Source organism: Notamacropus eugenii, chromosome 2 (assembly GCF_028372415.1).
Source record: "Notamacropus eugenii isolate mMacEug1 chromosome 2, mMacEug1.pri_v2, whole genome shotgun sequence".
NCBI classification, from domain to species: Eukaryota; Metazoa; Chordata; class Mammalia; order Diprotodontia; family Macropodidae; genus Notamacropus; species Notamacropus eugenii.
In genome coordinates this window covers 402,760,713-402,829,041 of record NC_092873.1, presented here as the reverse complement: position 1 = coordinate 402,829,041, position 68,329 = coordinate 402,760,713, and the positions used below count along the sequence as shown (strand labels likewise).

The 68,329-nt window shown below is 38.7% G+C and overlaps 1 protein-coding gene across 1 annotated transcript; it reads left to right on the top strand.

The window, feature by feature from the left end:
- Positions 1-50,428: 50,428 nt before the first annotated feature.
- MAP1LC3C (microtubule associated protein 1 light chain 3 gamma) lies at positions 50,429-57,697 on the top strand. Its single transcript, XM_072647589.1, has 4 exons — positions 50,429-50,649; positions 50,759-50,814; positions 51,027-51,133; positions 56,625-57,697. Exons 1-4 carry the CDS (start codon positions 50,592-50,594, stop codon positions 56,863-56,865), a joined length of 462 nt encoding a protein of 153 aa, XP_072503690.1. The 5' UTR covers positions 50,429-50,591; the 3' UTR covers positions 56,866-57,697.
- The last annotated feature ends 10,632 nt before the right edge of the window (positions 57,698-68,329 follow it).

The window sequence follows — 68,329 nt, the reverse complement described above, 5'->3', positions numbered from 1 at the left end:
GCACTAGGACCAATGGGTGAAGACAGTAGGGGGGGCAAATTTTGGATCAATACAAAGAAAAACTTGTTAATAAGTAGACCTGTTTGAAAACTGGATGCACTACCCTGTTACATAGTGACTTCCCTGTCAATGTAGTATTCAGTTATAATCTAAAGGAGCACTCATGGAGGGAAATGTAGAGGGGAGTCATGCATATACCTTGGATTAGGGCTAGACAACCACCTCTGCATATGGTCCATCAACTCTGAGATTCATAATTCCTTTTCCTTATCATCTTTTACTTTTCACAAACTCATTTTTCAGTTGACTAATCACATTTTTGTGATGGAATGGAAACTTCTAGGTCTTTAATTTGATGTGTCATCTCCCTGTCAACAGACCAGTAATACATTCTACATTTGAGTAATGATTATGAATCAGCAGATTTCCTTAAAAGCAAAAAACCCATTTAAAGAATATGATAGATTTTCCAATGATCTTATTTTTCCCTTTGTGATTTTTCATTTGATAGATTAAAACACAGGATGAATAAGAAGAATGCCACTGAGGAGGAAAATTATCCTATCTAGAAGCAGTCCTGTGAGTTTTCTTATTTCTGTCCCAAAAATTTTAAAAATTCTTTACCCAAACTGGACAGATCCTCATAACCTTGTTGGGATTCATTGATGATTCTCAATACAGATCCTGCAGAAAGTAAGACAGCACTCATCACAGGTGGAAAACATTGAAGAGGGACTAGAATTAGTTAGTGTGAGATAGATGGGAGGACTAGGAAGCCTTATTATTGTCACACAATGGACTTTTGCTGCCTTCCACTCAGTTTTGTCTCCTTCCCTTCAGCTTCCCCTTTCTCTTTCAGATCTCTACTAAAGCTATCAATTGGGGTGTAGGGTGTGTTCAGGGAGGACCAATACTTTTGGTGTGATGGCTGCCAAGGCCTTTTCAGGGCTCTTTCCACCTTTGGTGTCCACCTGTTCCACCTAATTCTCACCTGTGGTTCCGAGAAGCTGCAGCATGCTCAGCGGTCACACCCCGGTAAACCGTTTGGGCAGATGGGCCAAACCAGGTTGAGGGTAACCAAGGGTTCTCAAACCCATTGGTGAGCTAGGGGACTGTCTACCCCAACCACGTGAAGACTTCCTCTGGTAGAATGAGTGGATGAGAACAATTTGTTCCAATGGCCATGAAGGCAGATGAAACAGGTGACGTGGAGAGCTTAGAGCTTGGTTAGACACTGAAGACGCCAGCGTCATCCACTGCATCCTGAGACATCGCCAGCCATCTTGACTCTGTCCTGCCACTGCACTATGATGACTCTAGAGGAGAAGAGTGAGACTGAAGACTTCATGCAACTCTGCCTCACTTAAATCCAATTCACAAAGGAATCAAAGACATCATCCATACCAAAACTGTCAGTCAATCACTAACCATTTAGTATGTGTTTACTGTGTGCTAGGCACTGTGCTAATATCTTTACATCTAGGGGTATGAACAAAGGTTAATCAAAAAGATCCTACATTCTAATGGGGGAGCAGACAAGCAAATATCTAGGAAAATTCAAGATCTCTACAGAGCAGGTGGAACAGAATCTGACAGGGGAAAGCAATAGCACTGAAAGGCTTCCTGTAGAGGGTAGGATTTAATCTGAGTATTGAAAGAGGCTAGGAAAAGTAACAAGTAGAAGTGAAGAGGTAGAGCATTCTAGGCACAGGACACATCCAGCACAAGCACAGAGACTCAAAATGGAGAGGAATAGAAAGTAAGTCAATATAGGTGGATTGATGAACACATGGAAAGGAGTAAAATATAAAAAAGGTGAGAATTATAGGAAGAGGCCCAGGCTAGGAGGTGCTTTCAGTGTCAAATAGAGAATTTTATACTTGATCCTGGAGTTAATAAGTAGTCAAAAGAGCTCGTGGTTGGGGGGATGAGGGGTGGGATGATATAGACCAATATTTCAGAAGAATAATCTTGGCAGCTGAATTTGAGGTAGGGAGAGGTTATGAGATTGATTAGCAGTTATTGGAGTAATTCTGGCAAGAGGGGATGAGAACCTGAGCTAGACTTAAGTTTATGAGATTGGAAAGAAGTGAAAGTAAATGAGAGATGTTCTAAAGGTAAACATCAAGATTTGCCATTAGACTGGATATTTAGACGGAGTTGCCAGAGGACGTCAAAGGTGACATAGAGTTTTTGAGACTAGGGAGAATGGTGTCGACCTCAAAAATAATAGAGAAGATGGAAAGGGGAAGGGTTTGGGGAAAAACATAATGAGTTGTTTGAGATGCCTACAGGGCATCTTGGTTAAGACATCCAAAAGGCAGTTTTGGCATGCATATATCTTGGGAGAGCTACTAGGGATGGATATCTGGGAGTAATCCACATAAAGATGATAACTGACATGAGATCTAAGGAATTCACCAAGTGAGATACTATAGAGTGAAAAAGAGAAAGGGGCTAAGGAAAGAGTCTTGAGATACACCTACAGTTAATGGGCCTGATATGGATGAAGAACCAGCAAAGACGACTAAGGAATGGTCCGCCAGATAGCAGGAGAACCAAAAGAGAGCATTCACAAAAAGCAAGAGTGAAAAGAGAATCCAAGTGAAGTTGATCAATAGCGCCAAATGCTACAACAAGGTGGGTAAGGGAAGGGAGAATGAGCATTTATTAAGTCCCTGTAATGTGCTAGGCACTACGCTAAGTGTTTTACATATATTATCTCTTTTCATCATCACAACAATCCTGAGAGAGCTGCTACTATTATCCTCATTTTGCAGTTGAGGAAACTGAGGTAGACAGTGGTTAAGTGGCCCAGAGTCAAAGAGCTAGTCTGAGGTCAGATTTGAACTTCAGTCTTCTTGACTCCTTACCCAGTAATCTATCCACACAATAGGTTCTTAAAAGTTGTTTTGATTGATTCAACTCACACTACTTGGAACTTCTGGAATGAACTCATTCAAGCAAGCCTTCAGTTGAGTTCCTTACAAATACTGAATGGTCAGTGGGGGAACCTACATAACATAACAGCGCCAAAGGTGTGCTGGAGTTACCTCATACTAGTTCCAAAAAAAAATTGTTATATTTTCAGTATGAGGATTTATACCTCAGAAATCGGCAAGTGCTACAAGTCAAGGCTGATTTATTGTTCTGTTGGCTGCCTCGATTTAAGAAAGTGATGAAGAAAATGTTAATAATTCAAATTAAACTTTAAAGTGTGTTATTTTGGAGGGAGAGACAAACAAAAATTTACCAGCATATTCCTGTATATTAATCTCCTTTTTCCCCCAACTCAGGTACTGCATCCAAGAATATGAATATGAGTGGAAAAGAAATGGTTAAGTTACACAGCTGGGTGGTTCCAGAGAGGCCTTTTCCTTTCAGCAACACTTACTAGTTCACTAAAGAGCATGGAAGGTGGGAAGTTAAGCCTGAAAGAATTTTTATACCTCAAGACAGTCAGTTATATGTAGCTGACTAGGATGTGAGAAATGAAATATGATATTTTTTAATTAAGAAGGAAAAAAACCAAGCACCCTTTAGAATATTTGGGAATAGTGTGTGAAACTAATTTACACAGCTATAACAGAATCAACTCTGAGTTCATAATTTCTTCTCCCAGTTGTAAGTTGATTTATGCTAGTCTTGAAAAGAAAAATTAAAGTTCCCATAATATTTCTTTCATCCTAACCAACAAAGAAGCAATTTCTAAAGTCAAGAATCCAACATGCAAAAGAGGCAGAGGGATATTTTTGTTTCCCTAATACACAGAGGGGAAATATAAATTGAACCACATTCTGCTTTTTGGTGATTGAGAGAGGTTTTTGTTTTGCTTTGTTTTTTACAATCCTGACACCTCTCTTCCTCTAAAGTGGTTTCTCTACATAGCTGTATGTGTGCTCATACCATGAAACTAACAAGGAAGTATTCAGGTCAACTCCCATGTATTATATACTGTGTGCCAAGCACTATGGACAGGTCCATGGTCATGAAGATGCATAAACTGGATTTGTCTGCAAGTTCAGACCACTGGAGGCAAAACTTCTACCCATTCAAGCTCTGGACACAAAAGCAAATAGCAACTTCTGGTTTTGTGTTTTAAGTTCAAGGCTAATATAATTCTCTGGATGAACTAAAAGTCCTATATTGACATTTTGCTTTTCCATAAACAAGCAAGGGCAAGAATGCCACTGCTTCGCTTCATAAGTGAAGCCACTACTTTCCTTCTGGCTCCCTCTTCTCCTAACCTCCTCTTTTCTCTTCCTTCTCTCTTTCTCCCAGACTTCCACCCCATCTATCTCCTCAGATGCTCTAAAGGAAAAGTTCTTAACCTGGAGTTCCTAGATAGACCTCATAGGGTCCATGTACTTGGATGGGAAAAATAATCATATCTTTATTTTACCACAGATGGTTTCCTCAGCAATCCTCTGCTTTTCATGCATTTAAGAAATATTATTCAGAGAAGAGATCCATACACTGCATCAGACTGCAAAAAAAGGATATGAAAACCAAACAGAAAAGGTGAAGGATCAATCCTCTGAAGGTTGTTTTGGCTGTCCTAGTCTCTCTTTGCTTTCATCATCAAAGCCAATTTTATAAGCATATCAAATATTTCAGTGACTTTCATGAGGAAAAAATGGGTCATTTCCTCAACTGTGAAATGAAGGGGTTGGACTAGGTAGCTTCTGGCATTCCCTCTAGCTTTGGACCTAGGATTCTCTGATACTATCCTTAAACCTTGGGAATTGGGAGAAACTGGGAAAGAGCTTAGCAACTACTCCTTCAGATCATCGAATCAGTTTAGACTCTGAAGTTGTAACTTCACTGACAACTTCAATGGACTGACAAAAAGATAACTTTGTGTCATAATGATGACTCATAAAATATTCTCCCTCAAACAGTAGGCTAGATCTAAAATTAGTCCATCCACCTGGCTGTCCATTACAGTTTGGAGGGAAGAGTATTGGGGAAAGTAGCAAATAAAACAAGTTATTCTGACAAAGTCTTCACTAGGGAAAAGGAATTTTTAAAACTTTGGTGAATTACCTTTGATGTAACACAGTCCTGCAGTGGGATATTTGAGTACCATTTAATGGTAGTGTGACCTTGAGTAAGTCAATTAATTGCTCTGAGTGCTAGGCATATAGTAGGTGCTAAATAAATGTTTATTGATTATTTGCAAGGTGCATGATGGCTACCTTCCTACCTCACAGGGTTGTTATGAAGATCAAACAAAATGATAATAAATATGAACTTTTTTAAACTATAGTTTTATGCAAATTTAAATCTTGCTGTTATTATTATTATCCCACACTTCACTTTTACTAATGAAAAATTCACTTCCACTTCTCAGAGGCTTAGTGAAGAGTCCCTAAGTGAAATTATGAACTTATTGTCAATCCGTCATCAAAAAGGCAGAAATACTTAGAGCTGGGGAAAGATGATGGAGGTGAGTTGGAATGGTCTTCTGATTTGTCCACTATTGGCTTTTAGCAGAGAGCTGGTATTATCACTGCAAGAACAACATGGAAGATAGTGCCATTCAGGAAGGGGGTCCTCAGAATCACAGAATGTTAGAAGAGAAAGCTGTCTTACACGTCACCTACTGAAACTGTCATTCAGAGAGTGATTTGCTCAAATTCACACAGCTAGTTAGCATCAAGTCAAGCTCTTCACCCTTATGTTCCTTCAGCCTCTCCTCTCCCATTCCTCTGCACCTCCTCCAGAAAAACAAGGGCTATGAGACACAAGTCGAAAGAGCCTCCATGCTCCCACTCACTCGATTCAGGAGTTTGGTCTCAGCAGGTAGCTGAACAAGGCGCTTCTCACTCTAGGTGCTTGGAGGTGGGGGGGGGGGCGGGAATGTCATCTTGGGGCTGGTCTATTTTAATGCAAGTGATTCTAGGTAGATGTCTGTGGATAAGTGGTACCTGTCTGTAACTAAAGGATATGCTTCTGTCTAACCCATCCTCATGCCCTGAGGGGGTGTTTTATAGCAACCTTTAATACGCCTAAGTAGCATAGCCTTAAAAACCCCAAAGCAAACCTTCATTTTCATCACAGCATTTTCAGCAGCAGGGGGTCACCTTTCAAGTTGCTGCTTCTGCTGCTTCACATGCGGTTTCCAAAGCTGTATGTGGCATTTGTAAAAAGTCCCTGGCTCTCACAGATTGGATTTGATAAATGTATATATTCCCCTTGGAAGTGGATTCTAATTTAAATGTAATCACCATAAAACTGCTTAAATTCTCTTTAAAGGCTGCCCTTTACCTTGCCAGGGGTCCCATTAACTCCTGCAGTACTATGGCATGACATCATTCTGTTTCTACATGTCCCAAAGCAGATTCAGGCTGGCTGAAATATTCAGTAACTCTGATTTGTGGTTGAAAACCTACATGCTACAGGGCCCAAGTTTAAATGGAGGAGTATGCTGGTCTTTTTATATCCTAGTTCCAAGCTGGTAAAGACTACTCCAGAATGGTCTCTAGATCACTCCAAGATAACCTCTAACTCATGCTTTCTTCCTTCTCACTTTTATTCCTTTCTCCTTCTCTTGGGTCTCCTCTCATCCTTTTTTGTTGTTGTTCAAGGCATGGGGCTCCTCTGGCAGAGCACAATGGAGGGTAGACTGATCAAGATTGGGTCCCGAGGAGGTGGATCATAGTGTGATAGTACAAAGTTACAAGGAATCAGCTTTACAAGGTATAAGATGAGGGAGATATGGATAGAGAATAGTGGTTTTTTGTTTTGGGGAGTTTTTTGCTCTCTCTACCCAAAATCTTTTTAAATAAGTTATCAGTCTAATACAGCAGCCAAAAGAGCCAATGTGATTGTGGAGCTTCATTAAAAGTTCTTAACTTTCAGGAATAAGAAGGTGATTGTCCCACTGTGCTCTGCCTCTCATATAGAGAATATTGTGTTTAATCCTGGGCATCAAGATGAGGTCAGCTAGGATAATAAATGTCCTTGAGTTTATCACATGTGAGGATAAATTGAAGAAACTGAAATAAAATAAATTTTTTAAAAAACTGAAGGAACTGACCATGAGAAAGCCTAGAGAGCCTAGAGAAAAGAAGATTCAGGGAGGGGAAAATGATAGCTGTGGAGGAGTGATTCATTTTGTTCTGTTTGGCCCCAGAGAAGCCATTATCGGTCAGGACCAATGGAGTAAAATTTAGGCTTGATTATGGAAACAAACTCATGAATAATTAAGTCTATCCAAGAGTCTACCTCAAGAGGTCATCAAGTAGAGGTTGGAAGATCACTTGATAGATATGTTATAGTGGGAATTCCTTTCATGTATCTGTGTATGGCACTAGATGAAAATCAACTCACATTCTGGGATTTGTGGGATCATAGATGTAGAGCTGGAATGGACCTCATAGACGTAAACTCTGACCTTGAGGCACAGGGAGGCAGTGACTTGCCCAGAGGCACACAGAGCTGATTTTCTGACCATCTTCCATGCTGCCTATCACTTGTTTGCTTACTTAGTTGTTTCAATATGTGGCAATCTGGTAATGTTCCATACCTTCTTCTATCCATGCTCATTACTGAGAAATCTATAGATGTTCTCTTCTGCTAGAACAATAAATCTAAATAAAGGGACAATTTCCAGGCTGAATGATTCAACTAGGGAAGTGGATATACCATTAAAGAAATGATGGAGCAGACTATTCATGGTTTTCCTCTAGATACGTATCACGTGTACCATAATATCTAGATCAAGAACGGGCATAACTTGGGGTACAGATGCACAGTGTTCCCTTCAAACCTCTAGAGGGAGTTATATGGCATTAGAAGTTTGTAGGACAAATAAAATGAAGATGAGTGTGATCTGTGTAGCATTTGATATCTGGAACAACATACAGAACGTAAACTGGAAGCATCCGTTGGTGAATAGGGTCTATTAAGTGTTTACTTTGTACCAGGCTCTACACTAAGCTATGGGCATACAGAGATAGGCCAAAGCATGGTTCCTGCCCTCTCATTCAAACAGGGGAGATAATATGTAAATAACTACGTACATGTAAGATCTGTGCAGAGTAGACAGAAGGTAAACTCAAAGAGAGAGCCTCGGGAAGGAGAGAGGGCAGAGAAAGAACTCCTACAAAAGGCAAGGTCTACCCCCAAGGAGACTAAGATGTCAAAGTGAGGCTGCAGACTTTTCCAAGCATGAGGGATACTACAGCACGGTGTCCGGAGATGGGGTGTTGTGTGTGAAGAACAGTAAGTACATTAGTGTAATTGGGTCCAAAAAATGTGCAAAAAGGGAAGGGAGGGAAGTGAAAGAACTCTGGAAAGACAGGAAAGAGGTTTTGAAAGGCTTTAAGTGCCAGACGGAGGATGCGGACTTTATGTTTGATCCTGGAGATAACAGGGAGTCACCGAAGTTTACTGAGTAGGAAGCGACATGGTCAGACCTGCTTTTTAGGAAAATCGCTTTATCAGTTGACAGGAGGATGCATCAGGGTAGAAAGAAACTGAAGGCAAGGATCCCAATTTGAGCAAAAGAGATAAGACTTGTAATAGCCCAGGTGAGAGAAGATGAAGGACTACGCTATGTTGGTAACTGTGTATATAGAGAAGGGGAGGTATAGGAGAAACACTGTGAAGGTAGAAATGATAGATTGGAAATCTGGGGTAAGTACAAATGAGCAGTCAAGAAGGAGATTGTGTGGAGAGGTATCTACGCTATTATAGTGTCAAATGCCTTGCATTAGTCTCCCTTCTCTACAGATGGGGACACATAGAGTTTGAAGTGCTGGTGGCTCATTCAGATCAAGATATCCAATAGGCTAGTGGGATATAGAAGCAATACCATACGATGAGACCTTGGCAGTGGATGAGAAAGCCAAAGTAGAGAGGGTAAACAAAGAAGATAGCCAAGAACAGAACCTCTACCAAGTATGGTTTAAGGGGCAGGAGAAAAAGGAAATGGCCAAGCAAGAAGAGACAGAGCATTCAGAGAGGTAGGAAAACTCTGATAATGCAGCATCATAGAAACCAAGGTAGGAGATGTCTGTTGCCCTATGTCCAGGCTAGCAAAGTTGGAGAAGCTTATCATAAAATTGGCCATAGGGTAATTAAATCTTAAGCTACAATAACTCTTGAAGATCAGTTTGTAAATGACACGGATTATTTGATTCTTTCAACAGCCCAATGCCATGCTGTTTTTGTTGTTGTGAGGGTGTTTCAGTAATGTCCAACTCTCCATGACCCCATTTTGGGTTTTCTTGGTAAAGATACTAGAGAGGTTTGCCATTTCCTACTCCAGCTCAGTTTCTAGATGATAAAACTAAGGTAACTAGGGTTAAGTGATTTGCCCAGCATCACACAGCTCACAAGTGTTCAAAGCCAGATTTGAACTCAGGAAGGTGGGTCTTCCTGACTCCAGGCTCAGAACTCTATCCACTGTACCACCTAGCTGCCAAACCTGATGCTTTAGGTGCTATCGTTATTCTCATTTTTCAAGTGATGAAATTGTATCAGAGAAATCAGTTTCCTTACTCAGAGTCACACAGTCAGTAAGTACCTAAGACAGAGTCTGAACACGAGTTTTTTGTTTGTTTTTAAAATTCCAATATCCAGTCCTCTCTCCACTCTGCCAGACTATGTCTCAGGGGTTGTGACCTATGTCGGAGCAAAGGAAATTCCATATCAATGCCATCACAGATTATTCAAGTATTTCCAGTATTTTGTGTTATACTTATATGCATGTGTCAAGTACCCTTACTAGATTATAAATTCCATCACAGCCTTATCTCTTGCCTTTCTAAAAGAACTACTGCAGAAAAATCTCTGGACTTTAAGCTAAAAGTAATGTTAGAACCTCTTTCTCCTAGAAGATGAGATAGGACCCCAATTGAGGACTGCAGCTGAAACTAGAAGCAAAGAGGCATTCCAAAACCTCCTGTCCAATGGACCTGTGCCTTGCAGCAAACAGAAGTGACTACAGAACCACCAAAACAGGGGTCAAGTGAGATGAGCAAGGAGCCATACCCAGTAGTATCTGTGCATTCAGAAAATGCCATATGCCTTTCAGGGACTACATGCTATAGAAATCCAGCAAGAAACAGGCTTTGAAAAAATGGCACAGTAATATTATCAAAAGACATTGGGTGTCCTGTAGCATCAGAGGTATTAACTGCCCTTCTGCTCCTGTACCATGATCATACATATCCCTTACATATGTACCCAACTAAGCATGTACCCTGAATATTTGTTCCCTGTTTCTCTCTACTTTTGCCAATGTGTATTTGTGGGATAGCCTGCCCCAGGTATATAGAAAGTACTGTTTTTATTCTTCCTTTTCTAACTATGCTCTTTCACTAATTGTCTTTGCTTTGAGCTAATTGTGTTATCTGACTGTGTAGTAAAGGTAAACATATCAGGGGGAACTGATGAGCTACAGATGCTGTGGATGGTGACCCACCAGAGTACCTTAAACCTGGAGCAGCCTCATCGGGATGACGAACAGTGTGGGTTTGGAAAAGTCTCATTCACTGATGGAAATTCTTTGGACTATATTTCCCAGAAGGCTATTCATGAGTCTACTGCTAGTGATGTGACTTGCCACAAATTCTGATTAAGTGAGGAGGCTCTGTAATTTAAGCAGTTAACAAAAAGAGTTTCTCATTTTAGGCTTGGACACAAGCAATAGTGATACAGACAGCCCTAATTCAGATAGAAGCAGAGATGGAAGCAGAAGAAAGGAAATTTACAAAGAGGAAAAGCAAATGGTACAGATTTTGCCATGGTATTCTGAGGTTCAGCATTCTGTCTGGACCACAATCATGGCCAAATTTCTCTTTAACCTCCCATGCCAGGCCCAAAGGGGAAAAGCAGTAAAATAAAACAACTTCAGACTAAACACTCCAACACCAGTGGTCAGACTTTGATTTGGCGGTGTCCTTCTTTCATTATGCTGGGGATACAGAGGGATTAAATGAGAGTTGACTGTTGCTGTCCTGGGGATGGAAGCCATTTGTGTACAGGGGGAGCAAACATTTACTACCTCGTTTAGTTCATTAATTACTTGACAAAATATCTTCTGCTTTTGAAATCCTGTATTTTTTGATATAGTCTGATATAAAAATGCATTGCTGAGGGCCTCAAATAGTGAATATGTGAGCCAGATAGTAATCTGAAACTTGGCATAACTAAGAGGGGTACTACCCAGATATGTAGCCATACCAAAAGATGCATGATTTTGAAAGCAGAAGACATTTTGCCTGGTAAATAATGAGGAATCGAACACCTATATATATATGTATATATGTATGTGCATACATGCCTGTATATACACATATGTACATGCATATATACATACACATGTGTGTTTGTAAGTAAATGTATTTATAAGTATGCCATGCATGTACATGTAATGCGCTTGTGTACATGTGCATATTTACCTATGCATTCAGTAAATGCTTCAAACTTAACTGTGGATTCTCTCCATCACCCTGTGGGCCTGACTGGTGATATTTGATTCAGTCAGTTTGAAGTAATCTGCTATGTTGCCAGACTGATCCTTTCTGCTTTAATTCGTATATATGTATATATGAACATGTGTGTATGTGTGGGTGTATATGAGTGTACATATATCTGTGTACACTATAGCATCAACCTCTCATCATTTCAGATATCTTATTTTTGGTAAAAATCACATCATTCTATTTTGAACTACACTAAGATAAAAGAAATATATTGCAAGAACCATTGTAACTAATTTTGTATTATGATCTCCAATTGAGAATACCCAAATAATTCAACCTTTTCATTTTGCAGATGATGACACTGGGGACATGTCAACAGGAGGGAGCAGATTACTAAGTCCCAACTAATAGTATATGGATCTAAGTTTGAGGAATGAAAGCATCCACTGTAAACATATGGACTACCATGGGAACTTTCCATATGAAAAATATCATCTTGCTTTGGAAGTTAGATGACTGGTATTCTAAGCTTACTTTCCTCCTCCTAAAGGGAAGCACTGGTCTGGAGATTCTTCAGGAACAATTACTGGACTTTCCAGACTCTTCCTCTCTCTATATTGTCTCTCTCAAAAAATTGTCTAGGCCAATAGTTTCTTCCCTAAACCTCTGATGCGAGTACATATCCCCCACCAAAGGTACATAGCAAGGTTTCCAATGTAGTCCCAAGGCAGGAAACAGACAAGATGGCACAACACAAGCTGGAGTTCCTGGCTTACTTTGTTTGCCATTCCAGCCCTGACCAGGCACCAGGCAGGCCATGTTTCTGTCTGATCCTTTAGTTTCTTGTAAAGTGCAAAGTGCCATCACAGGCATAACTAAAGGAATGAGAATTCATGCCACAGTACTCTATCAGATACATTTTGGGGATAGAGTCCTTTTGTTTTCCAGTCCCCTTGCTGTCACAACTTCTCCCATCACCCATGGGTATAGAGATGGGTATTTACCCTTTCCTTCCCTCATCATCATCTTCATCCAGTGGTTGTAGCACTAGTGAATTTTGAGTTGGCAATTAGTGAGTTAAACCAAACTTCACAATCCCTAAGTCTTTTCATTTCTACTTATTGAGCATCAAACTTAACTGTAGACTCTATCACCCCTGTGGGCTTGACTCATGACACTTATCTCAGACAGTCTGAAGCAATCTGCTGTGTTCCCAGGTTGATCCTTTCTTCCTTAGTTCATCTTCTGTTTGTCTGTGTCTGGGGGACTCTGCCTGTGGTTGCAGAATCATGTACACTCTTCAAAGGAGTTTCCAAAGCTTCATTATCTTTCAGACAAGTTGTCTGTGCTTATGTTGAAAGCCAGATAATAAGATTCTATTTCCTGGCAATTCAAGGACAGAGAGATTGATCTTCCATCTCCATTCTCTCAGCCAACTCCACTGATGTCTTGGCATAAAGTTTCTGCCTAAAAAACTCCTTTGAGTTGGCAAAATGTTGGTTCAGCAGAGAAAATCATCCATGATGCTCTGTTGGCCTATACTTGATATTCCCCATCTTTAGTAAGTCTTCCCCAAGCATTATGTTTAATGTTTAATTTTTAGACAAAATATACAATGTTTTAGTGCTCACTGCCTCCATGGTATTTAACAGAGCTCGATAATACTGGAAGAAAAATGGGATCAGAGGAATCCTACCTCTCCTCCTGATCCCCAGAATCCCTTAACCATCAGCAAGGCTGGCTTGGAGGCCTCTCTAGAGGCCTAGAGAATAGATTTAGGATAACTGGGTATTTGCCTTGCTCTTGGTCTTCCAAAAAGGGTGAAGGTACTAATGTTAGAAACTGGAAAGAAAAGGACTGCTGTTATTTTCTTTGTGGACACAAGGCAAATAATTTTTAATATGTGATTATCGTAATGGCTTCTCACAAAGCATAAACAATGAGATTGTGGATAATCTTATCTGAGACCTTTCTCATCCTGAAAATACTTCCTCCAATGAATGACCCACACTGCTTGCTGTTCATAATGGAGTGTTTCCTAGAGTCCCTGTTTATTGGGAGAAGAAGGGAAACTGCCTGCCTGGCCTGAATGGTGCCAATAATTGGACAATCAGAAAATAAAACTATTAGAACCTCTTTAAACCATTGTTCACTATCAAGTAAAATTTGGTACAAGATATGTTTGATGCTAGCTAAAGGGTATTAATTTCTGAAGTTCCAAAATAATTAAAGGACAGGTTGACCTATAAAATCATCCCACAAGAGGGATCCTAACAACCATGTGATAAATAGGCAGTGTTCTTATGGAGGTGAAATATTGAAGGAAAAAAATCATTTTCTGTTCTTCCAGGTTTCTATAACTTTTTCATATTGGAATTGTCACCATCTCACACCCTTCATCATCTGAGATTCCATTCTCTGAATGTAGACATCTGGACTATTTCCCTTGCAAAGTCACTTATAGCTACTATTGAATCCTTCCAAACCACAACACAGTCCCTAAAGTAAAATCCAAATAGAACCCTGAAGTTACACCACATTGAATTCTGTCTGTGTGTATTTTTTTTTAATAACCATCCATTCCACCCACACCCACTCATACTCTTGAACTCTTGGCAGCATCAATATTCATAATGTTACTTAGGGAAAAAATATTAGAGCAGAAACAATTTATGATGTCTTGCCTGATCACCAACAAAGATGGATGAGACCAAGGTCAATATATTAGGACAGTCAGGTATTTTTTTAAAAAAATATGCTTGGTTTGAATGCATGAAACTTATACTCCATAAACAGCAAATGCTGTGAAGGAGAATGTGTGATATATCCTGAGAGTGAGTCAGCAAAGGAAATCCATGTTTCAAGAAATACGGATCTCTAACTCTGCTGGTATTGATCAATCCCATGAAAACCTGTTATTTAGGGGATAATAACTAAGGTAAAGCAATTTTCCCTAGGTTACAGACTTTTTTTAAGTGGTCAAAAACTTGAAGAGTGACTTCTGTGACCTCTATAATCCCAACAAACTCTGAATACCAACACATTAACTAATAATGATTAGTCAAATTAAATGAATATAAAATAAAATGAATTAGAATGTTCTTGTATAGGATTTGTTTAAATCAGGTACCACTGGACAATTCTAACAGAGGCTGGGAGTTATAGGATGCAAGCAATATGTGTTTAGACAAAGAACAGGGAAATTGCAAATATTAGCTGTCATGGGGGGAATGAGCCACATTCTTTGCAGTGGGAAGAAGAGTCATTGTAGTGTCATTGAAAGGAAATAAACTAGGAATCAGAAGGTTCAGGTTCCAATCTCTCCTCTGCCAACTAGATATTATCTTCCTTAAGCCTTTTAAACCATCCGAGTTCCAGGTATCTTCATGATTCCTCCCAGCTCTCAAATTCTAGGACTAAGTTTCTTATCATCAAACAAGGAAAAGCTAATTTATTGCTCCACTAATATACAGGAATGGGTCATTCCAGGATTACTTCATTTCCTTTTTGGAAATAGTTAACTAGACCAGTATATCATTTTGAAATACGTTTGGGTCAAATTATCCATAACAAACATGAACGTTAATACAGTACTTTGAGGTTTTCGAATGAGGTTAGAGGCTAGGCCTACTGAATTGTTACACAGAACTTCCAGATAAGGCAACTTCTCTGTCAATGTGGGTTAGCACCTTTTCAACAACTTAGTCTTAGAAAGTTGCCTAGAGCACCAAGAAGTTTAATGACTTGTCCAGGACCACACAGTCTAAGCCAGGACTTGAACTTGAATCTTCCTGGGTCTGTGGGGCAAATTATCCCTTAGAAGTGTATAATACTAATACTGGGGGGGAAGTGGGGGGGAAGGGGCACAAGAGCTAGGAGGCACAGAGGATAGAGCATCAGCCCTGGTGTCAGGAGGACCTGAGCTCAGATCTGACCTCACATACTTAACTAACTGTGTGACCCTGGGCAAATCACTTAACTCTGCCTCCAAAACAAACAAACCAACCTTGTTGGGGGCTGTTGTCCTTCATTCTCAAAGAGGACCAAAATGGCATCGCTATGTTGGAATAAAGGTCCAGTTTGTCCAGCTCTGGCTGATTAGACTAATATGAGCTTGGAATGTTCTGCCACAGGTCAGGCTCAAATAGTCTATGTGAATATTGGAATGCAAGAACGCTAACACTACTATTTACAACAATAACAAAAATAATGATAGCTAACATTTATGTAATGCTTCAAGTTTTTCCAAATATTTACAAGTGTTATCCTCATTGCAACCCTGGATGTTAGGTACTATTATTATCCCCATCTGGACAACATTATTTTTCATTTTCTGTTTCTTTAGAACCTCATGTAATGCCTCATATATAGATTACTTTGTTTGTTGCTTATTTACTAGAACTGACTGGACCCCTCAACATAGGAAAAAAGCTAGCTTCCTGAGGTCATGATACAAAAATTTTGCCTCCCATTAAATAGTCACTGAAAAAAAAAAAGCAACCAGTTATGTTGGCAATAATGGGGGATGTCAATTCTGAAAACCCAACACTTATTCACGGTGTGACAACAGGCAAGTTCCCTGATATGTAAAAAAAAAAGGGGGTAATAAAACTCACACTACCTGGGATTCAGGGTTATGGAAAGGAATGTGCTTTGTAAACTGTAAACCTGTAAATTCTTTTTTCTGGAAAGTTTCTTTCAATAAATCATGTCTTTCCACCCATAGTAACCACTGAGAGAAGATCATGTCTTTAAGACACCATAAACAGAGCTAAATGAAAACAGAAGCAATCAGAGCTCTTTAATTAAAGTCACATGGTAATGTTCCCTCTTGCACAGAGCTTTCAGAGACCTTTGATCCTTTTCTTTGGGCCAAATGGGAGAATATCCTGTATTCCTGTGGTCCTTCTAGCTTGATTCTGCTCCTGACATTCCCTCCTCTTTTCTTTCCCTGATTTTTCTTCCTCTTCTACCCCATCACCCCCTGGAAAGAAGACATTTTTAAATAAATGCTTGCTTTGGGGTCATGGTCATGCCTCTCTTAAAGTTCCCCATTCAAATAAGACAAGAAACCATGAATCCAGAGACAGAAAGAACTCTCAAGCATCAGCAAAGAAAACAGCCGCTGGCTTCCCCTAACAACAAGTAGATTTTCCCAAATTCTTTTTGTAGTTCACATGTATAATGGAGGGAAAATAATACCAGACTCAAAGATTCTACCAGGTGGTGGGGAGTAGAAAATGGAATGAATAGCTCTTTAAAGTACGTGGGAAAGGAAAGGTTACCCCACGCAGTAATCCCCATGCAGTAATCCCCATGCAGTTTCTAGTAATTTTTCAACAATCCATTAGCATCTAATCCCTTCGCTTTATTCACAGGATGGTCAGCCCCTATGTCTGAAGATTATTCATTGAAGTGAGAATGGAAGTGTACTGTTGGTTGAGAGAGGTTAAGAACAATCTACTTACTTGATCATTCTCAAAGATTACTATTTCCAAGCTTTTTAGGCACTCACAGGTGGGAGTTGAAAGATGGTGCAAACATTATACTTTTCCATGATGAGATGTTCACATTCATCAACTGTCATCAATCCCACAATACATTATCCTGAGTGCCTATTATGTACAGTGCCTCAATATTTCTTTAGTTCTTTTTCTTCCTATACCTCTGACTTTGATCAGCCTCTCTGGTACTATCTAAATGTAATGGAAAACACTCTCTGATTTCAAAGGGCAGAATGCTGTCATCTCTCACATCTCACTTATTTAGTCAATATAAGGCTGAGGTCAAGAAGCATTTCATCCATAGTTTAATACAGGAAGAATACTTACTTCAGTCCAGCACTTCCTTAAATCAGGGGTGGGGAATCTGCAGCCTTGCCCCATGTTGTTAATGAAAACATCTTTGGAATTCTTATTTTCTTCTTTAAAGAAATGTCCTCAGATCTGATTCTAGCCCTCCAGTGCCTCGTGGCAATATTACTCTTTATGGCCAGTATATTGGGGGGATTGGGGGGTGAAGAAAACCTAAAAATATGAAGAGATAGCTTTAGAGGAAACATGGTATAGATTTTGTTATTTTTTTCTAGATATCTTAGGAGTCTAGTCCAGGGAAAGAAATCCATTTAAAAAGCATTTAGGCAATTGTGGCACATGCCTGTAGTCTTTGCAACTAGGAAAGCTATGGCTGGTAGACTGCTTGAGTTTGGGAGGGTCTGAGCTGCAGTAAGGCTAAAGCTGATTGACAGTCAACACAAAGCCCAGCACAATATGATGAGATTCTGGGAAGGGAGGCCCAACAAGCTGCAAACCAGACTAGTAATGATCAGACCCATACATGTCCACTACAACACCAGTCCGACCCAGTATTTAAAACCAAACAAAAAGGCAATTTATTAAGTACCTCCTTGATGCCACAAACCAAGACCTTGCTCCAAATCTTGGGTGTATATAAAGACAAAAACAAAACAATGTAGGGTTGAGAGGGTGCATAACACACAAATAAGCAAATACAAATCGTATACAAAATAAATACAGAGGAATTGGATAGGGAAGCATTAATAGCTGGAAGAACAGGAATAAGAAAAGGCATGAACTGAAATGAAAAGCTAAGGATTCTAAAAGGAAAAGGCACATCCCAAGTCTAGGAAACAGACTATGCAAAGACACAGAGTCTAAGGTTGAATTGTTTCATTCAGCGGCAGCAAGTGCGCCAGTTTGAAAATAGTGCGTTGAAGAGAAAATACCACTCCAGGTGGTCTGGAGAGATATTGCAAACAGCTATAAATGGACATCTGGTAAAGATGACATAATGTTTCACAGATAAACCTGTAGATTTTTTTAAAACACCAGATAAAACAACTACCAACAAATCCAAAGAGAAACAATAGTAAATTTCTTTTCTAGCCCAGGATTTCATAAAAAGACATCCATAAACTTGAGGCAAAGGAAGAGGGATACTGACAGGGACACAGATTTTTTTTAAAAAGTCTATCAACACTCTGACAGAGATTATCTAGAGGTACCACAAGCCTATTTCCAAAGCAGGAAGTAGGATAGAAGTCCAATGTACTCAGATGGTGAAGGTCCAGATACTCCTATAGAAATGGAAAACATTATTTTGACCTGGATGTTCCAAAGTTCAGAAGTTGGCAGTGCTCTCTAACTTGGGAAGATGTTAGACATACCAGGTGATGTGGTAGTCAGAAACAAGAACCCAAGAAACCAAAGGCAATACTAAACAGGGTCTTAGTATCTCATATGATCATGTAGAAGGGGACGGAGTCTGACACTGGCACAAAATACCCAACCAGAAAATGAAGTTAGAGATAAGAATAAGTTAAAGAAAATACCAAACAGAATAGAAAAGTGCTATGTGTCAAGAGAGACCCTGGAGGTTAAACTCAGAAGGAAACTCAGAAGAAAAGAATAATTCTACAGCATGCAAGAGCAGAGATTCAGGGCAGGGGGGGAGGGAAGAGGAGAGATGTTTTGAGCAAAAGGACCATTAAAGTGACTTGGACTAAATGAAAAAGATACAAAATGAAATCATAAGTCAAATAAACATTCTGGAAGAAAGAACTGGAAGGAAAATAAGTAGCTTAAAATAGAAGGTAGAAAGCCTTATCCAAGTAGCAAACTGCCTAAAAATTTGAACAAACATGACTTAGTAACTCTGAGAGATAATAAGAAATATTAGGGGATGCAGGGAGAGAGATCAAAAGCTTGGAGGGAAAAAGAGCAGAAAATATAATGCATGTACTGTGAAGAATGATTAAAACTTTTGTTTCCACAGAAATTATGTAATATAGGACTTATGAAATCTAGGGGATCCATATATGTACCAGAAAGTCTTTTGACTTGCAGCAAATGCAGGAGAACAAATTGATTGTAGAAAACACTAACAACACAGACTGGTTCTCTAGCAGAAGAAGAGGGAAAAATTGACAGATATAACAGAGAAATTTGTTTCCATGAATTCAAAATAACAATCAGCAGAATGGGAGACATAACGAAGAAGTTCTGTCTCACACAGAGGATAGCAGGCAAAGCAAGAATCCAACTGGTTTTTTCTTGCTTTGAAGTTAGAAGTCAACTAAGTAGAGTAAAAGTTAAGTCTTGCTAAGAATGCTCATGTGTAATAAGCTTATGAATATTAACTTCTCCTCCTCTGGAAGACCTAAAGTTTCAGTTCAATGGTCATACCATATATGTAAGGGGAGAGGAAAACATATTAAGGAGAACTATGTAGTTGGTGTATCAAAAACTTGTATTACTCAGGGTAATGTACCTCCTTTTCCATTTGGCTTTTTAGAAAGTTGTTTTCTTCAGTGGATTTTTGTACCTTATTTTTCATTTGGCCAATTCTACTTTTCGAGAAGTTGTTTTCTTTTTCTAAGTTATAAATTCTTTTTGCATAATTCTCATTTCTTTTTCTAATTTTTCTTCTACCTCTCTTATTTGATCTAAAATCCTGTTCAAGCTCTTCCATGAGGACTTTTTGGGCCTGAGAACAAGTCAGATTTCTCTTTGAGGCTTCACATGTAGGTATTTTGATACTCTTGTCCTCTTATCAGTTTGTGTGTTGAGCTTCTCTTTCATCATAGAAGCTTTCTATGGTCAGGTGGTTTGGGGGTTTTTTGCTCATTTTCCGACCTATTTTATGGTTTTTAAAGTTGACCTCTGCTCCTGGGGGCATTGTCCCAAGATTCTTGTATGGGGCAGGGAATTAGAAGGGGTGGGAGGGAGGAGAGAGGGGAGGAGGAACTGGTTGCTGACTTTCTGTTGCTGAGGCCTCTGGGGCTGGCAGTTCACCTGCTGCTCTGGTGTCTACCATTAGACACGTGTGTGTGTGTGTGTGTGTGTGTGTGTGTGTGTGTGTGTGTGTGTGTGTGTGTGTGTGCATATAATCATTATACACATACTTCTATTTATCACTTCTTTCTCTGGACACAGATAGTACCTTGCTTCATATGTCCTTTGTAATTAATTTGAGTATTTATATAAGCCAAAATGATTTATTCACTCAGAATTGTTCTAAAATAATATTGCACAAAGAGAGTTGCTTTAAACATTTTAGAGCATATAGGATAACTTCCAAAATCTCCCCAATTAGTCTTCTTAAAGCACAAGTCTGACCATGTCACTCTCCAAAAAGTTTCAGTAGTTCCCCACTGCCTCTAGAGTCAGATGCAAATTTCTCAGCCTGACATTTAAGGCCCTCAGCAATCCAGCTCCACTGACCTTTCCAGCTTTATTTTATGTTGTCTCCTTCACACATTCTACATTTCAATCCAAATGAACAGCTTACATATTCTTTGAACTCAACATTAATCTCTTACAAGTACTTGCACAAGCCCTCTCCCATGCCTTAAATGCTCTCTCTCCCCATTGCTACCTTTCAAGGATCATCTCGTGGACCTCTTCCTCTATCAAGCTTTCCCTGGTGTTCCCTAGTTGTGAATCTATTTAACTTTGTACATAACAGTATGGCACAGTGAAAAGAGCTGAACCTGGAGTCACAAGGCCTGGTTTTGAATTCTGGTTGTGTCTTTACATATATGAGCTTGGTTAGGCCTCAACCTCTCTGAGCCTCTGTTTCACCTTTGTGGACTAAATGGCCTCTAAATTCCCTCTGGCTCTCATTCTATAATTTTATGGCATTAACACCTCCCAATATAAATTCCTTGAGGGCAGGGACAATTTCATTTTTATCTTCTTATTTGCAGTACCACCCTGGCTGGTGCTTTGCCTATATGAAGATACTTAGTAAATATTGATTGATTGAATTGTTGGAAAAGAGATCTAGATGTCATGCCTTATAGTGAAGAAGTGCCCAGTAACAGTCAATAAATGCATCCATTTATTCATTGTTTCCTCACTGCCCAAATTGAATCTTCCAGTCTTTCCTCTCCTCCACTTTCTCTTAGACACAGGATCCTTTGACAATATACTGGTCCAAACCCATCACTATTCAAATGAAAAAATGAGGCCTAAATAAGTTAAAAGACACATACACAGATATTTGTGTGTAGACATATGTGTATATATACATACACATATACATATGTATACATATGCATGTCTATATACATATATACATACATATATACATATATGTATATGTATATACATACATGCATATATACATACATACATATATATACATGTGTGTATATATATATATATATATATTCTTGCTACAGCTAAGTAGTGGCAGAAATTTGCTGGGAGCTTTGGTATCTTTTCACTACCTACTGCCTTAGGTAAACCAGGTATCTTCCAAGGCTGGACTTCACGAGGGGCCACCTCAATGTTGTCTCTCTGGACCCTCCTTCTTCTGACTCGCCCAATTCCTTCTACACCTAATTCCAGTAACTTTCTTATCTGGGAAGATCTTTCTATCCCTAAAGCCCCTTCCACTGATGAGGTTTTTTCCTCCCAGATCCTCAATTTTATGGAAGGTTTTCCAGGAATAGCCACATTCACTCTTTTACTCCTGTTTGGGCCTCTCTCCTGATGCTCCAGATATTGCCCTTATGCAGGTATTAGCTCACACCCCTCTTTCAGTTCCATCAGATATAGTCTTCTCCTATTAGAAATGGAAATTTCTTGAAGGCAAAAACTGACTCTCTTTTTGCTTCAATTTGTATCCCCAGAGCTTAGAACGGTGTTTGGCGTCTAAGCGCCAAACCTAGGTGGAGCAGTGGGTAAATATGGGCTTGGGATTAGAAGACTCATCTTTCTGAGTTCAAATCTGGTCGCAGACACTTACTAGCTGTGTGACTCCGGGCAATTCATTTAACCCTGTTTACCTCAGTTTCCTCATCTGTAAAATGAGTTGGAGAAGGAAATGGCAAAACCACTCCAGTATCTTTGCCAAGAAAACCCCAAAAGGGATCATGACGAGCCAGACATAACAAACTTGGGGACAAAAAGCTTCCTAAATACCCAGCGTGTCTCTGCCACCGGGTTTAACATCCACAGATCTTGTCTATTATCCCCAGAGTAATCCCTGTAGAAGCCCCTTGCATAATGTCTCATGTGTGGTAGTTATTTAATAAATCACTGGATCAAAAGGAATTTCCATTTTACAGATGGGGACACTGAGGCCCAGAGAGATTCAATGACTTACTAAGGTTATTACATAGCTGATAAGTGACACTCAAATCCAGCTGTCCCAGGTATAAGCTCAGGCTTATTATCTACAAGCCTTGCAGCCTCTCACCACACTGAGCAGATAAATATTCCTGTCAGGACTCATGAGTCCTTAGACAACAGAAAAAAAAAATCTAGTAAACTTTAGCAAGCTTGTGGGCTTCACAGCAGGCTAACAGGAAAAGCAGAGGGAGGCTGCTGGGCTATTTTGTGACAGAGCTTTATAGTCTCTGATGGGAAAAGGGGAGCCTCTATGCATATTGACCTGGATTAAAAGCCATCCTGTTGTTCATGCAACACAGCAATCTACTTTCCCTGAATGGAAAAGAAAAGCACCCTGGGCACCTCTGATAATGGGTTCTGTGAAAAGGCAGGCTACAATGAGCTGACCACAAAGAGGAATCCAATGTTAAGAGAGGAACATAGTCACATCCAATTAAGCAGGCTCTGTTAATTGAGCTCATGTGGACATACAGGAAGGAGATGAATCATTCTCCTTAAAGAGTAATGGACACCTCACAGTGAGGTAAAAGTACCTTGTATGTCTCTCTCCTCTGGGGGAGCTTAAGGTCATCTGCAAGTAGAAAGTGGCCTCACTTCCTCCTTTTCACAGACAACCACCCGCCCAGGCCAAAACAATTTGATATTGCTGTTAACTATAACTTTTTCGTCCTAGTATTTATTTCAAGTAAATAAGTCATAGTAATGTCTATCAAATCATATTCCAAAGAAATTATTCATAAACCTCTAAGTGGAACAAAATTCTAGATAAAGGCAGAGCAATTATCCGTCTTGTGAATTGGCCGTTCCCCTTACATCCAACATCCCTCTGTTCTATTTTCTAGCTGACATCACTGTATCCCAGCAATGCAAGTTACTTGGCAATCAGGTTATAATTGATCATGTTGATCTGATGGAGAAAAAGTGATATGAAGCATTCTGCAGCCAAATATAGTGGTTTCACCATTAGTTAACACTGCCATTCTCCCTGTTAGCAAGGATAATTGGAAGTTCGTTGCAAGAGGCAATCGCACTCAAAAATCTGTTTAGAAAGGTAAAGAGTGTGTTTGAACTGTGTTTTCTATCTTGAAAAAAATTGAAAGGAAATGGAATGCATGTCAAGCTCATGTTATTCCCCATGCCAATGAATGATGTTTGAATAAGGAAACACTAGGTTCAGTCTGACATCTAGTGGCTAGCATCTGCTATCATAGATGCTTCTCAAGTAGGCTGATAGCATCTTAGTATTGAAAGGGACATCCCAAGACACCTAACAAAAAGGATAGTTAACATTTACTGAGTTCTTTAATATTTGTAATGCTCTTTACAAATATCCTATTTTATCCTCACTATATAACCCTGGGAGATGAGCTCACATTTTACAGATGAAGAAACTGAGAGGTTAAATGACTTGTCCAGAATCTCATATCTAGTCAAAATTGGACCTTCATTGCGTTGTCCCCCGCGTCTTCAACTAGACGCCACCAGTTTCTGTTTGACAGCTTCTTATGAAAGATTGCCTACCTTCTGAGGCTTTTGGAAAGCTCTTGTTAGGAAAATTTTTCTTTATTTCAAAGCTAATCTGTACCTCTGCCACTTTCCCCACATCTATCAATATTTTTTCTCTCTCTCTCAATCTCCTTTTCTCCAGACATCCCCATTTCCTTTAACTGATTCTTGAATGGAACGTTGTTCAGTATTCTCACCATCCTTGTCATCTTTCTCTGAATTCTTCCAAGCTTATCAGTGTTGTTATTCAGTCTTTTCAGTCGCCTCTGACTCTTTGTGACCCCGTTTTATCCTATCTTGGCAAAGATACTGGATGCCATTTCCTTCTTCCGCTCCTTTCACAGATGAGGAACTGAAGCAAACAGGGTTAAAGTGATTTGCCCAGGATCAACTGACTAGAAAGTATCTGAGATCAAATTCCAAACCCAGTGCTCTATCCACTGAGCCATCCAGCTGCTAAGCTGCTCAATATCCTACCTAAAATACATCTTCTAGAAAGTAAATATAGCCTAACCAGAGTAGGTTACAGTGAACCTAGAATATTCCTTATTTTGAACAGAACACTGATTTTAATACAAATTAAGATTAAATTAGTTTTTTGCTTTAACTTCCATGCAATATATTGTTGACTCTGATTCAGCTTTTATTCAACTAAAATTGCATAGAACAATGGATGGACTGCTGGATCTAGACTCAGGAAGACCTTGGACTGAATCCTGTTTCAAATACCTCCTAGCTCTATGAACTTGAGCTAGTTATTTAACGGGGGCAGCTAGGTGGCACAGTGGATAGAGCACCAGTACAGGAGTCAGGAGGACCTGAGTTCAAATCTCACCTCAGACACTTGACACTCACTAGCTGTGTGACTTTGGGCAAGTCACTTATCCCCAGTTGCCTCATCCTGGGTCATCTCCAGTCATCCTGATGAATGTCTGGTCACTGGATTCAGATAGCTCTGGAGAAGTGAGGCTAGTGACCTGCATAGCCCTCCCTCACTCAAAACAAAGTTAAATGCAAAGTCATGTCATCATTTCTCTGATGGCATAGTCTTCTTTGGCAATGAAAGATGAATACACACACACACAGTTATTTAATGTCTTTGTACCTCAGTTTCCTCATATGTAAAATGGGGATAATAATAGCTATGGACTTTATCTCACAGGGTTTAGAGAATCAAACAAGATCATGTATCTAAAGGAATTTATAAGGTTGCAAACCTGAAAATGCTGCATGTGTCAATTATTATTTATTATTTTAGAAGCCATTAAGGCAGCATAGTAAATAGACCATTTGGTTTACATCAGGAAGAGCTCAGTTCAATGCTTGTTTCAGACACCTATTAGTCATACAACTTTGGGAAAACCAATTAATCTCTCTTAACCTCATTTTCCTTCTCTGTAATATGGAGATAATAATAGCTGAGCACATTTCACAGGGGTTTTCCTAATGTGAGAACCCAAATAAGATCATTACGTAAAGTGATTGGAAAACCAGAAAGTACTATGTTCGTTATTATCATTAAAAGCCCCAGATCATTCTCACATGATCTGTTTCCAAGCTACATCTCCCCCTTCCCTGTATTTGCAAGTTCATTCTTTGAATTCAACTGGAGGGACTCTACATTTATCTCTATTAAGCTTGTATATGTGGTCCATCATTTTGGTCTCTTGAGAGCTCTTTAGATTTCATCTCTATCCCAAAGTATGATCACCACTCTTCCCATTTCCATGTTATCTGCAAACTCTAGAAGTCTGCCATCTATGTCTTCATCTAAGAAATTGATAAAAATGTTGAACAGGCCAAGGTCAAGAACAAATGTCTCTAGCTCCATTTTAGATATCCCTTCAAGTTGACTTTGATGACTGTTTCAGCCTTTTAATTATTCAAGTACTTCCAAATTCACTCCAGTGTGATCTCTTCTTTCCCAGAGCTTTCTATCTGGATTTTAAGATGCTACCTTGGGCTTAAAACAAACTATTTTAGACAGAAAAACAAAAACAAAGAAGAAACTATGGAAAATCCTAACTTAAAACGTTTATTGATTTTAATTGATAACCTGAATTTTGTTTCTTGTTGATTAAAGCAGAAGAATTCATGGAGTTGTTTTCCCTTATAGTGAAGAATAAAAATATTTTTGCTAAGCAGATGAGAGTTAGGACAGCACATCGCACTTAATATTTGTCTGAATGTTTTTAGAGTGACAGAATATGTATAATTATTTTGCTTATGTTGAATAATTGTTTGTAATGTTATTTTCTAAATTTGTATGATTATAAAGATTTGAATACTGTAATTTTTGTTTGGCAAATCTATTTCATAATTTATGATAAATATTTGCTGAACTTTTTAGAAGCCTTTCTCAGCTAAGCATAATAATAAGTAGTATAAACCTTCAATGGTTGTTATAAGGAATATATTTTGCTAACTTGAAAAGTACATAGAAGCATGAGCCTCTATTATCTTACACTTTAGCAGAAGCTCTATGGAAATAGTATATGAGGTTAAGAAAAGAATTTGCTCTCCGGATACTGTGCAGAAACTCTTGTTTGAGAACAGTTTGATCTTTCTGTTTAAATATAGTGATAAAAAATTAACAGGCAAATAACTAAAAATATGATGTAAAAAAAGAATCATATCAACCTAATTAATCTCCTTGGGAAGACCAAGAAAGTCAAATAGAAAGCAAAATAAATACACAACTGTTGACACTTCTGGTTATACTCGCAAGCACACACAAACACACTTTGTATCAGGCACATCATAGGCACGTAATAAGTACTAGTTGAGTGAGTACCACACAAATAGTTGTAGAAAAAGTGGGTAAAAAACAAGTTTGTCAGGTGACACTGCTCAGGGTATGAGCTGTACTTCTGGGAATTAAAGATCTTTCCTTATCAACCACTGAAGGGTTAGCACAAATAATTTTATAGCTGACTGCATCCTCTAGAATAACTTTGTTGTATTAATTTTTTATGAGCACTTCTCATATATTAAATATGAAAGTAAGTTGCAAACCATAGCATTCTATACAAATGTAAGTTATTATCTTATCACAACTCGCTCTCACTCACGAAAAAATTACTTTGGTTAACATGATGGGCAGGCAAATGGTCCTATAGCTTATTTCAGAGTCACTAGAATAACTTATAGACCTTCTATAAAACTTGACTTAGAAAGACAAATATTAGTGAAAGACAAAATGGGTTGGAATAGCCTCCTGGTTGATCCATGACTCATGTCTTTTTGAGTAGATTCAAAAGTAACATACAGTAAAAAGCTAGGAACAAAGAACAGCCTTGAATAAAGAGTATTATATAGGAAGGAGGTTCGTGGAATCAAAATGTCATCACTGGAAGAGATTTTACGAACCATCTAATAAAGTTCTCTCCGTTTTCAAGAGAACAAGCTGAAGCACAGAGATGAGTTTGCTTCAAGTCACAGAACTTCTTGTTACTGAGTCATTTCAGTCATGTCTGACTCTTCATGGCCCCATTTTTAGTTTTCTTGGCAAAGATACTGGAATGGTTTGTCATTTAAGGAAACTAAGGAAAATGGGTTTAAGTGACTTGCCCAGGATCCCATAGTCTGAGACCAGATTTGAACTCAAGTCTTCCTGACTCCACATCCTGCACTCTATCTACTTCACCACCAAGTCACAGAATTAGAACCAAAATCAGAACTAGAACCTGAACTCTCAGTCTTATGATCTTTCATTTTACTATGCTTCCCATCTGTTTCCTTCTTCTCCTCCCATCTCACTCCCATCTTAGGCAGGGGTGTCTTTGAGATACTCACTGTCTCTTCAAAAAACATTGAAGAATGAACAAGTGTTTTAAACCATCTATGTTGTGCCCAGAAATGTGTTAGGTGATGATCAGCATATAAAGTAAGTATCAGGCATAGTCCCTTGAGAAGGTAATAATATTGTCTTTGGAAAAGACAAGAAACATGTACATGACGCAACTAGGAAAAAGTATATCAGTACATAATTAAGTGCTAAAGGAGATGGGATGGATGATGGGATGAAGGAAAAGATGATACCGATGCTAAAAGGTTGATCATAAGGCCTTTCTTATGAAACTAATCCTGTATTTTTAACTCTAATGAAATGTTTTATGTTTCATTTTGGGTATACTAACGATCCAAATTTAAAGACTTGGGTTAGTGCAAGATACTGAGTTGTGGAAACATAGAATCTTTGAGTTAGAAGGGACCTCAAAAGGTCATATGATCCAATCCCCTGCCAGATAATGAGATCATACCTTGAGAGAGAGAAGGGTCCCTAAGGATTATCTCATTGAATCCCCCTCACCTTAGAAATAAAGGAAAAGTTCCACTTACGAATGAATCCCTAATACAATATCCCTGGACAATAGTCATAGGGGCTGCTTGGATAGCAGGTGAGATGCTGGTTGAATTTTGGAGAACAAAAACATGTGAGTCAGGCACATTCTTACTTATGGAAAACATTAACCACTCTGGCAAGTGTTTCTTGTTCTTAAGACTGTTCTTGTTCTTTAGGTTTAGCCATACCTACTTTTTTACATGCCCCAAGCATATTTTATCAATCTTCAATGGTCATTTGTTTTGATACTAAAATTGGGTTTAAAGTAAAGAGAGGCTGTATGGCACTCTGACCTGGAGTCAGGAGGCCCTCAGGTCTTGAAACAACAATAATAATAGCTAGCATTTATGTAGCACTTTGGTGGTGCAGTGGATAGAGCACTGGGTCTGGAGTCAGGAAAATTCCTCAACATGAGTTCAAATCTGGCCTCAGACACTTACTCTGTGACCCTGGGCAAGTCACTTAACCCTGTTTGCCTCAGTTTCCTCATCTATAAAATGAACTGAAGAAGGAAAAGGCAAACCATGTTAGTAACGTTGCCAAGAAACCCCACTATGGGGTCATGAAGAGTCAGACCTGACTGAAAAATGACTCACCAACCACAATCCTCCCGACAACCCTAGAAGGTATTATCCCTATTTTATACATATGGAAACTAAGGCAGATAGGGGGTTAATTGACTTGTGGAGAGTTACACAGCTAGTAAATGTCTGAAGCAGCTTTTGAACTCAGGTGTTCTTGATTCCAGATCCAGTCCTCTATCTAGCATACAACCTATGTTAACTTGGGAATAACCTTTGGAACTTGCACATAGAGATATTTAAAAAGCAATTGGCAATGTAGGACTGGAGCTCAGGAGAAAAATTAAGGTTGGATATAGAGAGAGCTGAAAGTCTTCTGTAAAGAGATGATAACTCAACCCATGGAAGATAAGATCACCAAGGGAGAAAACGTGTGGACAAAAAATAAGAAGGCATAGAGCAGACCCTAGGGGAAACCCCCCACAGTTAGAGGTTAGGAATGATGATCCAGCAGAGTGAGAAGGGCTGATCCAATAGGTAGGGGGAGAAAATAGTAATGAAAGGTTCGGGAAGAAAGAGTTTTCCAGAGGATATGGTGGTTAACAGTATCAAAAGGTACAAAAAAGTCTAAAAGGATGAAGACAGAGAAAAAACCATTGGATTAATAATGAAGATATTCTTAATAACCTTAGGGTGAATAGTGAGGGTGCAAGTCAGATTATAAGGAATTAAGGACTGAATAGGAAGAAAGGAAATAAAGGGCTGCAGAGGCATATAGAAGGTTTTTTAGATCAGATTATTGTGAAACTGAAGAGACTGATAGCCCAATAGCTTCCTATTTTATTCAAGTATTCTTGCTAACATGTTCTAGTTAAACCATGCTTCCAGGCTGAGGACGTAGAAGTGAGAAAGAACTAATACTGTTCTCTACCCATCCTCATTCCACTATCACTACCATTATACCTGTCTTCACGCAGGCTCAGCCTGGGCACCCATCTTCCTTTGAGATGCCTGTTAATGAGGTCCAGCTCCAGGTAGTAGGAAGAGGAGTTTATCTGCCAACCTTTTTAAGCAAAGTCCCCTGACTTTCATCTAAAGTCCTATGACCTCTGCCCCTACTGTGTGTGATGGAGAAGGAGGTGGCAGAAAGGAGTAAATAACTATGAACCATCTGTAGTCCTAACTGTGTTCATACAGTTGGGATAATTGCTTCTCTGGGGAGGACCAGCAGCCCTTGCAAAGGACCAAGCCTATTCTCATCCCCCCACACACACTTTTATCATTGGTGACCTCCTCTGTCTACCTACAGTTCTGTCCCAAGTCCCACCACAAGGTTTCGCCCCTGCCTGGAGCCTTCCTAAACAAGTTAAACATAGAGTGCAGTTACCTAAGCAACACCACAACAAAGTGTGAAAAACTTTTCAATCAAAATGATGAAATTACAAGACTTGGCTTTTGGATGAAAATGACTGAAGATTATCCATACCTCTGGTGGCCTTTAAATGAGTACAAGTACACTTGCTTCCCTGGAAACCAAAACTGTCAGGAAATCTGAGAACTAGAGTCACCATACTCATTCTACCCAAACAGCTAGCTTTTGCAAGGTTTGGGGTGAAGAGGTTGAAGGGGACCCAAGAGAATGATCCGAAAATCCCCTTTATCCATTCCCTGACTCATCTGAATACCCCTGCTTTCTGCCAAACCAGAAGATAGGGCCAAGGATGCAGCCAGATGATGACTCACAAGCGTAAACCAGGCTGCTTCTCAGCTATGGTTATGGGTTTCAGGATGTTGGAAACTAACAGCTGGATCACATGGACTCCTCTGATTTATAATTTTAAGATGCTTATCTCCAGATGTGTCCTTGGGACATTAGCCTCTGAATTCTTGTTTAGCTTTTTTGTGCCCTATAGCACTTTCATTGTGCAAAACACAGATGGATGTTTCTAACTATTGTCCTAACAAATCTTGTTCACTGAGTAAAAATTAAAGGAGGCAGTGCAGGGCAGGGGGAAGAACAATGGCCAGCAGATCGAGAGTCTAGAGTTCTGACCCTGTCACAAACTTGAAGTGATTTTGGGCCAGTGCTGTAAACAATCTGAACTCCAGCTTCCTTAACTATAAAATAAACAGGGTTATATTAGATTAAAATTTTCATAAGGGTACAAAAAATGGTTTATCTATATTTCTTAACTTCCCCAGTACCTTGCCTGGTTCTCTGAGCACAGTAGGTACATTTTTGTGCTTTTGTTGAATTAATTAGATTAGGATAATGGTTTGAGATCAGGAAGGGACATCAAAGCCAACTAGTTAGAACACCTTATTACATAGAAGCAGAAACTATGACCCAAGGAGGGCATGGCTTGTCCAAATCTATACAGAATGATCCTTTTAAATTCAAAAACTACATTATGCCCTAAGAGAGTAACTATTTTCAATTGTTCTCAAAACCTCCCACAAGAGGGCAGCTGTTCCATGTTCTTTAACAGCAGAAAAAGACAGCCAAGACCCTTTAGGTCTACTTCAGTATTAAGTAGGAAAAGTGAATGTCTCCACTAAATGCCATGACAACAGTTATTATTTAAAATTAAGAGCCAATCTAAAATGCAGTGTCTTACTTAAACTGGTTCCAAAGAATAAACTAAAATGATGGCTTAAGAAAGAATGAAGAGAAATAATTTATCAGTCCTCTGACGTATTTTAATTCCCTACTATTACTTCTGGTAAAGCATCGTATTCTGCTCTTTTTGAGGGGGTTATACAACTAGTTAGGGCTGAACAACTATGGTGGATGTAAGGAGGTCACACACAAGAGACACCTCAATACATTTTTAAAAAATTAAATAAACATATTTTTGATGCCAGAAATTTCCTTGATCCAGAGCACTTATTTATTTGGTGATACCAAGTTTCATGAACTATTATAAAGGCTCAAAACAGTGAATTTAAGACATGCAAATTTTAAACGTTGGTAGGACACAATGCCTTGGCTCAGCTTTGACATTGTCTCAATCCTTGAAATATAGTTGTTACCAATTTAAATGGAGCCTAGGGCTTGGAGATTAGCGTGTGATTTGTGAGGGAGAAAGAGAAAAATGGAATGAATGAAGGAATAAAGGAATGAAAAAAGAAATTATTACTCTTTTAATATTTCTAGATACTCTGCTAAGCACTAAGAATTAAAGCATACAAAAAAATTAATTGGTGTCAGCTCTCAAGGAGCTTATATATTCCAATAGAGGAAAAAAATACATAAAGGAAAATGGTAGCTGGGGGTCTTTTACTTAAGATAATCACAAGGATAGTGAGTTGACTGATAGGGCAGTCAATATTGACATGTCTTTTCCAGAATAGTAAAACAAATTTGAGTACAATGCTTAGAGCAAATAATGGAAGGATGGAGAGGGGTCGGGGGATGTGTATATGGCGGCAAGGCGCTATCAAGATGACCCCAAGTGGATGCTAGTACCAGTTGATTATGGAATAAAGAATGGGGGTGGGGTGCAGGCAGATATATTGGACCAAATATGTTTGCCGCTTATCTAATGTTCTAAAGCACTATTGATTAGAGAAGTGCAAGTTAAAACAACTCATACCTATACCTCATAACCTCATACTTATCACATTGGTCAATATGACAGAAAAGGAAAATGATAAATGCTGGAGAGGGTATGGGAAAATTGGGACACTGATGCATTGCTGGTAGAGTGGTGAACTGATCAAACCATTCCGAAGACCAATTTATAACCATGCCCAAAGGGCAATCTAACTGTGCATATCTTTTGATCCAACAATACCACTACTAGGTCTGTATTCCATAGAGATCATGAAAAAGGGAAAAGAACCTACATGGACAAAAAAATATTTATAGCAGCTCTTTTTGAGGTGGCAAAGAATTGGAAACTGGGGGGATTCCCATCAATTGGGAAATGGTTGGACAAGTTGTGGTATATGAATGTAATGGAATACTATTGTGCTACAAGAAATGACAAGAAAGTAGATTTCAGAAAAATGTGGAAAGACTTAACATGAGCTGATGCAAAGCAAAATGAAGAACTAAGTTTGCACTCAGTTTCTAGTCAAGATTGTTCAACCCCAGGATGAAAGTTCCAAAACTGAATGGATTAACCTCCCTAGGAACTGGGCTTATATTTTTCAGAGACTATGCAGAAGATACTAGCTAGGGATGAAGGGAAAATTGTAGAAGCAGCAATAGGGAAAAAGTGAAAGAATCATTCTATATTTCCTCTGCTAAAGCCCCTACCCACCAATTATCCTGGCAAATTTAGACAGTCCTTCCACCATTCTCTCCCCCATCACATGTGTGTCTGTATGTGTTTATACATGCATATAATTCCCAGATCTATATACCCAGCCCATTTCTCTCCTGATCTCTAGTCCTGCATCAGCAACTACCCATTAGACATCTCCAACTGGATATTACATAAGCATTTCAAACCAAATGTACTCAAAGCAGAACTCAGCGACTCTCCCCCCAAATGTTTCTATCTCTTCATGGTTCCACCACACTTTTAGTTACCCAGATTCAAAACCTGGAATCCTTATCCACTCTTCATACCCTCTCATCCCTCATATTCAATCAAATCTTGTCAATTCTGACCACACAATTTACCACATTATCTTTTTCTTAAATACCCTTCCCTCTTCTAAACTTCCTTATTGCTATGGAGGGCACCACCATCCACCTTCCCCATGACCCAGGCTCCCCTCCTCAGTATAATTCTGAGTTTCTCACTCACTCACCCCACCTATCCAATTCATTGCCAAGTATTATCCTTTCAATACATATCTCCACATCTCACATCTCTCTTTTCTCTACTCACACAGTCACCACTCTGGCATAGTCTCCAACCTCACATCTGCACTATTGCTGTAGCTTCCTGGTTGGTCCCCCTTATCCAAGTCTCTCCACTTAAATCTATCTTCCATGCAGCTGCCTAAGTGGTTTTCTTACAGCATAGGTATGATCATGTCACCTCCCAACCACTCAAAAAACTTCAGCGGCTCCTTATTACCACCAAGATCAAATAAAAAATCCTGTTTGAAATTTAAAAGACCTTAACAACTTGACCTCTTCTTATACTACATTCCCTTACACATACTCTATGATATAGCAATATTGGCTGCCCTACTGTTCCTCATACAAAATACTCTTATCTCCCAACTCTCATGCCTGGAATACTCTCCCCTCTCACCTCTGCCTCCTGGCTTCCCAGCTTCTTTCAAGTCTCCACTAAAATCCACTGAAATCCCCTGTTTTGCTAGAAGGCTTTCCAGGTGCCCCTCAATGCTAGTGCCTTTCCTCTTACTTTACCTTCCATCTGTATATCTTATAAGTACATCATTTGCATTCTGTCTCCTTCAGTAGTATGTGAGTTCTCACACATAGTAGGTGCTATATAAATGTTTATTCGCTTTCACTTCCCCATTTCTAGGAGTCTGACTATGAAAAGTAGGGAAATGGAACAAGTGAATAAAGTAGATAAAAGTCATTGTTTCTTAAGAGTAGAAGAGAGTCAGGTATGTTTATAGGCAGTAAAGAAAAAAGCCAGTGGATCAGGAGAGATTGAGAACAAGGGAAAAAAGGGAGTGAATAACTGAAGGAGCAAACTCTTTGAGGAGACAGAAGGGGATGGGATCAAGTGCACAAGTAGAAGGGTTGGAATTGGCAAAGAAAAGGGCCATTTTATTCTCCAAAACTGGAGAAAAGGAAAGGAGGACAGCAAGTGATGTTATGGTGATTTGAAGTATGGAAACAGGGAGGACAGAGAGCCAGAAATGAATGACCTCAATTTTTCAGATAAGGATGAGGCGAGATTGCCTGCTGAGGAGGAGAAGATGACAATGTAGGTAGCTTGAGATAAGCAGAGGTTTGGACCAGTTTTTGCATCCTCATTAGTCTCCATGCATCTAATCTCTCAATTCCCTAATCCATCCCCTACACAAATGCCAAAAGTATTTTCCTAAAGCACAAACCTGACCGTGTTACTCTTCTGCTGAAGAATCTCTAGTGGTTCCCTTTTATTTTTAAAATACAGTTTTCTCTGTTTGACTTTCTTCTAATGTTGATATATTTTGTTTTCTTATTAGCTTCATTTCCAAATATGTCAATGTCTCCTTATTCAAGGATCCTTTTTTGTAACAAAAAAAATTAAATAGGAAAGAAAAATAGTTCAGAAAAATTAACAAATGCATCAGCTAAGTCTGATAGTATATCCATGTTCCACATATATAATTTGCTACCTCTTCAAAGAAAGGAGGAAGGTGGATTTTCTTATTTCCTCTCTTTACCCAAGTTTGACCATTATAACTACATACATTCAGTATCATTTTATTTTGAGGCTTTCTATTTATAATTCTGTAATCATCTCTGTATTGTTTTCTCAGTTTTGCTTTTTTACATAAAGCATCAGTGTGTATGTGTACATATATAATCAGTCTGTGTGTGTATATATACATACACACATATACATATATATATATATTCCCATGCAGCTATGAATTCTACATATTTCTCATTTCATTTGTAAAGTAATATTCCATCATAATCACACACCTCTTTGGGTCACAAGGGAGCAAGGTCCTGAGGTGCTAGTATGGCTTTTGGTCATATGAGAATACAGGTCCCTACTGTGTAAGGAGCAGAGTGCAGATGAGGAAAGCAGTGACTACACCTCTTCCTGGATCACACCACACCACCATCAAGACCCCCAGAACTAATTCTGAAAAGAGCAGCATGAAAAAGCCTGAGGCTTGAGGTAGCACCTGCCTACCCCCAGATGAGCAGAGACCAAATTAACATAAAGTTCAAAGTTAAGAAATAGGCTGGAAAAAATGAGCAAACAACAAAGAACTTGACCACAAAAAACTACTACAGTGGCAGTGAAGACCAAGATATAAACTCCAAAGAAGTCAACAATGTGAAAACAGCTACAACTGAAGCCTCAAAGGAAAACTACTAATTGAACCCAAGTCCAACAAGAATTCCTGGAAGATTTACAAGAAAGAGAAAAGAGTGATAAAGAAAAATTGGGAAAACAAATAAAATGATGCAAGAAAATTACAAAAAGAGAATGAGCAGCTTGGTAAAAAGATACACAAAAACTACTGAAGCAAATAACATCTTGAAAAATAAAATTGGTCTAATGGTAAAAGAGGTACAAAAATTCAATGAGGAAATAACTCCTTAAAAAGCATAAGAGGCCAAATGGAAAAGGAGGTATAAAAATTAACTGAAGAAAGGAACTTCTTAAAAAGCAGAATTAGCCAAATGGAAAAAAAGGTACAAACGCTCACTAAAGAAAATAATTTCTTAAAAATGAGAATTGGATGAATGGAAGCTAATGACTACATAAGACATCAAGGAACAATAAAACTAAGTGAAAAGAATGGAAAAAAATAAAAGGAAATGTAAACTCACTGGAAAAACAACTGACCTGGAAAATAGATTAAAAGGGATAATTTAAGAATTACTAAACTACCTGAAAGCCATGATTAAAAAAAAAAAAACAGCCTAGACATCCTATTTCAACAAATTATCACAGAAAACTGCCTTAATATTTTAGAATCAGAAAATAAAATAAAAATTGAAAGAATCCACCATTTACCTCCTAAAAGCAATCCCAAAATGAAGACTCTTGGGAATACTATAGACAAAATCCAGAACTTACAGGTCAAGGAGCAAATATTTCAAAAAAGATATGAAACACTTCAACTATATATAGTCAGAACTATATAGTTATGAACCATAGTCAGAATTGCACAAAATATACAGCTTCCACATTAAAGGAGTGGAGGTTTGGAAAATGATATTCTAGAAGGTAAAGGAACTAGGATGATAATCAAGAATAGCCTACCCAGCAAAACTGAGTATAATCCTTCAGGGGGGAAAAAATGGATGTTTAATGAAAAAAAGGACTTTGAATCATTCCTGATGAAAAGACCAGAGCTTGACATGCAAACACTAGACTCAAGAAAAGCACAGAAAGGTAAACATGAAAAAAATCATGAGACTCAATAAAATGAAACTTTTACATTCCTACATAGAAATATAATACATGTAATTCCTAGGAACTTTATCATTATTAGGGTAGCAGTCTACCTAGAAAGAGGGCGCAGGTGTGAGTTGATCATGTATGGATGATACAAAAAAAAAATGGAGAGGTGAAAAAGTAAAGATCAAGCAATGGCCATCACCCATCTCTTCCTTGCACGTAAGCTTTCCTTCCTTATTTTATGTGAGATACTTTTCCCCATTCTACCTCTCCCTTCCCCATTCTCTCAGTGTATGATGGAGGGACCCTTTTCTTTCAGCATACATAACTCTTTTCTTATAGTTTCCTCTTAGCTTAACAGAAGTCTTTTTTTCATTGACTGATAAGCTGCAACTGAGTACAATTTGCAAAAGGCTCTTGAGCAGACCAATACTCTCTTTTCTGGTGGCTCATGAGGCAAGGATTATAAGTAGCAACAAAAGTGTCAGCCTTTTCTCCCAAACTACCTGCCCTGCATGAGGACATGCACAGGGCTTCTTTTTTATCTGTGTCTCTTTTGTTTATTCTTTCTTGATCTGAGGTGAATAAGTATCAGAGATGTTGGTCTTTGCTCACCTTGAGGGGAGCATAGAGGAGTGAGGCAGGGGCACAGACAAAGCAGGAAAGGCAAAAGATGGTCTTTGAGCTGAGTCCTGAAAGATAGAGATTCTAAGAAGTGGAGAAGAGGAAAAACATTCCAGGCTTAGGGTGCACCTAATGCAAAAGTACTGACATAGGCAGTGAAGTATCATAAATGAGGAACAGCAAGGGGATGGGTATGGCTCGAATGTGAAGGCGAGTAAACATAGAAGACAACTGGAAAAAGGGACAAATTGTGAAGAATTTTAAATTGCAAATGGAAGAATTTGTATCTGATCCTAGAGACCATAAGGAGACATTGGAATTTATTAAATTTAGGGGACAGGATGGGTTGCTTTAGGAAAATCATTTTGGTAAGTGGGTGGAGGATGGATTAGAAGGAAGCAGAGGAACCAGTTAGGAAACTCTTATTATAGTCTAGGCCAGAGATGATGAGGGCCTGAGTTAGAGAGACAATTGTGTAAGTGGAGAGACAGAAATATTTTGCAACTGATTTTGATATGAGAAAGTGAGAGAAAGGAGCCTAGTATGACACCAAGGTTGAGAACCTGGGTAAATAGAATGTTGGTGGTGCCCTTGATGGAGCAGCTAGGTGGCACAGTTGATGGAGTGCCAGACCTTGAGTCCAAATCTGGCCTCAGACACTTACTAGCCGTGTAATCCTGGGCAAGTCATTCAAGCCTTGTTTACCTCCATTTCCTCATCTGCAAAATGAGCTGGAAAGGAAACAGCAAAGCACTCCAGTATCTGCCAAGAAAATTCCAAATGGGGGTCATGAAGATTGGACATGACTGAAAAACAACTGAACAAGGTGCCTTGATGGTAAAGAAGGAGTTCAGAAGAGGGATGTGTTTGTATTCAAATCCAGGTACTGACTCCAAATTCAGCACTTTTCCCTAGAGTTGGTGTGAGGACCAAATGAGAATAATTAATTAGTACAGTGCCTGGCACATAGAAAGCACTATATAAAATTACTTACTACTTCTACTACTACTATGACTACGACTTCATTTCCTTACATTTTTTGTGTGTGTCCTATAATTATTCCTGGAAATTTGTTAGTACTAAGTTTCTGCATACAGTCTTTAGCAGACTGGCCAAATCCTTATTATGTTAGGCGACACAGAACTACTGGGATTCCCTCCTCCCACCCCTGAAAGTGTAAAAAGTACAGGCACCCCATGAAACACAAGGCTGATGCTCTATTACCTGAGGGGACAGGCTAACCCTGTTTGCAACTGAGCCAAATGTTAAAAATCAGTTCAGAGTCCTTGAAAAAGAAGCCTGTAGGTTTGGTTTTGCTTTTTTATGGCACTATTCCCTGCCCCCAACTCCCAGCTTCATGTGGGTTTCCTTCAAGCTTCCAAACTCCTTTTCATCAGCTCATTCTACTTTTTCCTCCTTGCTTCCCAGTCGATGCTGTCCAGGAGGTTAGTAAGGCTTGGAATGTCTCACCCTGTGTCCAGGGGATTAGTAAGCACTGAAATGCAAAATGTCTCACTGGAATCACAGCCTCATTTTTCATTGCTTCTTGGATTATACACAAACACCTGCAAGTTTGACTCACTAAGGAAAGGGAGCCCAAGCTTAGAGGGGGAGGGATGCACAGCCACAAATCATTTTCACTGTTTAAAAAAAAAAACAACACCCATTTGCAATGCAATTATCCATATTCTGACATTTAATGGCTTTTCTTTTAATTGAATATTGTTCTTTGGAGATTTAGGGGGAGGAGTAAGGGAGAAAATGAGGGGAGTTGGCTATTATACTTGGATAGATTTCAACATTCAGCAAATATTCATTAAACGTCTATTCTGTAGGTACTGAGGGGGAAAGGACAGAAAGTCTGAATAAGACACAAGCCCTCAGAGAACTTTTAATCTAGCAAATTTAATGAAAGTTTGCAAATCTATTCAAAAGGGCTTTAAACTGAAAAAGGGAAGAGAAAGTGGCCTGATCAAGCTAGAAACTACAGAGAATAATTACAATGAAGGAAAAACTAGATAGGATACACAAGCCACAAAAAAATTGAGCAATGAAATTCATGGTCTTCATGTCTATACAAAAATGCATAAATTAAGATTAACAAGCAAAATATGCCACAACTCTGAAAGCAGAAAGGAAAACTGGACCTCGAGGGCATCCCTGAGACTTACTGGGATGGGAAACCTGATCAGAATATGAATCAAGAAATGTATTCTTTAACCAAAACTAACAGGGTAAGTCAAAGTGGGCACAAGGAGGAGTGTAGCTTTGTGCATTAAGATATATTCATTTGAAGTGATCTAGTAGCCAAAGTGGGGAGGAATGGTAGAGAACATTTGGGTGAAGATCCATGGAGGCCAAAACAGAAGCAATCTGGATATTGAAATGAACCATAGACAACCTGGGCAGACAGAAGAAAAACAACACAGATTTCAGAGAACAAATCATAAGCCTGGCAGAAAGGCATAATTATAGTTATGGGGATGTCAATGATCTCAACATCGACTAGAGCTTTCTCTGCCAAAACCAGAACAGTTAATAAATAAGATGGTGTCTTTTTTAAATAATAATTTCATCCTTCAAAAAACAAATGAAAGGAAGTGTTTTTCTGGACAATATTCTCACCAGCAAGAAAAAATTCATTGGAGAAGGAAAAGAAACTGTGGAAACTTTGAGGGGCAAAGGAGAGAAGTTACTCAGTACTGCATTTTAGGATTTGTGATAGAAAAGGAGAACAAAGTCTGACATTCCCTCTAGATTAGGGAAAGGAAAGTTCAAAGGGTTCAAAGAAAAGGCAGGTAGACTCCGATGGCCTAAATTTCTACGGGGCAAATGAGCCTAGGAGATCTGGGAGGCTCACAGGAATATCATTCTGAAGATATGGATGTTGTCAATTCTCATGAAGAGAAAAAGGGGAAAATCTAGAGAGGCTGGTGTGAGTGCAAAGAAAACTCACTAACCAACTTAAGTTTTAAAATCATATACAAGGGCAGCTAGATGGTGCAGTGGAGAGAGTACTGGTCCTGGGGTCAAGAGGAATTGAATTCAAATCTGGCCTCAGACACTTACTAGCTGTGTAACCCTGTGAAAGTCACTTAACCCCGACTGCCTCAAAAAAAAAAAATCATATACAAAAGAATGAAGCCAGGAAATGCACGAAAGCTACAAAGCCTCCTATAAAGAAGAGTGTCAGAAAAACTAAAGGTCAGTGACCTAAGATTAACAAGAAATTCAAAGGATAGAAAAGTTTCTGTTTTTAGCTATAATGTTGGAGAGAAGAGAAAGATTGCATGTAGCAGAATGTACTACTAGAATGACCTGGAATCAGGATAGACCTGGGTTCGAATCCCTCCTCTGGTATTAAGTAGATGTGCGACCATGGGTAAACCACTAACCTTACAATGCCCCCGTTTCCTTATCTATAAAATGGGATTAGAATATTTCTAACATAGTCCTGTTAGAATCAAATGAGATAATGCATGTAAAATGTTTAACACCTCCTCAACTCACTCTTGGTTGCCTCTCCCTTCTCACTGGAAGGTAAGCATTAAACTCCTTCCAAAACCTTCCTTTATTGAAGGATCAAAATCTTCCAGGTAGCTCCATTTTCCATCAGCAGCTCTGCTTAGCTTTGACTTCACCAAATACCACACCCCCTAACTACCTTGCCCCTGGTGGCACCCTCTCCACCTCCAGCTTTCCCCCCTTCTTTCTGTGTATTGTCTTTCCCATTCGATGATAGACTCCCAGAGGGTAGGGATTGTCCCTTTCTTATTTGCATCCCTATCTCTTTCAAAGAAATGGGCAGAAATCTCTCAAACTATAAATTACTCATATGAAAAAAAAGCAAGGAGAGGTTCTAAAAACCCAATTTCAAAAAGAAAAATGGGTAAGCCATAAATGAACCTACATGGAAAAAGAAGAAGAAAATTCTGTATCTGCATCAGTTAAAGGCAGAAGGCTGGCCTTACAGTCATTAGGACTTGATTGTAAGGACTACCTTTGACACATACTAGCTAATCAATCAGGGGCAAGTCACTTAAACCTCTCAGGGCTCCAGGCAATGATCCAAGGCTAGAAATTACAGAAGAGCTGCCCAACTGCATCAGTGAAAAGAGTTTCAACATAGGGAATCCCCCACAGTAATGAAATCACAGGTCCAGAGCAAAATAATACTAATGGGGTGACCACTGTTTAACATGAATATGATAATGATAACAGAAGATAAAAACAGGGAGAAATATTCGGTGACTGTTTTTGCTCTTTTTTCTCCCCTCTGCCAAGGAGAATAATCTTTGGACTGGAAAGAACAGACCAAACATAGCTAGTAGGCAACTATTACCATGTTGTTTCCCCCAGTAGAAGCTCCTCAAGGGCAGGAACTGATTTTTAAAAATCATTTACACCTAGCACAGTATTGGTACACAGCATGTACTTAATAAATATTTATTGGTTGAAATAGGAGACAAAATGAGAGCACTTAACTGTCCTTGCTTAAAGAGTTCAAACCATGAGGTTCAAATAAACTGCATCTATGAGTACTGAAAAAAAAAAAAGTGCTGCGATTGCTGGACCTTTGTCAGTGATCTTTAAAAGATTAAAGGCTGGGAGTTTTATCCTGCCTTAAGGTTAGACAAAGAAAAATGTCATTCTGATTTTAAAAAGGGGAAGGAGGAAAGAATAAGTCTTAACAAGCCGGTGAACTTGTCTTTGATTTCAGAAAGAAAGAAAGCCTCTAGAATGTATTGTCAAAAGATGGTTGCCAAACATCCAGAAAAGGAAGCAGTGATCATAGAAAATTGTAACATGGCTTCATCAAGAACATTATACCAGATGAACTATTTTTCCTTTTCTGACACAATTACTAAACTGTAGAATTGGGAATGTCATAGATGTCAACTAAATTTTAACTAAATATCTGGGGGGAAGGGGAAGAAAGCTCTCCTGCTATTCTTACTGACAAAATAAAGAAATGTTAGATGACAGTACAGTAAGGTAAATTGAAAAGCCAGATCCAGTGAGTAGTCATTAATAGCACCATGTCAAAATGGAGGAAGGTGTCTAGTGAAGTAACCAATGGATCTATTCATGAGCCCATGATGTTTAACATATTTATCATCAATGACAGATAAATGTGAGACTGACACACAGATGTGCAGGTAGCAAAAAGTTCCGAAGCATACATAACATTAGATAATAGGATACAAACATGTGAACAGTATTAAATGCTGGGATCACTTTATAGATTTTTAGATTAAATTAAATGTGGATAAGTATAATCTTACACTGTAATTAAAAAAAAAATTAAAACCAACATCATAAGTATAAGGTGAGGTGGGGGGATGGGGAGAGCATAATATCTTTGAAGCCAAGGAAACAGAAAGTATCCAGAAAGAGATGGTATACATAGTATCAAGTGATACAGAGAAACCTAGATAGATGAGGACTTTAACAAGCAATTAGATTTGCTGAGAAGGTCATTATTGACCTCTAAGAGAAATGTTTCAGCAAAATATGGAATACAGTCATACTATGAGAGACTAGATGGTGAGAAAGTAGAGACATTGATTTTCAAGAAGTGTGGCCATAAATGTAAGAAGAGACATGAGGTGGTAGCTAGCTGGTGAAGTAGAGGTGTCAATGGAAAACTGTTTAGGATAAGGGAGATCTGAGCAAGTTTAAAGGTAGAAAGGAAGGAGTCAATGGAAAGGAAGAGATTGGAGATGTATGAGAAAAGAGAGGATGATTGCTAGAGCAAGGTCTTATCGGAAGCAGGATGATATAAGACCAAACATACAGGACAAGAAATTGTGAATTGGCTTTTGTAAGGTATGGGGGAAGAATATTTTCTGAAGCAAGAAAAAAATGAGAGGGAATGGATGATACCAGGAAGTTTTGAAGAATGGATGAGAAAAAGTTATTAGGTTCCCTTAGGAGACTGGAGTGAGGTTTGAAGAGAGAGAAAATCATCTGAGGAAAGAGTTAGAACAAGAAGTCAAGAAAAATAGAGTAAGATGATTATCTAGCAACAGTGAGGGCCCACCTGTTGTATTTATTTTATTTCTTAGAGCAAACAATATATTTATTTATTGGAGCAGATGTATAATTTTCTTGGTATAAGGAATTGCTAATTAGGAAACTATCAATGCAGATAAGTACCTACTCTACAACATATAGTCTTGGAGAACTGCCCTGAGTGCTGCAAAGTATCAGAGATGGGACTTGAACCCAGGTCTTTTCCACTCTGAAGCCATCTCTCTGGGTATCATGCCATGATTCTTCTCCATAAATGTACTGTGGCTGAAGGTCAATTTCACCCAGAGATGCCTACCAGCTTAGGATCAAGAATGAAGAGATCAGATTGTGGAATCCCATTGTACCAGTAGAATACAGTCTAAGTTCCTCAAGACCAATGATTGTTGGGCTTTTCTAATATTTCTAACCCCAGAGTCAAGCACAGTGCCTGGCACATGAAGGTGTTTGATAAATGCTTGTTGATTGAGTGGGTCAGGTAGGCTTAGTACTTCATGAAAACCCAGATCTCCTGATAGGATATCATCATTCCATCTACCCCAAACAATGATCTTAGCCCATCTTTGATCTTTCATAAGTCCTCCAACATAACTGAATGATAATAATAATTCTTAAACCATTTTTGTTGTCCATAGAATTCTAACTCATCAGACTCGGTACATTCTGTACTTTTGAGCCATAATTTTTACAGAACCATACTATAGTTTTATGATTTTAATTAAAAAATATTGTTTATTTCATTAAATGTTTTCCAATTATATGTAAAAATTTTTAACAATCTTTTTTTAAATTTTGAGTTCCAAATTCTCTCCTTCCTACTCCTCCCCCCCTTTGAGAAGACAAGCAATTTGATATCAATATACATATGAAGTCTTGAGAAACATATTTCCATATTAGCCATGTTCCAAAAGAAAACACAAATAAAATAAAACAAGAAAAATAAAGAAAGCTTTAAAAAGTATGCTCCAATCTGCATTCAGAGTTCATTAGCTCTCCTGCTGGAGGTGGATAGCATTTTTCATCATGGGTCCTCTGCAATTGTTTTGATCAGATCCTCCTTGGCACTAAGGTATGGCTTGGACCAGCTGCTTGGGCTCCTATGTATGTGTGGACCACTGCTGGGAAAGGTAGCCTATTCTCAGTTCACAATCCAACAATTTCTGGAGCATCCTTCGGGTTTCTTTATATGCAGACTTAAAAAACAGTTAACCTCCTCTCAGTACAGAACAATCTCACTGCTATATAATAACTAATAATTAGCTTCTAACATTGCAATTTTACAAGTATTATTAATAATTTATTGCTTGCATTTTGATACCTCTTTAAGATTTACAAAGTATTTTCTTCAGAGCATAAGGGTAAGGTCAGCAGTACAGGTATCCATTTTTCAGATGAGACTCAGAGAGGTTAATTGATTTAATGGATAAGAAATAGCAGGTAAGGATAATCCCACCAGGACTCTCTGAATGGTAAATATGTAATATTTACCAATTTACAATGTAAATATGAAAAAAGAAAGGATATGCAAATTCAAAAACAATAAATCAGAGGAAGAGCATTTCAAAAAGAACTACCCAGTCCCAGATTAGATTGTGCTCAATCTTTTTATCCTTCATTCCTCCCTGACTTTCAATTGACACTGACTCCCAATTCTGGAGCTTAATGTCATTAAGCATGTTATTAATGATGGAAATAAGTGGAGAGTCTTTCTGACATGTGAGTAATAGTTCTCTAACGAGTCTCTCTTCCTCAAATTTCTCCCTGTTTTAATCCATTCTCCACTTACAATATTGGCCTACTTTCGGTTCTTGGAATACCATACTCCATTAAGCAATGCCATATCTTTGCAATAATTGTCTCCCCACTTAGCACATAGAATTAGTTCCATGACTTCCTTCAAGACTCAACTCTAATTCCACCTGTTCCAAGAAGACTTTCCTATGTCTCCCAGATGCTGATTCCTTCCTCCATCAAAGTTCCTTTCGTTTTTAAAATTTTCTTGTATCCACATAGTTGTTCATAAGTTATCACCCCCATTAGAATATAAACTTCCTGACAATAAGGACCATCTTTTTGCCTTTTTTTGTACTACCCACCACTTATAACAATGTCTGGCACATAGTAAGCTTGCAATAAATGCATTTTGACTCAAGTAATTTTATGTATTTTATACATGCCAGTTTTTATATTTGATTTCATAAAACCAGTGACTGTGTCTGTGTGAACACTGAGGCATCCATGTAGTCAAGGAGGAAGGCATACTAACTAGCTGAGCACTGGAGTACACTAAACTTTGATACAATGACCACAAGAAAAAATTCAGGTAACCCCTACAAGGAGTCTTGTGTTGAAGTACATGAATCTTTTGCTATTGCTGCTCCTGTAGGAACCAATTTAAGTATTTATAGCGGCTAGTTGAGCAGACTTTAAGCTTCCATAACCATTAATCAGTGGTTGATTTTAAAATGGAAACCAGAATTGGCTCCAGCTACAATTTGACACTAGAGAAATAGCTTCTGTATTTCATTAAATTAATTGGTCTGAAATTTTGCTGGCAAGTGGTATAACATAATAGGAACAGCAATAATAGGCATTTACACAGTGATTTAAATTTACAGACCCCTTTATATATCTTCTCTGCTCCAGTTCTCACTACATCCCAGTGAGGTAGGTCACTTAAGGGATTATTAACCCAGTTTTAGAGAATGGATAACTAAGACTCAGATGAAGGTATTTATTCATGGTAACATAGCTAGTGTCAGAGGTGGGATTTAAATCCCGGTCTCTAATGACCAAAAAACCCATTACTCTTTCCAGATATACCTAGAGTTAAACCCAGGAAGGAAAAAAAATAATTCATTTTTTCTGTAAAATTTAAAATTCTCCTTAATCATATCAATATTAGTATGATTAGACCATGTCTTATCTGAGTCTAGTTATTTATGCCCTATCAGCTATAGCAGGAGACTTGCACTAACATCATACCATTCCACACTGGCCTCTCCATAAAGTCAGGATTAAAGCCCTTGGAAAGATTCCTGAAGTAAAAAGGGAGGGTTCTGGGACAGATAACCCAGCCCAGTCTTGGAGTCCTTTCACTACGAAATTCTGGACATCCTTTTCTGGCTTCTTTTTCTTATCTTTTCTTTTTCTAATATCCCTCAACATCTGCTTTGTACAGACAGTTCCATTAGGTCCTTGATTCCTAACCAAGGTGAACTTGTGTCCATGACAAGAAGGAGCAGCTGTTTGCCAAGGCCCTGAGGGATCTTTGACTAATCAAGAAATGTTAAGCACATATCCCAAGGAGGTCAGAGGCAGAAAGATAGGTTCCATATACACCAAAATACTGGTTGTAGTACTTTTTGTGGCAAGAACTAGAACAAAAGTACTACACAAATTGTAGGAAATGACTGCAACAAAAAAATGATTCTGGGAGAAATGTGTATGAAGACTACAGATGAGTATAGGAAAACTTACATGAACTGATTCAAAGTGAAGCAAGAAGGACCAGGAAAAACAATATATACAGTAACAATAATAAAATAAATAACACCACCACCTCCGTTCAAAACTGTATGCTTTTGGCTAAGCCTGAACACAAAGAAGAGATATGAGAAAACAGTATCCTCCTTTTTCTGAAGAGGTGGAAGATTATGAAGGTGAAAAAAAAAGTCCTAATCTTCAGAAAAGTGAAGAAAATGGAGTCTGTAAACCATGACCAGTAAGCTGGGTTTGTATTCCTGGAAAAATTCTAGGAAAAAGATTAAATGAATGATTAGTGGACATTTATAAAATGTAGCAGTGATCACAAAGAGCCAACCTGGCTTCATTGAGAACAAATCATGCTATGTTTGCTCATAAGACTAGATATGTTGGTAAGAGTGTTGATATGTCATGAGAATGGTTCAATTGCTTGTAATCAAATAATGTTGAACATGCATTTAAAAAACAAGTTATGGAAGACTTCGCTCTTTTTCTCCATGACAGATATACTAGACTGGTCTGATCAGAGGAATAGTGTAGGTTTTTTTTTTTTTGACTTGTATTTTTAGCAGAGTATTTTGGCTATTCTTGTGGACAATATGTAGAGAAGTAAGACACATGGTAGCATAGTTAGGTAGATTTAGATGTGGTTGAATGGATGTACCTAATGTGTCATTATTAATGAATCACTATATTTTAGAAAGAACATTGTAAGTTAGAAAGAATCCAAAGGAGAGCAGTCTATACAATGAAGGACTTTGATCTCTTGCCATATGAGAACTGATTAAAGAAAATGGGGATATTTAGCCTGGAAAAGAAGAAGATATGATACTAGAAGGAAGAGGAATTCAGTTTGTTCAGATTGGCCCCTGAGAGTAGAACTAGGAGCAATGAGAAATTGTGTAAGCAAATTTAGTCTTTATGTAAACAAAGTTGCCTACTAATTAGAGAAATGCAAAAGTGGAACGAGCTGTTTTGAGAAGTAGCCTTGCTCCACTGGAAGCACAGAAATACCAATCCACAGATACTTGCTGAGCATCTAATGCCTATTAAATTCATGACACCATGCTAGACCTCATAGGAGAATACAGAGCACTATTATTTCTTACTTTAAAAAATATATTTATTAGTAAATTTGCTTCACCATATCATCAAACCCTCAACAATCATCCTATGATCTATAACCCCAGAAAAACTGTACCTCAGAAATCAAAAGCATCATCAATATCTTATTGAACATACATCATCCTTTAACAAACTGGAAAAAAAAAAGACTAAAGTACATGTCATGTATCAGTCCGATCATTCTTTTATGTCATTTTACTTAACTGTTTCCTACTCTAAACAAACTTCTAGTTGGGGAAATAAAATACATATTCAGAAAGTTTCCTTATAAGGCAAGTGCCATTGGAGTTCAGAAGAAAGAGAAATTATTGTATAGTCAGGAGTAATCAGGAAAGGCTTTGTGGAATAATGGGATTTCAAGAACTTGGAAGATATTTAAGATTTAAACAGATGAAGAAAAAAAGATGTTCAAGGTGAAGGACAGGAGTCAAAAATAAAAACACAAAGATGGAAAAGTAACTCTTCCAAAGTTCCTTACCACAATAAAAGCAGAGCCACCCGTTATGGTCTATAAAGAAAGACAAAAGGTTGACAGTATGAAGTCCTGGGTTCTTGTCCCAATAAATGCATCCCATTCAATTTAACAAGCATGAAACACCTACTATTTGTAGAGCTGGGGCAGGTGGGTGGACAGTGAGATGGACCTGGAGTCAGACCTAAGTTCAAATATGAACTCAGAGACTTATTAGCTGTGTGACACTGGACAAGTAACTTAACCTTTTGTCTCAGTTTCCTCATTTGTAAAATAAGCTGGAGAAGGAAATGTCTAATCACTCCAGTATCTGCCAAGAAAACCCCAAATATGGTCACAAAGAAGGACATGGCTGAAATGACTGAACAACAAATTTGTAGGGCACTGAGTTAGTAACTTATGATGCAAAGATGAATCAGACATGATTTCTTCTCTCAGGATGGTTGTAGTCTAATAGGAGAGAAGGGATATGTATACAAATATCTCTAATACTTCCTACTAACATTACAAATATAGATATGGATAAGTACATAGGAAGGATTCAAAGATTGCATAAAAGAGTAAAGCAAGAGAGGTATCCCTTTCACCTACAGAGAATAAGGAAACGCTTTAGGGGGACCCAGGCCAGAATTATACCTTTATGGTTGAAAATGATTTCAACAGGTAGAGTTAAAAAGAATTAACTAAAAGCACAAGGGATGCTATAAGAAAAGAGATAGGAAAGGACTGGATCTAGTAAGGGAGTGACAAGTGGGTCAGTTTGGCTAAAGGATAAAGTTAATTACAAGGAGAAATCTAACATGAGACTGGTAAGGTAGGTTAGAGTACAGTGTGAACCTCTAAGGAGTTTAGACTTTATGTTAAAAAGCAGTAGAGAGTCATTAAAGATTTTTTGAGTACGGAGTAACATGATTTGAAGAAGACTTTGACAATGGGATATTTATATGTTTTTATAACATAATTAAGGTAACAACTGTATATTTAAAGCAAGGGGAAAAACTAAGGCAGAAGGATCAGTTAGGAGGTTATTGAAATATTCCCACCAGTAAAGTAACAAAGAATGCAACTGGGCTGGTAACACTGTGAAGGATAAGATTAAGAGAGATGCAAAAGACCTGGAGTAGGAAATGACCACTGATGAGATGCAGGTGTTGAAGAGAGAGGAGTCAAAGGTGGTTTTTGAGTTTGAAACCTGAGAGACGAGTAAAAGGTACTACTAACTAACTCAGCTTCTTCGTCTATAAAATAGGGAATCTTGGGAATAATGTTTGTCTTCCATCTCTTATGACATCTATCCCTCAGTAGGATTCTATGAGGGGGAAATGATATGCTAAAGTCAAGAACAAATTCAAAATAGAACTTTGCTGTAACACTTGATTCTAGGTCAGAATTCAGTATAATGCAGATCAATCTTGGACTCCCCCCAAGAGGACATAGTTACGGAAATACCCAAAGAGCTTTAGTATGAGGAATTTTCACCTCTGAAGAATTTCATGGAATAGGCTAGGTAGGAAGATAGTGGTATAAGGATGCCTTCATTCCTTTAGCCGTAAAGGGGAAAATGTTCTCTGATAATGAGCAAAGCAACTTTGGACTTGCTCTGACTAACAAAACAGACCCACTTTTCCATTCCCATCTGTGAGGCTGACCTCTACTTCACAGGCTGTGGGTTTGGGTTGTGAGGGGTGGGGGGGAAAAGGGGAGGGGGAAAACATGATGTCACACCCAGGACTATATAAGGTACTTCATTAGGCTCTTGCAGACAGTTTGAAAGCAGCTGGAGAAAAAGAAATAGCACAGCCCTTCATTACTGGGGAATTTAAAAATTTACATTAAGTCAATCCTCACAGAAAACCTGTTGAATAAAATGCAACCTCAGCAGAAAAGTCAATCCATTCGACCTTTCAAGCAACGGAAAAGCTTAGGTACAACTAAGGGGGATCCTCCTAGGAGAGGAGAGGTGGGGAACGAGGGGAAAGGATGGATACAGACCTCATTTCATTTGTTTGATTAACTCTTCGTGTGCCATTACAGCAATCAGAAAAGAGGAAGTTGCTGGGATCCGGGAAAAGTTCCCAAGCAAGATACCGGTAAGGAGGTCCCTGTGGTAGAAGGTGGGTGGGATAATGGTACTGTCTTGAGCCGTGATCAATAAAGTATTGGAACAACCACAGGGCCCCGTGATACACTCTCCCACTAACTCCCACCTGGACTCAGTGATTCCAGGCAAGCGATCTTGTTCAGTTCCACTCAGAAGGGAGCAATTGGCTTTGCTTCAATTTATGTTTAAACGTTTTAACAGGTGATAGTTGAACGTTATCAGAAGGAGAAATACCTTCCCCCGCTGGACAAAACCAAATTCCTCGTTCCCCAGGAGCTGACCATGACTCAGTTTCTAACTATCATTAGGTAGGTGGCAAAACTAGAGACACCGTTCTGTAGGTACGGGAGGGGTGGGAGGAGTCAGGGAGAAGAGCTTCTCTTGGACTAGCTCTGGGAGGGGGAGTCTGTCTGTGATTCACCCTTTCTCTTCAGGGTGGCCAGGAAATGTTGAACTGGTGCTTAACCTCTTGGAGTATCCTAGCTTGGAGAGCCCCAGCCTGATAGAGCTAAAGTGAGCATTACTTGAGTTATCCTAAAGTCACAGGTGCTTTTTTTTTTAATCACCTGAGAAGCCTTTTATTCCCTCCTTTTGGAATTTATTCCAGAATTTAAAAAGAAGCTATCCAGAGCTTAGTGCAAAAAAGCCTAGTTTCAAGTCACTCTGACTTTATGAATTAAAAATTCATGACTACTCACTGTGTACTCTGTCTCCCTCTGTGTCTTTGTACATATCTCTGTATGTCGCTGTGTCTTTTTGTTTCTATGTGTTTTCTCTGTATATGTCTTTGTGTGTCTCTGTTGACATGTGTCTGTGTCTCTGTACATGTCTCTGTGCCTTTCTGTGATTTAGTATGACTGTCCTTTTCTTTGTCTCTGTGTCTCAAAAAAAAACAAAAACAAAAACAAATCCAGAGCAGCTTGGAGTAGGAGTACCTGCTACCTCCACTATCTTCCCTCTTACGTCCTCCACCAGCAAAATAGGATAGAATTGAAGGAACAGGACAGAAAATTGCCTTCTGGAAACCAAACATAAAGAGGTAGAATTGGAGCATTGGATCATAGAGCTCTAGCTGGAATGGAGCTAGTAAGCCATCTAGTTCAATCCCCACATTTTACCGATGAGGAAACTGAAGTTCAAAGAGGCTAGCTGGCTTGTCTGAAACCATACCCAGAGTGAGCATCAGAGTTAGGGGTTGAAAACAGCTCCTCAGACTTGAGAGACAGTGCCTGTTCCAATGACCCAAGCTGCCTTGCCTATCCATCAATCAGGCAACATTTATGAAGCACCTACTGTGTATCAGGCACTGTGCTAAGCACATCATCACCTAACATATGGATTCAATAAAAAGTATTTGGAGCTAAAAATAGATGTCTAAGAGCTAAGTAACTATGATTTACTGTATAATTCTCCACCAAAACAAAAAAAAAAAAGGAAGCTAGGGACTTTCCTTGGGGAGTTTTGTAACTTAAATAAGCTGTTTCTCCCTACATCTCATTTGGTGATCATTGCTTAAGCATCTATTATGTTGGAGGCACTCAACCAAGCAGCTGGTGCTACAAGGATGATTCCATGATAGCCTGGGCCAAAAAGTTTACCAAGGAGTAACAGGACCATGTGTACACACATAAGTGTAATGTAAGGCAGAATGTGACAGTAATTTCTTCTACAGTTATCTTCCTTGTACTTTGTAGATTGAAATGCTTACATGAATCAAAGATGGTTAAATTCATAACAAGACATTTTTATGTGAATATACCATAAACGAGTTCAAGAAAATTAAGAAGAGAAGAACATTCCTACCTTTATTTTTGGAAGGTAGAAATCTTATTGACAAGACTTTTTTTTCCTTAGTATAGTCCTCCATACTGTATTTTTCTCTATTCTTGTCATGGAAGTTACTGTGCTGAAACCATCCCTATGTTAATTGGGAGGAAACAGAAGGTGAACAATTAGACTTTTTTTTTTTTTTTAACACTAGGTCTCCCTGTCTCACCCAGACAGTAAGTGCAGTGGCCAGTGATGAACTGACCTGCTGTTAATTGGTACTGAAATTTTGACTTGCCATGTTTTTTCCACCTAGGTGGGTCACTATTCTTTAGTCAGCCTGTTGGCCCTTCGTTCTAGATAAGAATACTGGACCTGGAGTCAGGAAAGCCTCAATTCAATCCTGCCTCAGACACTTACCAGCTGTGTGAACCTGGGTAAATCACTTCACCTCTCTGTAACTCAGTTTCCTCATTTGTAAAATGGGGATGATAATAACACCTACCTCCCAGGGTGGTTGTGAGGATCAAATGAGATAATATTTGTAAAGTGCTTTGCAAACCTCGAAGTGTTATAAAAATGCTAGCTATTATTACGGTTATTGTTATCTTTGCCCTGTACTTGGTATGGACACCCATTGGACTTTAAAGGCAGCCAGGTGGTACAGTGGATAGAGTGCTGGGCATAAAGTCAGGAAACCCTGAGTTCAAATCCAGTCTCAGACACTGAGGAGGTGAGATTTTGGGATAGTTACCTAACTTCTATTTGCCTGTGTTTCCTCAAATGTAAAATGGGTCACAGGGTTGCTGTGAAGATCAAATGAGATGTTTTTAAAGAAGGTGGCACAGAGCCTGGCAGATGGTAGGCTTGGTATAAACTTTTATTCCATTCCTCTTCCCTTTAGCAGTTCAGAATTCTTAATTAACTCAGTCTCTCTATGGCAGCGATTACAGATGTTTGCCACCATGCTGTAACAGAATTAGAATTTGTAATCACCAACTACCAGTTCAGATGCCAACAGTGACTTCTCCCAAATGATGCTGGAATGTTTAACAGGAAAAAAAAGGTTGTTTGTTTAAAATGTAGAGTTAAGGCTGTAGGTTGAGCTAAACACTGGTGGCTCTTTTGAGCTTATCTAAGTGCCTTGTTTCTCCCCTTCCTTGAATATACTTAACCCATCAGTTCCCTTTCAGCACTCCCCGTGGAATTTGGGCAGAAACAATTAGAAGGGAACTAAAAAGATAGTTGTTCTGATTTAATCATTCTGACAGAAGTGTTTGGTGGTGGGACAGAGCTGAAACTTACTGGTTAAGTCCATGGCAAAAATGATTTGTTTATTTAACATTTCTGAGAAGTCTTTGTAATCTCTATCGTCTTTCTCAGTTAACTAGAGGATGACCTTGCACATCTAACCCAGATAATAATGGACAGAAGGATAGGAATTGTACTTTTGATTTCATTTGCTATGAGGAAATTTCCTCTACCATGCAGCTCCAAGTGCTGAAACTTAGAGTTCTGGAAAGCTGCCTAAAGTCCTAAGAGGTTATATAACCTTCCCAGGGTCACACAATCAGAGGCAGGATCTTAACCACAATGTAGGCAGCCTTATAGTGACTGTGGCCACTTCTCAAAGGAACTTGATAGAAATTTTAATGACCAAACTTGACCTTGGAAAAGAGATGAGAAAGAAACTCCCCTACTTTGCAGAGGTGGGGTGGGGGAGGTGGTCTATGAGTATGTAATATTGTATAAATGTCCTAATCAGGTTGATGTGTTGGTTAATTTTGTTGAATTGTGGTTTGTTGTTTTTCTCCTTTGTTACAAAGGATGGGTGGCATACTAGAGAAAGAAGGGAGAAGGATATGTCTGGGCATGAACATGTGAAAAAAATTCAAATATTTTTAAGGAACATTACAGAAAGGCACCAGTGTCATCTGAAGGAAAGAGGCTGGGGTTGGAAATTAGGAACCCAGGATTCTAGTCCCTGTTCTGCCACTAATTGGCTGTGTGACAATGGGAAAGAAGGAATAAAATATTAAACATCTACTAAGTGCCAGGCGTAAATATTATCTCATTTCATCCTTATAACAACCCTGGGAGGTAGATGTTATTTTCATCCCCACTTTACAGTTGAGGAAACTAAAACAGAGAGCAGACTTAACCCAGGATTACACAGCTCGGAAGTGTCTGAGGCTGGATTTGAACATAGCCATGTCCAGTGCCCTATGCAACGTGCTACCTAGATGCCTGTAGGCAGATCGTTTCCTGAGTCTCGTTTTTCTGATTGGTGTTATAGGGTGTTAATATGTACCCTACATTCCTTACAAGATTGTTCTGAGTCCCAAAGGAAGTACTAGATGTGAAAATTTCACTGAAAAGATATAAATATCAGGTAGTATTTTAAGAGATGGTTATATAGATATTCAAGTACTTGTTGAGCAGAATTAGTTTCGGTTATACCCTCAATGGGTCACATAAGAGGAAACGTGTGTGTTATTAATGCCAAATCAACCCTCTTTAGAATGGCAGGGGGGTACTCTTTTCTCATGGTGTATGTAGAAAGCTCTGCTTTGGAGTCAAACTACCTGAATTCACAGCTATTCTCTGCCCTTTATTGTGTGAAAACACACACACATACACCCTTAACCTTTCTGGGTCTCCGTTTCTTCCATAATACAATCAAAAGAGTGCTTAACTTGATGTGGGTTTGAGTCTATCTTCTAAAACTTCTGAGTTATATGAGTAAGGGCAAGGAGCTTCATCTTCCTCCTTTGTAAAATAAGGCACTGAGGTTATGAAGCAGAAAGGTCACTAGACTTCTCTTCAGGAAGGCCTGAATTAAAATTCTGTGTCAGACACTTACTTAGTTGTGTAACCCTTAAACTTTCTTAACCTTGATTTCCTGTCTGTAAAATAGGGATAATAATAGCATGTACCTTCCAGGGTTGTTATGAGAATCAAAAGAGATCATATATGCAAAGTGTTTTCAATCCTTAAAGTGTTCTATTAAATGCTAGCTATCATCATTAAAACAAGAATAATAATGTGTGCATGATGTTCAATCATTTTCAGTTGTATCCTATTCTTTGTGACCCTACGTAGGGTTTTCTTTGCAAAAATGCTTGAGTGCTTCGCCATTTCCTTCTCCAGTTCATTTTACAGAAGAGGAAACTGAGGCAAACAAGTTAAGTGACTTTCCTAGGGTCTAAGGCTAGATTTGAACTCAGGTTTTCCTGACTCCAATCCTGGCATTCTATTTGCTATGTCACCTAGCTGCCCTAATAATGATACTTATCTCACAGTATTATTTTGAAAATGAAACCAGAGCATCACTAGCACTCCACACTCAAAGAGCACATAAATATGTTTGTCTGTTTTTATCAGATTTATGATTTCATTGGTATAGGAAATCCCTTATAAAGAAAACTTCTCTCTCGGTGCAATGTAGTCTTAGACAGCTGCCTGAAGCAAAGAGAAATTAAATACAAATTCCTTGTTCTAAGGTCACTCAACTAGTAGGAGAAATTTGAACTTGAACTCTGGTCTTCAAAACACTGTAGTCTGCGCTCTGTGCACTATTCCAGACTGCCTTCTCTTGGTTTTAATGATTTTTATCTATAAAATGAGGCAAATGAACTAAATAATTTCTAAAGACCCACAGCACTAAATAATTTTATGAAAAGGTATTTCTGGTGGTCCCCAGAGAGCTCAGAACTTAGTAATACCAACCTTGGACCTAAGATAAGAGTCTTATCTTGGGCTTGGAGTCCAGAAGATGAGAGTTCAAATCCAGCCTCAGACATTAACTGTATGCACAAGTTAGTCACTTAACCTCTGTTTGCCTCAGTTTCCTCCACTGTAACATGGGGATGATAATAGTAGCACCTACCTGCCAGGATTATTGTGTGGATTAAATGAGATATTTGTAAAGGGATTAGCACAGAGTCTGTCATGTAGTAGGTATTTCCTTCCTTCTTAGACCTGTAGCCTTCTGCATTCTCAGGCTAACTCCATCCTCCCTTCCTATCTTAGGAGTCGCATGGTTCTGACAGCCACTGAAGCCTTCTACCTCCTGGTGAACAACAAGAGTTTAGCAAGCATGAGTGTGACAATGGCAGAGATCTACAGAGATTACAAGGATGAAGATGGTTTTCTATATATGACATATGCCTCCCAGGAGATGTTTGGCTGCACGTTGCTCATGATCAACCCTGAGCTGCAGCAGAGTTTTGGCCCAGGCTCCTGCAAACACCTTCAGCCCACATCTGGTTAGGAGGTAACTGTCCTTTAAGTGAGTCAACAAACTTTGGCAAGTGGAAATTGTTTTCTCCAGTGAAAAACAGGCTGGGCTTGTGTAAACAACATAGAGCTAATGGACAAAATTGAAGCATCTGTCTTGTTTTGGTCATATAAAAAAAAAAGTGAAAAGCCCTTAGAAAATATTATTGTAAACCAAGCCTCTGTTTTTCAGAATGGGAATGGGTTAATTTATATAATGCCTCCTATAATCTTACTGAAAAAGAGAAGATTGAAAGTTGAAATTATGTTTCAATGTCAAAAGCTTTTACGGAATCACAGAGTAGGGAGAAACTTGAATGGAGGCATCTTCTATCCTGTGCCCCACTTTGAGAAAAGACTATCCTTAAATCCTCTGAGGCTATAGGAAATCTCTGTCCTACAAGCTGTCGCTGCTTAGTTTAAAAAAAAAAAAAAGACATATAGCTCAGGAAATCCTATTTAAAACATATCTGCAAAGTCTGCCTTTATTAAAGCTTCTGCTGCTTTAATAGTCGATTATCTGCTTCTTTGTATTTCTCCTTATGTAGTCTCAAATCCATAACTGCTCAAAATTCAAAACCATTTTTTAAAAATCCTCCGATGTCCAAATATCAAATCTGTACTTTTGTGTAATCCCTGACCATGGCTTTACATATGTCTTCTAGTCTGCCTGCTCTCATCATTTACTTCCAACATTTGGCCTTGGAGACATTTCATTTCTGTTGAATCACCACATGTAATGGCTTTATCTCTTGAAACATCCCTGCTCCTTTAAATTTCTTGCTTGAAAAGTTTCCAAATAAATCACTTTGATGGTGTTATCAGGACAAGCCCCAGTCCATTTTCTTGAAGGGGGAGGGGGATGAGGGTGGTAGTAGGGTGGTGGTGGTGGTTATGTGTTGGTTTATTTTAAACCCATTTCAGAAAAGGACATCATTCTCAGAGAGTGAGTTTCCTATGCAATATCCATTGTTGAACACCTGAGAGATTTCTAATGACTCCATCCATTATAACGTTAAACTAATAATACAATCTCTCAGTCTTTCCAAAAATAAGGATACCTTGGCCAGGTATTTTAAAGCTCATTTAATATTATTGTTCCTGCCCTGGCTTCCTCTTTTATTGTCCTGTTCTTACATAAAGAATCTGTGTTAGAAGGGACCTCAGAGATCATGGAGGGAACCTGAGTCCCTTCTTACAACATATTTGGTAACTGGACTTCCAGCAGCCACAGTAAAACCTTCCAACAGCCACAGTAAAAAGGCAATTTACTACCTTACCAAGGCAACATATTCCACTCTTGGACAACACTAATTATGTCCGTGATTTTCTTTATGTTGTATCATTTAAAAAGGATCAAAAGACATAATTTCTGGGCAATTTAATCATTTTATTAATTATGCCAGCATTTTAATAAAAGGATGGTCATTTGACCATCTCTCTCTTAGACCAGACAATCGTGAGGCGCTCCCTGTTTATATGGCCATTGGAAGAAGGGGGTGCTTATGAGGGTGGTAATCAGCAATGAGGGGCTGAACCTATTCAAAGGAACTTTGAGTAGGTCATTTACTTTTAAGTTACCCCAGCCTTTGATTTTTTTTTTTTTTATTAAAGGGGCCATCCCTTGAACAACTACTTAAAGAAGCCTATTCGGTGAATGGGTGTATCTCACTCAAAGTGAGAATGCTATAAGACCTTAGCCTAAAAGGACCAGGGTCTCCCATTGCATCCTGGGCCATCTCCAGCCATCCTGATGAATATCAGGCCACTGGATCCAGATGGCTCAGGAGAAGAAAGTGAAGTTGGTGACCTTGCACAGCCCTCCCTCCCTCAAATCAAAGTCAACTGCAAGTCATGTCATCATCTTAATGTCTTTGTCCTCTTTAAGAAAGAAGGACAAACACAACAACAACCCCCAGCCTTGGGAAATTTATTCAAAGAATGTATCCCCACCCAAACCTGAGTAGAGCACAATGGCTTCTCCACCTGGGTGGGGTCTGAGCAAGAGTGTTAGGAAAGATAGCCATTCCCATTATCAGTTATGTTCTTCAAGGAACAACTTGTGGAATCAGCACTTTAGAAAAAATGGGGAAACTCTGGATCTCCCCAAAGCATGTTATTAATAATAATTTCTCTCAGTGTCAAATAAAATTGACCTATCTACAGTACTCCTACTTAAGAAATAATACACTGGTATGTTGAATACATATAAGATTGCATGCCCTCTTGGGGAGGGAGAGAAAATTTAAAACTTATGGAAGTGATTGTTGAAAATTGAAAACAAATTAATTTTAAAAAAAGAAATAATACACTGGGCTACAACTCTTTGTTCTTTGTATTATAAAATTGGTAAATCACAGGACAGATAGGGGGTTGGAGGGGGAGGAAAATGATCACAGAGGAAAAAGGAACTCACTTAAACAGGTGTCAGATGCTTTGCTTATTGGGTTATGTAAGTTATTAACACAGTTCTTGAGACAACCCCCCCTCCCCCATTCAAAGTCAGTATGGAATGAAAGGGACAACTTTTGTTTGACATGAAAATATGTATATAGTTTTATATTGCTTCCCCCAGGTTTTACTACCCAAAACTGACTTTTAAAAGTATTTGATAGTAGAAATTACGCACTTCCCAGGAATCTGAGGCTGATGTTTCATTGCTCCATTCTTTCTAGAAACATCTTAGGGACACTGCCATTTTTCTTCTTCCAAAAGGAAGGAGTCCATGTGAATTTTTCAAGCCCCCTTGAAACTACTTTCTATAGATAAATAACAGAAAGAAATGGGATTTCAAGGAAAATCAATACACTATAAACTCCTTGAAGATAAGGGGGTTTTGGTGGTTTTTTTCTTTTTTAATCTTTGTGTCTTGTACATTGTACACAATATTTACTGATTTTGACCATCCAGGTCAGTATTCTGTCTCTGACGTTGTCAGTAAGACACATTTGGTGAAAGCACAAGTCCTCTATGATGTCAGTGTCTGAAGGCCAGAGACATACCCTCAAATATTTCTAGACCCTTTTAATAAACTCTTAGGAATCAGTCATCAACAATTCATCCAAATCCTTACTGAATCTATATTTTGACTCCCTATTACCTCTCAGAATTCATGAATTCTTCAAATTTACTGTCTGCTGTGAAAAGGCATTCGTTGTCCTAAATTCAAGATCCTACACTTGAATCTTCAAGTTTAGGAAGCAGTGAAAGGAGAAAACCCATAGTTAAGGCCAGAACCATCCTGGATTGCTTCCAAGGAAGAGCTAATGTTCTAGGAAACTTCTGGTCAACAAGGAATTAGCACCTCCTTGGAAATGATCCAGGAGACCCTCCCCTACCCAATAGAGAAAGCCCTACCCAAGGGCTTGCTTTTTTCACTGCTTTTTAAATTTAATTGAGAATGACTGCAAACCTCTCATTTTTTTAGTCTTCAAGCTTGCCTAACCCTGCAATCTCAAAGGTATTCCACACCCAAGTTGTCTTTTCCCTTCATTTTTTAACTTCTTTTGTTTTTATGCTGGTGATTTCCAGATATGCCCCCCCTGGTAACCAAGCAAAAATAGTGACTGAATCTGACAGTCTATGCCCATAGTTCCCCACCCAGATACCAAAAGAAGGAGTCATTACAACTGCCCAATACTTTCGGCTTTTGGGGGGATTGTTGGAGGGGAGTGGGGGTTGCACTTACATTATTGCACTATTTATGCATGTTGTCCACCTGATTCCTCATACAAGTTCATACAAGTCTTCCTATGTTTCTCTGAATTTCTCATTCTTTCCCTGACACAATTCTTATACCATAATTTATTCAGTCATCCTCCAAGCAATGGGCACCTACTTTGTTTCCAGCTTTTTTGCTGGAAAGTACTGCTGGGCAAGAAGATGATCTTAAGTCAGGAACCCCTGGGTTCAAGTTCTACCTCAAACACACACTGGTTACCTGACCAGGCAATTCACTAGGCAACTCTAAATCTCTTAAGATGCAGAGCAATTGCTGGTCACCAATGGGAGAAGTTATTTCTTCATCAAGAAATCAAAGGGGTATATGGGGAACAACAACAACAGAAAAAAGCCTCCTATGAATATTTTGACATATATAGGATTTTTCTATCTCTTGCTTACTTGGGGTATATGCCCTGCAGTGGGATCTCTCTGTCAAAGATTATCCCTTTCTTTTGCAAATAGAATATTGATGCATTCTACTTTCTACTCTCCCCTCCTACACCTTAAACCTGTCTTGGATTCAAGAAAGAATTTGTATTGATAAGTGGGAAAAAATATCATTTAAAAAATCCATACTTCTGCGATCAATATAAGTAATCAATATAAGATATTTCTAACTAACCTGCCTAGATGACTGCCAGTTTGTTTTACCTTATCTCCCTAAAGTTATCCTGGCTGTCTCCAAAGCTAAAATGTTTCCCTTCCTAGCCAGGAGTCCACATTTCAGCATACTCCCTCTCAGCATCTCTCTCACAATAAGAATAGGACCCTGATCTTGCGAAATTTCCTACCAATTTAGGATTCCCCCTTGTTTCTGGGTTTACAAACCCCATACTCACTCTCAACCAATCAAGAAACTGCCTGATGGCTGGTGGATTCCTGGTGATCCACCCACATTCTTATCTAATCATAAAGTAATAACTGCTTCTTCCCAAAGTTCTTCATAGAGCAAGAGGTGGGAAGGTCATGTAGTCCAACCGCCTCATTTTACAGATGAGGCCCAGAGAGGTGAAGGAAGACTTTTGCCCAAGAATCACACAAAGGCAAAGGCAGGATTCTAATCCAGGTCTCTGATTAAACATTCTTTCCATTGGAGTTGTGGAGGAAAGACTTTTATAAAAATAATATTACTAAAGCATCTGTACCCTTAACTCAGTTCACCCACAAAGTACATCAAAGAAAATCTCTTTCCTTACAGTGTCCTTTACCTCTGTCACTTGGGAATTTGGTGAACAAGTTCTCTCTATTAAAGTTTTATATCCTGAGTTTTTTTCCATTTAGAAACTCCTCTACTACCTCCATATTCCTCAACTTCAACCTTCCTCCATCCCCTCTTCCATTTTAGTTGCCCTCCTATGTACTCATCTCCATTCCACTTAATCTCTCTGATTCTCATTTTACTCATTTGAAAATTGGGGATAAACATGCTTATGTGACCTACTCCACAGAGACCCCGGTGAAAAAATAGGACATCTTAAAACTTCACATGGTGCGTGCAAATGCGACTTCCCTGAGATAAGGCAACCACAACTCTATCCAAATGACTTTATTTCTAATATCCTTCCTGAAGATGTCTAGATTGTTCTGGTCATTGAACTAGAGCAGAACATTAGAACAGTGTGAGAAAATGTTAGGATCATCTAGACTAATTCCTCAGATAAAGTACTAACAATGTCATTCTTTTGAGCAAAAGCCTTCTTTGGTGTCCTCTTCCCCCCAGGAAGAAATACAAACTCCTTAGCCTGGCTTTTAAGGTTCTCCATTTTTATATTTGTTTTCAGTGCCAAGCACTTAGTAGGTGCTCAATAACATATGGTGATTTATAAAACTTGTTTAGAACTAAATGTGCAATCAATGTCTATGAACAAAGTAAATATGTCTGGCTCCCTTAGAGATTGAGTCAATGGTTCCATCTCATTATTATTACTACAATATTCTAACACTTAGCTTCCCAACAGAATGTCTGGACACTTAGGTATGTTTTAGTGTAATAGTTTTTCTCATTCACTTGCCTTTCCATTTGAGTGCCCTCCATCCCCATATTAGAAGGCAAAGAGGGGTGGTGCTAACCACCATGGAGAGGAGAGGTGATGACTCTTGTGCATGTGTGTTTGACTATGTGGTTGCAGTAAAGAATGTGAATGGAAAGATGGTCACCATGTTCCAGTGTGGTCACAGGTGTGTCCCAGGGGGTTTATAAAAAAGTCTCTAACCAACTGAGTCATTAAATATGGCATTGTCCAGGTGGGGATTTCCACATGAGTGCATATATGCACTCACAAACATCCTTCATATTTTCCAATGTCCTCTTTAGGGCTAGATAGACCAAAAAGTCAAACAAGTAACTTCAAGGACATGAAATTATTCATCTACTTATTTTTGGTCCAGATCAGTGATTTCATCCACGTAGAACTCCTAGTATAGAAATACCTGCCACCTCTGAAGATCTACAACTCTCTGTAATTTGTGGTCTTGGTGGGTTGCATGAGGCAACAAGAGATTGTGACATGTTCATAGTCATACAGTCAGCATTGGTAGAGGTTGGACTTCACCTTCCCTGCATAATTTGCATTATTCATATAACATAAATCGGCTTTGGTCTTTTGTTTTTTCATCCTTCCCCTTTCATTTCTTGATTGACCAATGTCACAAAATTCATTACTCTATTTGTGCCCAACCTGTGGTAGAACATTTCCAAACTCATGTTGGTCTGATCAGCCATAGTCCCATAGTCAGACACACTGCAATTTGATTCTAGCATAGTGATGTCATTTTTTGGTCCTTTTTGAGAACAAGGACAACAACCAAACAACCTCCTCCAAACCTCCTTATTGCTGTTGAGGGTACTACTTCTAGTAACCTAGGTACACAATATCCCAAGCTCTTCCTTTTCTGCATCCCCCTCACCAAATAATTAATTAATTGCCAAATCTTGCTGATCCTGTACAATATTGCAATTTATCTCACATCTGTCCCCTTCTGTCCAGCCACATAGTCCCCATCCTCATGCATGCACTTGTCACCTCCCACATGGACTATTGCAACAACATCCTAACTGAACTAGCTTCAATCTCCTCTCCCCCATTCATTCTTCATCTGTCTCTCAAAATATTCTTCCTAAAGCACAAAGTATAACCCTGTCAAGCCTTCTACTCCAAGTCTTTCAATTGCTCCCTATTGCTCTTGGATAAAAGAAAAAGGATTTCAACTTGATATTTAAAGTCCTTCACAATCTGACTCCAGGTTTCTGGCACATAACCCCCCCTTTATACACTCTCCATTCTAGACAAACTGAGCTACTCAACATACATGGTCACCCTGTTATAAACTCCCTTATTTGACATTTAAAGCACTCTACATCCTGGATTTAATCTACTTTCCCAACCTCCTTTTATACTATTGAAATGCTCTGTGGTCCCATCAAACTGAACTTCTGTCCCTCACACATGGTAGGTATTCCACATATTGTCACTTTCTCTTTCCTCAGGCTCCCTACTCTCCCCACTCCCTTGCTTAGAATGCACTCCTTCCTCTCCTCCATTTCTTACAGTACCTTGTCTCTTTCCTGAGGCCTTTCCTGATCTACCCCTTCAACAACTAATACTTCTCCCCCTGAAAAAAAATTACCTGATATTTATGTGGTATACATTTGTATGGCTATATGTTTCCTGTGATCAAATTTAAGCTTCCTGTGTTGAGGGTGTGCGGAAAGATTCATTCTCTTGAATTCAAATCCCATCTCAGACATTTACTTAGCTGTGTGACCTTGGGCAAGTCACTTAACCCTGTTACCTCAGCTCTTCATCTGGAAAATGAGCTGGAGAAAGAAATGGCAAACCTCTCCAGTATCTTTGCAAGAAAATCCCAAATGGGGACACAAAGAGTCAGACATGACTGATACAACTCAGTATCAAAATTTGAGAACTGTTTAATTTTTATGTTTCTATCTCTACAACAGACAGAACAGTATTGAGCACATAGTAGGCATGTAAGAAATGCATGATTTTTGTTTTTTTAACAGACTTTCTTGACATCTTTTGTGTCTTCTGTCATCCAAATTTCCCCCTTAATCTTTCCCAGAGGGCCATCCCTTATAATGAATGGATATAACATAGAGAAAAAGAAACTGATGAACAGAGCTAAAAAATATCTGACATTAAAAGCAGTATAATACACCTGTGGACCCCCTCCCCCAACCTCCAGAAAGGATTGAGAAGGGTTGGTTCTTTCTCATATCTCTTCTTTAGAGTCAAATTTGTTTTTGATAATTTCACAACATGCATCTACCATTATCTAATGGTTCTTCCCTTTCACATGGATATAGTTATTGTGTATATTGTTTTCCTGGCTCTGCATATTTCACTTTATTTCAATTTATCCAAGTCTAACCATGCTTTCTTGTACTCATGTTCTGTCACATTCCTACATATCACAGGGTTGTATCTTTTTTTTGGCCTTTCCCCGTATATACTTTGCTTCCAATTGTTTGCTAACACACAAAGTACTCCTGTAAAAATTTTGGTTCGTCCATTAGATTGTAAACTCTTTGAAGACAAGGACTGTCTTTTGCCCCTTTTTGTATCACAGTGCTTAACACAGTGCCCGGCACAAAGTGGGCACTTAATACATATTTACTGAATTGAATTGATTTATATGGATCTTTTCTGTTGGTCAGTAACTGCTCTGGGGGATGTGCCTCGAAGTGGAATCTCTGGGTCCAAGGTCATAGACATTTTAGCCACTTTATTTCCATAATTCCAAAATGTTTTTTAGGAAGATTTTACTAATTGATAGATCCAGCAACAATACATTAGTGGATCTGTCTTTCCATACCTTCACCAACAGCAAATGCTTTTCAATTGATTAATTCATGCCTTTTGGGGACTGGGATATAAGTCTACCTCTGCCTCTTAGAGCTCACAGCTTCCTTCCAGTCTCTGTTCATAGGCCACAAGTCACGGAAGCCTTTATTATCCTTCTAGATGTTGGTTATCTGATCTTCCTCAAATAACATGTATAGACTTATCTATTTATATATTATGCCTCAGCTCCTCTAGAATATAGGCTCCTACAAAACAGGTCTCGGGCTTCAATGTGTTCTTGAATCTTTAGAGCCTAGAATAGCCCTTTGCACATCGTAGGCACTTAATGAATGCTCCTTAGATTGGACTGAATTTTGTAGCTGTCAGAGGAGTCAGAATCATTTAAGGCCTTTAATTAAAAAGACCATTATATCTTTCTAAGTAACCAAAAGAAAAAAAAATCACAATCATCTTCCTTGACACAGGTCTATTTAAGAGGTAGGAGGGAGTTCTAGGAAAATTTCCACCTTGGTCTTGGAGCTATATTGAAAGAACTTGCATGGTCAGACTTGAGAACTTACCTAATGTCCTGAGAGGATTGTAAAGGATCTAATGCCATGACTCATGATGATTTGTGTCCAGCACAGGGGAAACTAGGGTCGGTTACACAAAGATCAGGCTGGTTCTGGCTTTCGTTTTCATAAAAATATGCTGCTGAATGAAAAATGACATTTGGACATCTGAAAAAATATAGAAGTTGGAATCATCTGAGGGGGATGGGAGAAAACCATAAAGTACCAGTGAGAATCAGAGATTTTTTTTCAGTCACTTGGAAGTTCATGAAAAGTTAAGTAACAGGAAAACAAAGAGAAAATTATTAAATTGCACGTGTAATGAGGTGAGAGTAGAAAGGATGTGTAAATGGTTGTGAAGATACACGTTTCATATCCCCTAACAGCTCTCTTCACACTTTAATTTTCACTGAAACCATCTGTGGGCATTCAATCTACATAAACTAATGGGTGAAGCCATGGAAATTCTGAGCCTCTGTGACCTCATGTTTTATGGCCATTGAACACATAAGCACACAAGTGAACTAGAGACAAGAAGCCTGACTCTGGGAAAAGTGTAAGAAATGGTAAAACACACTATGGAGGTGGCAGTGGAAGTGCATTTGAAGGGATGGGAATACAATGATCCATTTAAATGGGGTTATAAAAAAAAGAATATAGATTAGGCATTCATAGGACATGGGCATATATACACATATACATATATTTATACACACACACATATATATATACATATTTATATTGGGGGATTATTACTTAAAATAACCCTGGATATTTTCTTCCCCCCCCCCCACTTAATAGCATTTTATTTTTTTCTAATTACATGTAAAGATAGTTTTCAATATTTATGTGTATAAGATTTTCAGTTCCAGATTTTTTTCTCCCTCCTTCCCTCCCCAAGACAGCAAGCAATCTGACATAGGCTATGTATACATAATCATATTAAACATATTTCCACATTAGTCATGTTATGAAAGAAGAATCAGAACAAAAGGGAAAAACCATGAGAAAGGAGGGGAAAAGAGAAACTAGTCTGCTTCAATCTGCATGCAAATTCTACAGTTCTTTCTCCGGATGTGGGTAGCATTTTCCATGGATAGCATCATGAGTCTTTTGGAGTTGTCTTAGATCATTGTACTGTTGAGAAGAACTGAGTCCATCAAAGCTGCTGTTGCACCATGCTGCTGTTACTGTATACAATGTTCTCCTAGTTCCGCTCACTTCACTCAGCATCAGTTCGTGGAAGTGTTTCCAGTAAACCTAAATATTTTCCATTTGGGATGTTACAGTTTCTATCCCCATGCCTTTGTCCTGATAGCCTTCCGAATCTCAATTTTATTCCCTCCTGTCCCTACCTCTTAGAATCCCTCAGTTAAGGCATTCATTCAACAAATATTTATTAATTGATCACTATGTCTCAGTCTCTGTTCCAGGGATACAAAAAAGGTAAAAAACAAAACATTGTTTCCAACCTGCAGAGAGATCACATTCGAATGGGGAAAGAATTGAAAAGGGCATTTATTAAGCACCTACTATGTGCTAAATGCTTTCTAAGTTTTATCTCTTTTGATCCTTACCTGGGAGGTAGGGCTATAATTATCTTCATTTTACAGTTGAGGAAACTAAGGCAAGCAGAAGCTAAGTGACTTAGTCACAAAAGTACTAACTGAATTCAAACCCAGGTCTTTCTGCCTCCAGTCACAGTGCCTTATCCTGTGTACCACCTAGTAAGCCATAAGGGAGACCACATGTAAAGAACTTGAGACACACAAGACGTAGAACAGATGGAAAATAATCTCAGAAGAAAGGACCTCAGAAGGTGAGATTTGAACTGAGTCTTGAAGGGAAATTGAGAGTCAGATATGAGAAGGGAGAGCATTCAAGTCATGGAGGACAGAGGGGACTACTGCAAAAGCATGGAGATGGGAGGTAGAGATTTGTGTATCTGAATTGTAGAGTAGGGGAAAGGGAAAGAACACAGGAGAGGTAGGAGAAGGGACCAGGTTGAGAAGAACTTTAAATGCAATAAAAAGGACTATATATTTGATCCTAAAGGTAATAGGGAACCACTGAAGTATATTGGGGGAAGCGAATGATATGGGCAGACCAGTACTTTAGGAAAATCACTTTAGCAACTGAATGGTGAATGGACTGGTATAGGATAAGACAAGCAAAGGAGATCAGTTAGAAGATAGCTCAATGGAGGTGATGAGGGCCTAAACTAGGGTGATGGCTATGTGAGTAGGGGAAAGGGAACATAAATGAGACATGTTGCAAAGGTAGAATCAGCAAGATTTGGCATTGGATTAGATTTCTAGGCTGAATTAAAGTGAAGAGCCAAAGAAGTTGCGAACCTGAATGA

Coding starts and splice junctions, on each gene's coding strand:
- MAP1LC3C (XM_072647589.1), top strand. CDS start 50,592: ATGCAACCTCAGCAGAAAAGTCAATCCATTCGACCTTTCAAGCAACGG. Junction 50,815..51,026: donor AGTTCCCAAGCAAGATACCG/GTAAGGAGGTCC, acceptor ACGTTTTAACAG/GTGATAGTTGAACGTTATCA. Junction 51,134..56,624: donor CAGTTTCTAACTATCATTAG/GTAGGTGGCAAA, acceptor TTCCTATCTTAG/GAGTCGCATGGTTCTGACAG.